This window comes from Limanda limanda, chromosome 13 (genome assembly GCF_963576545.1).
Source record: "Limanda limanda chromosome 13, fLimLim1.1, whole genome shotgun sequence".
In the NCBI taxonomy this organism is placed as follows: domain Eukaryota; kingdom Metazoa; phylum Chordata; class Actinopteri; order Pleuronectiformes; family Pleuronectidae; genus Limanda; species Limanda limanda.
The window spans coordinates 4,065,369-4,117,228 of NC_083648.1; the positions used below are offsets into that span (position 1 = coordinate 4,065,369).

Here is a 51,860-nt window from a genome sequence, read left to right on the forward strand (position 1 = left end):
TGTATAACTGACTTTTTCTTTCTCTAAACTCATTCATCTTGCGGTAAAAAGGTAAATCATCAGTTATCATCAAGAGTTAAATTCAGGAGGAGAAACCGAGGATCGACCGGAGGTGAAATTACTTCTTTGTCGGAGGTAATTGCTCCGTCTTCCATTCTGCAAATGACACATTCAACCACGTGCTTCCTGGTTTGCTCCTCGGCTCCTCTTGCAGTTTCTGTGAGAAAAGTTCAGAGTCTCAGAGGGAGCAACAGGTGGAGCATCTCCTCCACGCTCACTGGTTTCCTTCCCACTGGGACCATCTCCACCCAGAGTCCTTCTCCCTCAGCACTGGGAGCTGCTGCAGAGAAGAGAGTCCAGGGAGCAGCGTGGACACGTGAGGACACTGAGGTGTTGGTGTCCGTCTCTGTCCGCTGCTCCTGTCTTCTCTTCACACGCTGACACATCTGGTCGTCGCAGAGACAAAGAGGAAAAAACTAATGTGACCATTAAAACCAGTGTGAGCCAACACTTCCTGTCTGACGGGCTCCTGATAGAACCCAGCAGAGACCGGACTCTTCCAAAGGTTTATCAGCAGCAAGCAGCAGCTTCACCACCATCTGCACTGGGAACTATCACTGGAAACAGCTGCTGGACATTTACATAACTCCCAGTGACTGTCTGTCTGTGTCTCTATCAGCGTCTCTGCTTCTCTGTTCATGTTCCTCTCTCCATCCTGCAGCTTTATCCTCGACTCCAGAGTTAAACCTGTTAACTTACAATATTACACGGAGGGAAAGAGGGAGGAGACGCTCTTTCCTTCCAAAGCAACGAGCACAAACATCTCCAGCTTCTCTGCCGCTCGTCTCCTCGTCTCCTTGTCTCCTCCGTCGTCACAGCAACAGGTTTCAGGACGGATTCTTCATCTGTCACAGGAGGAAACAACGAAAGATTTGAGATCCTGGTAGAAATCATGTTGTTTAAGAATCTTAAACCTGAAGCCGTCTGTTATTCTCTCTGGTTCCTAATCGACCTCAAACATTTAGTGATGGTGGATTTTACAGATCATGTTTTCACTCCATTGTTTGGTTTGTTTGTTTCTCAGCAGAATTACTAAAGAACTACGGAACAGATTCGATCTGGAAAAAGGGGGAGAGTTACATTTTCACCACTTCCTTCAGGACTAATTCCAAGACCTTGATTAAATGAAATCTATGAGTCTGAGTCGAGCTTGATTGAATTTAAGTTACTGTTGGTCCTTTCTAGTTTTATCATGTGATCCTGTTTAAAAAGGATCCAGGCGATGACCTCAGATTCTTTGTTAACCTTCGAGGACACATCAATTACTCAAGCCAATTTATGTGCATTTAATTTGTAATTATTTCATTGATTTTTTTTAACGGCTTCCATGACAGTGTATTGATTTGTGTTTGCTCCATCCATCTGTTATGACCTCAGTAAATGGTGTAACTGGCTCTTGGATCCTTGTGTTGGAATGTGCACACCAGCTTAGTTCTGGGATCCAGAACCAGTTAAACAAACAGGAACAAATCATTCAAACTATTCAGAGTCGGAGTCTGACGGCGGCAGAGAGGCAGCGATTACACAAACGACTCCAGAAATCAAAGCGTGTGATGTTTTCCACCAGAACTCGTTGACTGGAGAGGTGTGAACTCGTTGGAGGAATCAGGCCCGACAGAGAAGCTCTGATCCGACACGGTGGATAAACCTAACTGAGCATGTGAAATCACCACGTGCCGTCGCTCCTCCTGCTTTGATTCCACCGGGGGGGGGGGGGGGGGGGGGGGGGTCGCTGGTCTAACCAAGCATGCTGTGTTGACAGATGCTGTGACGAGCTGCAGGATCCACGTCAGGATTTCATATGAGCTTCAACTGCGTCTTTAAAAAACAATGAAACAAAAGCAAAAGCCCCGGATCTGCCTCGAGGAAACACAGGTTCTTAACTTGTGTTATTTTACAAAGTGAAAACATTAACATGTGGTAGAAATGTGATTCCAGACACTTCATGTTAATCTGCTCTGTAAGGTTGTTCCCTTTTCCTCTGATGGAAGCAGCTGCAGCCTCGGGGATGTTGGAGGAACTGGTTTTAGATTAACACTTCCACCACAAGTTATACCAGTAGGAACAAAAATATTCCCCAAAACCCCAAGTTCATATAAAGTTCATCAGTTTAAATAGTCTGTTCTACTCAAAAAATAAGTCATGAGGTTGCAGTTTTCTACACTTCCTACATACAAAACGCAGCCTCATTACAAACTTTTAAAGAGCAGCAGCAGAAGTTGCTTTCTGCTGGAGGAGAGCAGGTCCAGGGAGGAAACATCAGTTCAGTCTGTGATGAGAAGCGACTCCTCGGTCCCGCCTGTGATAAAAGAGGAGGAATCCACAGCAGTGTTTCTGAGAAGCTTCTCAGCAGATTCTATCGTCCCTCTTCTCAATCCAACCGGTTCAGCTCCGGCTGCTCAGTCCCTGGATTCCAACAGGAGCAGTTTGTCGGTGGCTTCCTTCATTCGATGGTTTCTGGTGCGTTTCAGTCCAAGTTCCAAGTGAAACTCTTTGGTTGGAGTTAAGTAAAGACTGAGGTCAGAGGTCAGAGCTTTTAATAAGGACCACCTGCTGATGAATGAGCCAAATACTCATACATTTAATTATCTTATCTCCTCAAATAGTGACCAAGGCCTTTATTCCCCTTTTCACTGCAGAAGGTAACAGGTCTGGTGACAGTGGGTGTGTCAAACTATTATATTTTTACTTTTTAAATCCTTATTGTTATTATTATTTGGGGATTAAGCTGTTTTTAATTGATAGGAAAGAGTGGAAGCTTGTTCAGGAACCAGGTTTGTGTGTGTGTGTGTGTTTGGGGGAAATGAGGTTTCTCTGTAGCCTCGGGGTAAAGTGCACAACACACCGAGTCCACCTGGCTGCTCCGGCATTCAGCCGGTGTCAGGAGCAGAGAGGTCGTGCCGGCGCTGCCAACACCAACGTCTGGGGGGGGTGGGGGGGTGGACGTCATCATCATGCAGAGCCACGAGCAGGAGCCGGAGTCGGACCCTGGCAGCAGATCAGGTGAGTGAGTGTTTGGAGGAGAATGTAATTACCATGCAGGAGTGATGGTCACAGAGGAGAAGCTGCTTGGTCTGAGTGTGAAGATGGAAGAGGAGTTCCTCAGAGCAGATATAAGTGTGTGTGTGTGTGTGTGTGTGTGTGTGTGTGTGTGTGTGTGTGTGTCTGTGTGTCTCCATCAGTCCTCATCACCAGAGATCATATTTCATTCAGCAGTTTAATGAAAGATAAATGAACGTGGACATATTATGAATTGATTCATAAATGTAACACCGAGACAAACGTCTTATGAAGAAAACATTCTGACACTTTATTCATCATCTCTCTGCCTCCTGTCAGTTCAGACTCCGCCCCTCTTCTGTTCTTCTGCTTCCAATCTCCTCATCAGCTACTGATTTAAACACAGAACATGTGTAAATATACAGCGTGAGGTTAAAGGTCAGGAGGAGGCGGTGGCATGAAGACAGAGAGGATGGAAAGCTGGACTCATATCATGCTTTTTAGATTCCTGGTGTGTATCATTATTTTTTTTTTTAAGATCTCCAAGTTCAGCTCCTGTTAACTGGAACCTGTGTTGAATCTTTAATTTAATCGACAGAGAAAACATATATTTAAATAAATGTGAGGATTTGCTATTTGTCTCAGTTTCATATATTGTAAATTGTATTTTAGGGCTTTAGTTTGATGGTTAAAGGAACAAGACATTACTGTGAGCGCTGAGATGACTCCACAAAAATAACCTTTTACGTTTTGCTGTGTACATAGACCGTGAAAGCTTCAGCCTTGATTCTGTCACAGAAAGAAACAAATGGTTCTCAGTGAGAGAACCACTCTGCCTCCTGCAGACCTTCATACATTTAAAGACCTTTCACATGCACAGATGAGCAATGACACACTAAAGTAAAGAGGAAACCGGGAAAAGCACAATGCAGGCTTTTAAAGGTTGGATTCCGGTTTCTGCAGCTCAGCCTGTGTTTATCATCGGCTGCAGAGGAGTGGAAGTGGAGTGGACATGTCAGTGTTAGCCGAGGAATCTCCTAATTCTGCAAACAACAAGTTGGTCTTGAATTTTACATTTCAGCAGATTGTCATTCAGAGTCTGTGCGGTGAGGTCAAGGTTCACGACCTCAGACCGGCTGCAGGAGGTTCTCTGCTCCCTCATCAGCGGCTGGGTCGTCAACTTGTACAATTTTACATGAACAACAACGATCTCTGCATCTCAATGTAAAGATTGTTATCGATTCCTTATTTCATTCTTCACTTTGGTTTAAAACGGTGGAATTCAATCCGTCTCTTCAGTGAAAACTTCTCCAAACAGACAAATATTTACTGATTTTCTTTTCTAAAATGAGATTTGATCCTTTTCTCCCATTAAAGTGAATTTTAATAGCTTTGTTATTTCAGAGGCTGGTTATATTTAGTATTTTATGACATTTTAATTAATTAGAATAATCCATAATACACATAATTAGTTGTAAGCCAAACACCAACATGAGATTTCCACTCTACCGCTCCTTGTTTTGCTGAATGTGCATCATGTGATGAAGCTGAACAAACACCTCACGTGGATTAAACTTCTATCCAGAGATTGTATTCAGGTCAAAGCACCAGAGGAAGAGTTGACCTCGTTTCTAAGGTGCTGCTCTGTAAGTGGAGCAATTTAAAATAGGACAGTCCAGAAATAAACATAAAAAATAAATAAATAAAAGAACCTGCAAGAAAAGCAAAACTCGTTCTCTCCACGACGGATGGAGGTTCACGCTGACGTGCGCCCAAAGCAGCTTTTTAACAGTAACTGGTGTCATGTTTAAATTAATGATGATTAGAATCAAGATGTCAAAATTTCATAAACACTTAACTGTGCATCGTATTGCACCAAGGAAAACAAGGCTAAACTTTCTGAGAAGATCAAGTCCAAAGTTTGGATGAATAATTATAATTTAACAACATATTCTTCTTCTGATAAATCCACTCCAGGCCAGAAGGGGGCGTCGTCATCAGACTGCGTTGATTTAAGAAAATGTATGAACACGTATAGAAACACAACACCTCTCTTGTTCCAGGCCTTTATTCCAGTTTGATAAAGCCAACATCATTTTTCTTTGCAAAGTTACATTCACAATCTTCCATCGAGGTAAACCTCCACTTCCCCTTCATCACGTCCCTTAGTGATTTCTCCCTCTTCTCTTATTCTTAACACTCCCGGCAAATGTACTTATATTTACTATTTTGTACAATATATCATCAGTAAATCCATTCATACATCCACCCCTCCCCCCCCCCCTTCCACATGCACACACATATACACTGTACAGATGTATCCATGGAGACGTGTTCAACGGCCTCAACATTTCATGTCCGGTAGACGAGGAAAGCAACAGCTGAGTAGCGCTGTTTTGTTTTTCAAGTTTGATGACCGGGCGCTGCGAGATGATTTGTTCTAGAAGCCGAGTGTTGAAGGTGGCGTTGGGATATAATACAGAGAGCGGCGAGAACCTCCCGTGTGTTCTGAGGACGCCGGTCCAGGAACAGGGGAGAGAACCAGGAGGAGGGAGGAGAACGGAGTGTTTTGAAATTAAAAAAAAAAGAACGAGATCAATACAGAAAGAAGCAAAAGTGTTCTTTAAAGTAAAAAATAAAAAAAAAGCCCTCATGTCCTTTCTTCTCATCGGTCGAGCTCCAACTTCCTTCACCTCTTAGTGTTAAAACATGGAAAGCGAAGCAGAGGATGAACAGCAGGTTGGTTTATTCTGTCGTTTCCCTCGGGAGCGATGGGTCGATACACGGGTTTTACTCAGATGCTCAGTCGGCCTGTGCAGTAGTGGGGGGGGGGGTTAGGAATCCAGTGTCGGGACAGGAGGTCGTGACCTCTGCAGCTCCAGGAGAAAACGAGCTACTTGGGAAAAAAAAGTGCAAAAACTTTTTTTTTTTTGGGTCGCTAGTTAGTTCGATCTTTGTTTTGGTTCAGGAGACGTTGGCTTTGGTCCAGAGTTTGTCTTTGTGGAAGTTTGGAGAAGCCGGTGAGCGCAGGTTGGTTTGAGATGAAGGTTAAGCCGCTGACCTCCCGCCCCTCCGCCCCCCCCGGACCGGGTGAGGAAGAGCTCTGCGTTGGGCGAGGGACACAAATGTCCACGTAGGCTTTGTCCTCTGGCTTTCTTCTACCGTCTACCTTCCAAAGATGTTCTCGTACTCCAGCAGGATCAGCTCCACGATCTGGTTCTGGTAGACCATGTGGACCGCCATGTTCCAGGTCTCGGTCTCCGGCCGCAGCAGCGTGGGGCCGAACACGATGGCCACGCTCTGGGTGGTCATCCGGTTCTCCTCACCGTGGTCGATCACCCTGGAGGGAAGAGGGAATATTAAATAACCTTGAGGCTGATATAACTTAGAAAACAAGACTGTGACTGAGGGGACAGTCTCAAAGTAGATAACTATTATTGTCTGTCTCTTACGTCCTGAGGTGTTTGAAGAGGACCTGCATGGTGTCCTGGTTCGGCTTCGGCAGCTGTCGGACCAGATCTTTGATGCAGTGAACTCTCTGCTTGTAGTCGGAATTCTCTGCAGCACAAAAACAAAATATACATGAAATGTCTGAGTGAACGATCCGAGCCACGAAGTGCACCAACAATCTTTTACCCTTCAATGAAAGGAACCACAACGTTACAGGTTAGAGAACTTGCTGCAACATGACAAGAGAGAACTGAGAAAACCCAAAAGGTAAATATAACTTCAACACCCACAATGCACCAGGCTCCAAAAGGCACTCCCAGGCCTCTCCAGTTGAAAAGGCTGGACCAGAACTTAAGTGGAGAAAACTTTCTTCAGCTCACTTTGCTTCTTAAAAAGAAATATTTAGTGGCAGCAGCCGGGAGCGAAATTATACTTATACCAGGGATTTAGAAAATCAGCAAAATTCCCATTTAATATCTCCCAGTTTAAATTAATAAAATCAGTACAACATATACTTCATAGGAAGATCCTGGAGAACAAAATGCTTATTGAAGTGAATTTCAGTTTGATGCTGGTTTGTGGTTTTGCAGCAGTAAAGCTTTTTCTAAGAACAAACTTCCTAACACAGACAGTTCACACACAGCGAACCCATAAATAAATAAATAAATAGATAAATAAATAAATAGATAAATAACTAAATAAAGGTGGAGGCACCGGACGTACTGATGGAGCTGACAAAGTCATGGAAGAGCGAGTAGGTGAAGAGCGGCTCGGGCAGCTCCCTGAAGTACATCTTCAAAGCTCCAGTGGTCACATGGATATCCTCCCACTTCCCGTCGGACAGGCTCACCTTCTCATCTGGACACAAACACACTCTCCAGTCAAAGCAGTTCACAACCAGGACAAGAGAAAACTACAGAGAAACTAACTCCTCACTGTTAATCTCATAGTTATTCACTCTTAATGAGAGAAGAGAAGCAGGGACTCACCGTGATTGACAGCAAAGCGTAGCTTCTGTATGACAGCCAGGTTTCCACTGACTCTGTAGATCCCGTCCACACACAGACCTGCAGGGCATGATGGGAGGAAAACACCAGTTCAGCCATAGATATGTTTAATAAAGACTAGATGTCTCGTTCGACGGAGCCGGACGTCCGCACATGGCGGCCATCTTGCTAGGGGGCAGCTCGCTCACCCATAACATTGTGTTGGTCGTGGTAAATAACCATAACTTGCTCAATTTTCAACCGATTTTTAAACGGTTTGGTTTGTTATAAACGTCAGGGATGTAGTTATGACACTGCATAAATTATTCATTTTTTTTAGAAAATTACATAATTATTCATAAGTATGCAGTGTCATATCTAAATCTCTGACGTTTATAACAAACCAAACCGTTTAAAAACCGGTTGAAAATTGAGCAAGTTATGGTTATTTACCACTACCAACACAATGTTATTGGTGAGCGAGCTGCCTCTGGCAAGATGGCCGCCATGTGCGGAGGTTCGTCTCCGTTGGCCGGCAACGCAGACGAGACATCTGGTCTTTATATATTTATCTATGGCAACATGTCCGACATGTCCCAAATCTTTACAGAACCTCAACCAAGTTTTTAGCTGCTCTTCCCTAAACACACTTTATCAACCATCTTCCCGAACTTTAACAAAACCGAGGGTGCATCGCCATGAAGTAGGAAAAGAAAGACTGAACTGATTTCAGATTTAAAAATTTCAGGTTTAAAAACCAAACCGGTTTTTAAACAGTTTGGTTTGTTATAAACGTCAGAGATGTAGTTGTGACACTGCATAAATTATTCATTTTTTTAGAAAATAACATAATTATTCATAAGTATGCAGTGTCATATCTACATCTCTGACGTTTATAACAAACCAAACCGTTTAAAAACCGGTTGAAAATTGAGCAAGTTATGGTTATTTACCACTACCAACACAATGTTATTGGTGAGCGGGCTGCCTCTGGCAAGATGGCCGCCATGTGCGGAGGTTCGTCTCCGTTGGCCGGCAACGCAGACGAGACATCTAGTCTTTATATATATCTATGAGTTCAGCCACATCTCAGAATTACTCCCATGTTTTTGTTATTTGCTTGGATGATTCCACTAAAGGTTAGAAGAAACTATTTCCTCTAAATACAGATGAGGTAAAGTGATGAAGTTGCCCACACACCGCTGGTCTCCACGTGGTCGATGCACGTCGTCACGAAGCTCGGCACCGTGCCGTTCTCCCGGTGACACAAACTGGACAAACTGCAGCCGAACACCTGATCTGAAGACGCACAACAACAAACACAAAGTCATAAAACAGTTCAGAGTCCTCGGTCACTAGTTTCAGACTCAGTCAGAGCTGCACTCCCGTGATAATGCATTTTTAAGGCGGTCAAGTTTTATTTTTTTGTGCGTAGGACTTTGCCAAAGAAGCAGAATTTTCTCAATCATTCAGTGAAGTTTTTATCTCAAAGTTCAAAATCACCAAATAAAAAATGCATGAAATTCACTGGACAACAACATATTTTATTTTTTTCCACCAGCAAATCCAATAAATGTATGAAACTCAAATACGATATGATAATAAGTAAAGTCTTTGCACTCCACTGCCTGAACACAGTGAATGTGTGAGGGAGAGGTGTGTGTGTGTGTGTGTGTGTGTGTGTGTGTGTGTGTGTGTGTGTGTGTGTGTGTGTGTCACCTTTGATGTATCCCTTGTCCCGGACGGACTGCAGGGTCGGACGCCGCGTGAGGAACTTCTTCAGCTTGTGTCGGGTCTTCTTGTTGTCGTTGGCGTCCACGCTGGACGAGCTCTTCATGGCTGTGTAGTGGAAAGGAGAACGCACATAGTTTTCCAGCAGTCGTGTCAACGCGCTGCTGCTCATGATGGCCGCTCGATGTTATGAAGGAATGAAACTGATAAGCAGCTGTTTTATGGGGCAGGTTCAGTCATATGAGGAAGTTGAGACATTTAATCAAACAGGTGTAATTCACTGGCTGGTTGTTGTACTTTGATTTTCACTCTTCCATACACACAGCAGTTCATTTCTCTAGTCCCCTGTTTATTCAATACTTCAATCCTTCACTCTTTATGATTTACTACCTACTTCACTAAAACATATATGTCATGTTTTATTTTTCTCTGCATGTGCTTGTGTATCTGTATCTGTTAAACTTCAGTTCACATTCAAACAGACCTCTGCCTTTCTTCGAGTCTCTCTGTTCTTTGTCTCCCGTCTCAAAACCAGGAGATTCGGGCAAGTCCTCTTCAATGGCCTCATCAGACTCCCAGGCCTAAGAGAGAGAGAGACACACACACAGGGATATGAAATGTTGGTTGTTAAAATCTACACCTGCTGCACCTTTGGACGCCCGTTTGGACTCCCAGGCGCCGGAGGGCTGAAGCATTCACACACGGCTCGACCCAACGGAAACAGAAATAAAATTTAGGAATAGCCACTAGCTCACCAGGTTGAGAGAACACCGCTTAACAGTTGTCTTCTGTTTCTATTTGCTATTATTTCTAAAAATAGGTCGACAGGTTTTTGCTTTGTCACAAATGATTAGTTTTACTGACTAACATTCAGAAACTAGAAGGGCGCTCGGAGACATCCATAAAGGCCGACGCCCTATTTGTGTTGCCGTGTTAAAGAAAGGGAAAAATAATATCCTGGATCTGCTGGTTTATCTGGAATCTGCTTCAACATTTATAGAATTCTTCCTCTGAACATGAGGCACTGCTGCGCAAAATGTAAATAAATTGGTTCACTAGTTTTCTGGTAAACCTGCAGATAAAATGAGCAGCTGATATTCAGCTCATGGACATCTGTTTTAAAATGTGTTATTTCATTAAGAAAGCAAACATGCCAGCAGCAGTTAGTAAAAATGTGATAAAGCCTGTTCCCCTCCTCCTCTCAACAGGCTGCTCCTCTCTCTCACATTCTCCAACCCTGCAACTACCACTTTGACCGAATTGTTGTGTTTTCGAGCTGCACAACAGACGCTTGAGTTGCTGACCTTTCGTTTCCTGAACCAAAACCAACTGATGGAGGTTTCAGTCGAGCGTGAGAGAGAGAGCCTCAGTACTCACATGGGTGCTGATGGTCTCCTGCAGAACTCGGTACCAGTCGTTGATGATGGTGTCAGTGTCCCACTGGATCAGCAGGTCCGTGCCGTGCCGAGTCTTCAGCTGAAACCAGGAGAGACACACCAAAGATTCAGCTATATTAAATGTACTTCTTCATGTGTTCTCCATGTGTGTGAGTTTGTGAGATTTGGTTGTGTTGTTGAAAGCAGCTTCGGAAAGAGAAAGAGAACCAAGGCAGAAATAAAACCTTCTACAGATTTTTGAAACTGCACTTAAAAGATTGTTTGTCTTTCAGACCTTTCAACTTGTCATCTCAAAAAAAATCAAACAATCTGATTAAAATAAACAAGGAAAAGATCCAAGAGGACATAAACTGGCTGTGAGCTCACTCCCACCTCTACTACGTGCTTCTTGCTGGATTTGTCCTTGGACGCCCATTCCACCGAGCCGCCCCTCAGGTCCACAGTGAACTCAGGTTTGGTCTGACTGCCGCCAAACTGGAGAGAGAGAAACAGAGAGAGAGAGAGAGAGAGAGAGAGAGAGAGAGAGAGAGAAGAGTCAGAGGAGGTCAACACACTGTTCTCATGAGTCTGCATCCCGGAGAGAAACTGCACTAAAGCTGCACCTTCTCCCGTAAAAGCTCTTTCAGCTTCCATCCATATGCTACGACAGCTGTATAACTCTTTATTTTTGATTGATGGTGATGTTATTGTGGCGCACTATGTTGTTCCAGGTCTTTTCTTAACTTGAATTCATTGTTACTGTATTAGTCTAACACAGAGACTGTAAAGACCACTCTCCAGACATGAAGCCTAAATATCCCAGACACAGGATCTTGCTCTGATGATGTAATTTGAAGCTTTCACTTGTGAGGAGTCGTCATGTCATCTTAACAAAGTCAATGGACAGTGGATTGAACTCAACATTTCTGTTTCTCTTTTCAACGACCCTGATTAATCGAGAACACTTTTCTATTGTTTGAACTGAACCTTAGTCTAACAACTGACGTGATGAGACATTTTGTTTTCTTGAACAGAGAAAATGTTTGTTGCTCACCCAACTGCTTCCACCTCCTTTTTCTTTGGCGAACAGCAGCGTGTGTCCCTGCAGAACCGTCCAGGAAGACGTCCAACTCTTCCTAAAAATAGAAAGATCACAATATTTTTTGAGTGCAGGAAGTATTTCATTTTCACTTCTATATCTGTCAAAAATAGTTGATAGTACTTTCAAAATCAAAATGAGCTTCAAGCAAAACGAGTGTTGATTTCAATAAGATTAGAATCTATCTGAGGAGGCGGAGCTACTCACCGTACTTTCTTGCCAAACTCAGTGATCTTGGTCACATTCAGGACGCCACACTTTTCAGACGGCTGCAGAGAGAAACAAACACTGGATAAGCAGGTGTCACACCGGTGGAAAAACCACCACCACCACCGCAAAACACCCGAGCACCAGAGCGATCCCAGCTGACTGCGCCCGCAGGAAAAGCAAGTGACTGAACACGAGGGAGTGAACAGGGACAAGAGGAGGAGAAGAAGAAGAAAAGAAACATGTCTCGGCCAAGCTGCATTCAGCCAGCGATCTTATGCCTTTTAGGATCAAGCAGCAGATTTTAGAGAATCTGCTTCGGTTCGGCTGAGAAAGCCAATCAGCCGAACCATTATTTCAATGTCTCTTGAAATCATTAAGCTCCTGTTGTGATTTCAACAAACACAAGCAAAACGCAATTCAACCAGAAATCAGTGTTTCTACACCGGCTCAACTTCAGATTCCCTCTCTGTGTTTCTGCCGTCACACTCGACTTTGCTCTAATCATTTCCACATTATCCAGACCAGTGTCACAACCCTGCAGCAAGCCGCAAAAAAAAAAAAAATGTGTCGCTGCCTCCAATCAGGGACAACGTGAACCCCCCAGCCCCCCCCCGCAGGACCGAGGCTGGTGGGCGAGGCGAGGAAGCGAGGTTAGGGGTGAGTACTAACAGAGGTGGGGGACTTGGGAGACGAAGGGCAGGAGTCAGAATCAGGAGAGGGGGGCGCAGGGCCCAGAGGAGCGTCCTGGGGAGGAGAACACAAACTGTCACATGGGCTAACAACGGAGTGTTAATGAGAAAAGGACGGGAGGTTAAGAAGACACAGACGGCTCAAACAGTGTGATTGCAATTAACGGAGAGATTACCAAGCTGCCAAGTGTGTCAAGTACCTGTGTGATGTCCAGGAGGCGCACACGGATTATTAATGAGATGTGGATACAGCAACAGTGTGTGTCAGAAATCTATTTGTCTAGTTTGTCTATTTTAATTCAGGGTTTCTGCAGGTTTCAGTGAGTTATTTTAAAGGATTTAATATGTAACAGTTCTTTATTATAATGTGTAATAACGACTGGACCTATGCATCACATCTGCTTCACATGTGGCTTTGTCAGAATGTCTGTTTTTTCCATCCACTGTTTGTATTGGTCACTCGTAATTTGTAATTTTTCACGTTCAAGACTTTTCAAGACCTTTTAATAACATAATGACTGAAGATCTGTGTTAAGTACGACAGATATGAAGGATTTTGTATGTAGTTTTCTTACATGGTGCTTATATCTGTATCGTTGAGAAAGAACTTTAAAAACTATGCAAACAGAACATTTCTCTAAAACACATTTTTTGTTAAAGATAAACACAAGTTAAAGGTTTTGAAGCAAGTAGCCTTAAATGAACATTAAACTATTCAAAATCATCTAAATGTATTCAAGACCAAGCCCAAAAATGAGATTGGTTCATTTGAACTTTTTTAAGACCCTGCAGAAACTCTCTGTTTTTATTGCACAATATTTCATCACTTGCTGGAAGGCTGCTGTTATCGCTCAACAAGATTTAATTAACCAGGTTTGTGATTGAAGCTCCAATATCATAAGCAGAGTTATTTAAATGAACAGGCTCGATCAACTCAGGGAATCATGCAAGAAAAAAATGTTTAAAAAGGAAAATTGGCAGAGTAATTATTACTTTTACTGTTTTGTGATTATCCTGATTATCTGCATGCAAGCTGATTGGCTGCTGGGATTAAGGGACAGGGCTCTGATTGGTCGGTGAGACAGACTACTGACTTTGGGTTTGTACGGGTGAAGGTGGAGACGGGCGGAGACGGCCCGGAAACGTCTGGTTTTTAACAGCCGCTGCAATGCAACAAGTCTACAACTGAAACTGTTGACCTTTAAAAACAGCTTTGCGACGAAAACAACAGAAAACAGCTGAACTGTAAGAGTAAATGTTTTAAGTTTATACACTATAAGAATCGTGAGGCACCACTGGCAGATCTGTGTGTCCCACCTTGTCGTTGGGCTCCTGGACGTAGGCGCTGTGTCTCCACTTGGTCAGGACGATGGGCTCCATGTGTCTCCGGTCCAGGCTGCGGCTCTTAGGAGCATCTCCTGACGGCTGAGGAGGAGAGAGGTTGTACTGGAGGGAGGTAAATTAGAATCGCACAGCATCAGTGAACAGGACCTTTAACTACGGCAAAGGAAATTGTATTTAATAATACCAGTTTGTGCCTTATTGTGTCTGAAATCTCTATGACGTGATAACGGGAAATTCATCTAGTGAATCACTATCACAAAGTGGATATCAGCCACTAACAGAAAGGTTGATTTTTCTTTAGTGTTGATTCCCTTTTGTAATAAAACAAACAGGGATTCCTACAGATCGTTACCTTTGGCAGCTCCCACTCTGACCTGGAGCCGTCTGCACTGTAGTAATAAGGTCGACCCTGCTCATCAACGTGTTTTAACCACTGGTGACACACGGACAGACAAGAGAAAGCCCAGACTCATTCTGACATCTCCATTGATAACAAACCTACTGGCGAACATGAGGTGTTACAAGCAGTTGGTGGAGCTGTTTGGAATTTGGACACCATGTGGTTTCCATTTCCTATGTGATTATTGTGCTTAAAAATGATTTCCAGATAATGAGGAATATTTTCATCTTTTTCTCTGGTGCTGGTAATCACTGTCATGCTGTTACAACACTGTTATAAGCAAAGACTACATCCATCTCCCCCATGCATCGCCAGAAGCAACCACAGTACAGAGGATCAGCCCCGTGCAGCCGGTACCTTCTCGTTCGTATGGTCGCTGACGTACAGCGTGTGGCCGTGCTCGTCCGTCGCCTCCGACCAACCACGCGGCGGCGAGCCGTACTGACTGTCTGATTGGCTAGAGTAGGCACTGAAGCAGGTGTCCTCCGACGACAGAGGCTGAAGTCGACCGATGGAGAGCGAGAGGAACGGAAGGAAAGACGGCGAGAGCGACAGAGGAGTCGTCTGACATTGATGTAAAAAGAGAGAGAGAGAGAGAGAGAGAGAGAGAGAAACAAGAGAGAGGGCGTCTTTCACCATGAAGATACAGAGGCACCCAGAACCAATGAGATATGAGAAAATGACAGAAAACCCATCAAGCAGCAAAAATCCCCAATGCTCATGCTTCACTGTGGAGGCTGCAGTGGGAGAGTGACTGCCTTTCACCTGTAGGTGGCAGTGTGGTGCAGCCATTTAAAGAAACAGAGAGGAATCCCACATGATTCAGGCTGGGAAGTCTCAGTGTCTGTGATTGTGTCGGAATCGTTCTCACTGTTGATATTGACTCGTGCAATTTCCAAATGACACAAGTCTTTATGTGTTTTTTTCCCCACAACATATTTTCTGGAAATAAATCTGGATGTCAGAGAGAAAACTTAACATTTTTACTCTGAAATATATTTTGTCTGACAAATCAAATTTCCCATCACAATCTGTCACCGCCAGCGGAAAACCATTTTGCTGATGTCTACATGTGCGGCTCTTTATCATGAGAAAGACACAACACAAACTGAATCCGGGCTTTTATTGTGTGTTTGTTATCTATAAAATATCTGAGTCATTGTCACAGAGGAAATGTGAACACATGAGGGTGGGAGTTCTTGTAATTCTACACTTGTGAAAACCAGTTTAAGCTCAGGGTGACTATAGCTTTGCGAAGTCAGGTCATTCCAGCTGAGTCGGACCTTTCCACTGGTTTTTGTGCATTGTAATACTTTCACTTTTACAGAGTTGTCTCAGCCACACCTCGGAGTCTAACTTTTTCTCTTTTATTGATTCCTGACGTGTGAATTGTTCAGTTGTAGTATCTAGTATTCATAGGTTGAATTTGGTATCATGCCTGCAGCAGTGGTGTCTCTAACAAACTCTGAGGTGACAGGGATTCAACTGTATCTTCTGCTAATTTAAGGTACTAAAATATAATATCAAGATTCTGAATTAAGTTGAGACGAATCATTCTGGCCCTTTTGAGACATGATATGAATATCAGTCCCAACAGGTTTGATCAGAAGCTCTTCTGTTGACACTTGACAGGAACGTAAATCTTGACAGTGTCTCATGTGACTACGGGTGATACCACCTCCCCGCTGTTTATGAAAATGGTCACGTACGTCCACCAAAAATAAAGCTTGAGGTTTTTACACAGTCTCTTTATAGATGTGTCCCATGACCAAGTGTTTTTTTGTGAGTCGGTAAGTGTGTGTATAAGTGTGTGTGTGTTTGTGTGTGTCACATCTGGTTTCTGCAGCGACTGACCACATGTGTGGAATAACTCACGCTCTTACTTCCTCCACTGTTAGTGTTTACATACAGTGTGAGCTTAATGGATTACAGCTGGAGGTTTGTTTTTAGTGAGGAAACTTAAAACTAAATTTGAATAACTTTCTCAGTGAGATTTTGCCAAGTGGCATAAGGCACTTATATGGAGCGTTGTCACTGGAAGTTCTTCATAAAAACAGGTATAAAGGGATGTGTCTACGTGTGTGTGTTTGGCTGAACCCTCTCTGCAGTCAATGCTCCGTACCTCGGAGCTCTCTTCTGCGCTGTGGTTCTCTCCTCTGGAGTTCCCGCTGCTGGCGTCCCTGGCTCGTGGAGGTTTCCAGGTCCTCTCCTGGGTGCCGCGGTGGTAGTAGAAGTGTCGGCCGTTCTGGTCCCTGTGGGTCTCCCAGTCGCCCAGGGAGTGGATGGGGGAGCCCGAGGGCAGGGGGGGCAGGCTGGTCTGAGTGATCTTCAGCTCCTGGAGGTTGGTGTAGACGGGCGACTCGGAGCGGCCTCGGCCTGAAGACCCCGTCTGATGGAGGGAGAAAGAGAGAAAAAGAGAGAGAGAGAGAGGGAGGTGGAACTGTGAGTCATCTGAGAGTGGATTTAAGTCTGTTATAATATACATATATATATATATATATATATATATATGAAATCAGGGAAAAGTTCCAGGAAAGCGTGATATAAGAAATTTACAGATTTCAGAGTGTAAATCTACAGGTGCAAGTTGATGGACACCTCCATCCAAAATAACTTTGAGCCCCTCAGGGCTTCAATCAAACACCCCCCGTCCGTTTACTCCGTGTCTCCACTGAGGTGAAACTGTAGTAAACGACAGAGTGTGTGCAGAGTTTGTGCCGGGTTGGTTAGCGGCGGTGGAACATAGAGGAAGTGACTGAAATGTGAAATAAACTTTATGTCGATGAAGCTGACATAACCAGTGTTGACCGTGGAGGAGCAGGGAACCTGAAGGATCAGCGCAGGGGGAAGTCAGTGCTGCTGTTGTGTAACGCCGAGTGGCAGGGACCCGTGTCGGTTAAAAACAAGGAAGTAAAACTGACTGTCAAGATGCATCCTGAACATTGAGAGGAGGGTCTGTGTGCCGACTCATCTTTACACCACGAGGAGAGAGGAATTGTGAAAAATCTGTCCCCCATCGAAAACAACTGAGAAGCAGACGGATGGAGTAACTCTCCTCAGAACCTCGACCAACGTCTGATTCAGTCAATGGACGACCTCTCATGATTATTTCATGCCGGCGTTACAAAGACGCTGGCTGTCTGCGGAGCCGCAGCTCAGACAGAGTCATGAATAATGCCAGCACCCACAGGGCTTTAAAACATTGGCTCTGTGATGGTTTTATTGCACTGGGATCAATAGGGATGAAATATACAGGAGCTCAGCAAACAGCTGGAGGTGCAGAGGCAAACTGAATAATCAGAGGCGTGTTGTTCAATACACCGCCACAGCATGAGCGGATTACCAAACACACATTATAAATACACAATGATATAAATGTGTAGTATACTTGAGGATGATTGAGTTTCAGGGGGCAGATGCCGATATAAATCTTTCCTTCATTGTTTATTCTGTAAAATAAAACGGTTTTCATATCATGCTAATGCGCAAAACAAGACATAGCTTTAAACTTAGCGAGTGCTCAACAATAACAAACGTGTAATAGATTACCTCTTGCAGTGAGCAGCTCATAAACATATCGTCCTCTTCATCCATCGAGTTGGATCTGAAGAAACTTCTCCTCAAACGGATCCTTGCCATTGTCCCTGTTTTGTATATCGTGAGTTTGAGTTGAGCTCAGTCAACGCACGCAGCGCTCAGCCCCGGAGACTCTGCACCGAGCTCTTCCTGTACATGTGATTTAGTGCATGGATGCTTCAAAGAGGAAGTCCTAGTCAATCGACGGTTGAAAAGCCCTAATCCCTCAAAACTAGATGTTCCCCTCATGTCTGTCCTGCTGTGAATTCAAATACAGGCTGAGAAGCTTTTTATTCAATTTCCAGCACAAAAAAAAATAGTCTGATACCCTAAAATGTCAACTTAATTGCTATGTTATTGTTTGGTGGATGTATATTCGGCTTCAGCGTCATGTAGTGCAAACTTAGAAAAACAAATAAAAACACAGACAGAAGGAATATAAGTTCTGTCAAATACTCGCTCTCATTAAGTAAGTAAAAGCTGCACTGCCAGGCGGACTCATTAAAAACTCACAGGGAGTCTTGTAACTCCATTACAGCAGCGGGACGCTCCTGAGCAGCTGGTGTTGGACATCTGGTGTGAACAGACTGACCGCCTGATCAACACGGAGCTCGGAAACCAGTGACCCACAGTGGGACAGAGGTTGACCTCTTCTCCTGAGGAGGCTGCTCTCTTTGATAGTGCACTGTGCTTCAAGGAAAGGTTGGACCAGGTCGACAAGTGGCACAGGGTGTTGGATTTGTTTTGGAGTTTCAGAAAGTCTGTTCATTTGAAATATGGATAGTGACATCACTAAAAGAAAGCTTTGAGCCGACAATCGAGATTTCAGGTTGCAGCTCAGCATATGATTTGTTTCCCATTTCAGTCCAGAGGGTTTTATGGACAGAGAATATGAAGGGACGGAGAATGACGCTGCCAATTCCTGTCTGAGACCTGCATGCTTTTATCTGTGCTGCCTGCAGCTCTGCAGCTCTGCACTGGAATAGTAATCAACCGGCCCGGTGCTCTTCAGCTGCAGATAAACCACATTAGAAACTGAAAAAGAAACAGAGACGGAGAGAAAAGGGAAAAGGACTCAGGATGCACAGCAGAGCTAATATTAGAGGGAAATGTCTGCAGGTGCTTTGGCATCATAACAGTTATATTTAGACGAGGTTGGTGTGAGATTCAAAACACAAACCTCCAGGTTACGTTCGCTGGCTCCTTCACAGATCAGGTTTATGTTGTGGTTTCAAGTTTTAGTATTTTTCAGGGGGTTATGATGGCTCATAGGATTCAACTTGTCCAAGCAGCATTGAAAACACAACAACAGCCAATGTGCTTATTTCACAGTCAATCAATATGATTTAACCTTCCTCGTTTGAACCCAATCTATGTCATTAATAAATCATCCAAACTAATCAATGCACGATATGACTCTACGTGGAGGTAGAGCTCCATCCCTCACCCTCCATGGCTGAGGGATGGAGCAGCACAGTCCTTTAGATGGCAGCCTGACAACAAAGTTAGTGAAGTTTGAAGAGGAGCGATGAAGCCAGGGGAGGAGGAGGAGCTCCACACGTTCACCTCCTCTCTCCTCCTCCTTCCTCTCAGACACAGAGGAACCTGCTCTGCCGCATACCACAGAGAACTGGGCCGTGCAAACACACAACACTCACACACGGTAGAAACACACAGGAGCAAATCATTTAAGAACAGCTCGGACTGATGTGCTCACACACACACACCTGTGCAAAGTCGCACGTGCACACATATGCCCTCAAACACACACACAGATAAATCAGCAACTTCTCTACTTCCTTGTATACTAGGTCATGTAGTTTCACTGGGACAAAGTGCTGTTGAAACACACACACATGCACGCATACACACAAACACACACACACGGCTGGAAGCTGTATTGCATAACATGCTTAGGAAATGTGTCTCAATGTTTTCCTCTTTGGCCTCAGACCCAGTGTCGCTGACGGAGGCAGGAATTGATCTTGATTTGATGACTCAGAAAAGAACACAACACAGAATCACTTGTATTTTTTCACTTTGCATCTAGTAAACTGGTAAAACAAGGTATTTAATATTTTGCAGGCAAATAGATAATTGATTATACGTTCATATACATAGGTTGATCATATGTAAATGTATCAATGCTGAAAGTTATTAGTAGTTGAGGCACAGGATGTGGGTCGACTAGTGAAACCAGCCATGAGGCGTGACAGAGAGGAGGCTGTGATTACATCAGAGACTAGAACTCACTGCAGACGTGAGAGGAAACCAGGTGACTAAACAGGAAGGTTGGTAGATTCAAATGAATCTGCTGCTTCCTTCCTTCCATTAATCTGTTATTTCTTTTGTCATTCTCCCCTTTTAAAACATATCTAGACCTCAAGTATTCTGAGTGATGCCTCGGTACACAAGGGGGAGGGGGAAAGAAACCTGGAAATCTGCGTTCGCTGTATTTACTGAGAAATAACAAGGGACAGACCAAGACAAAACATAGACATGAGTGGAGTCTGACCCGGAAAAGCTTCAGGCTGATAGAACACGTCTGTTACAGCGTGGTGAGTCTTTCATTCCGGTCTAAGGTCATCTCAGTAAATCTGACTGAGATGAATAACAGGGGCAAAGGAAAAACAACCACTAGACAAACCGCCTGCAAGTCAACACAAAAGCTCTTTAAATAGCGGCACCACCCAAAGCAATTACGCAACTTCTGTGCAATTACATTCAACAGGAGAAAAGCGCGGACAATGCGGCGCAGGGGGAACACAATGAAAGGCCTGAGGTGAGTCTGTGCTCCGAGTGACCTCATGAAGTCAGGAAGCTTTCAGGCTGCACTGACCCAGGACGCCACAGGACACACACCCATATTTAAATAAGGAGACTAAGCATCAGCTAAGCTCCTGAAACATATATTACACTTCAATTTATAATAATTTATTAATTAATTCGGGTTAAAAACAGGTTTAATGCTTTGCCAGAGCCCTTTTGCATTAGAGATCATTCAAATGAATGAGGCTCACTTGGGGCTGAATGTCACATTTCCTACAGTGTACGACTCTCTGTGGGGATTGTGTACAGTCGCCTGGATTGCGTGACTAAGTGTGCAAAAATAAACACACAAGAGAAATAGAGAGTAAAAAAAAAAGAAGAGGATTATTGGCGGCACCCAAATGTGGGAGCAAATTAACTTTCCCAGATGTTTGTGTGTGTGGTTTTTAGATTGCAGAGTGTAGGAGCATATGCTTGTGAGTCTGGAACAGCAGCTGTGTGGATGCTGCTCTGCCTTCACCACAGGGGGCGAGCGTTATTCCCCACAGGCTGGAACGCGATGCGGGGGAACCACCGTCGACCTTCCTGAACGCTGGAACGTCTCATTTAGCCAAACAGGACTGTTGACTTCCAGAAACCAGACTGACATTTCTTAACCAGAGACGGTTAAAACAAGTGAGGAGAAAATGAGTTTTGTCGTTCATATTATGTCGACATATTTTCACTCTCTGGGTTTTTGAGGCTTTGTTCATAGTGACACACGCCTTTTTGTTTTTAGAAATGCAAAAAAATGCGCTGTATAATAAATTCAGAGCCTTAAATATAAAATCAGTGCTGTGGGAAACACACTATCTGAGCAGCGAGGCAGCCACAGCCTTGACCGAATGATTTATCCTCTAATCCCATCTACCTGCCTGGTCACAGCTAGTGACGCTAATTCTTCCAGCACAGTGTGTGGCTGGGGGCTGGAGAGGTCTGGTAAGGATAGCTGTCATGTGTGTGCGTGTCTGTGTGTGTGTGTGTGTGTGTGTGTAGTTGATTATGTAATTGCGTCGCAAGGGGACAGGTGTAATCACAGCTCAGGACACATAAGGCAAATTGGATGCGACTCATATGACGATGCTGTGTAACTTTTCCCTCCGACTTGGTGGATTAAAAGTTGTTGTTTACCGCACAAACACTGTGCTATGAACCCTGTTGCTTATGTAGAAAACAAATCTTTAAAATCAAAGTAAAAACAACAGAAGACACACTTTCCACTCTCACCACAGCAGAGCCCGGTGGAGAGGAGCTTTCATGCTGCCCTGTAGTTGTGGAAATAACCCGCTGACCACATCACAACAATCTAAACCACCAGTGATGGATGTTTACATCTTAACGCCTGTTATCTTAATCCAGCTGCGTTGATCCAACACAGCTGAGCAGGATGTAGATATGAAGCCCAGATATGGAGACTCTGTTAATGTCAGACTCTAAATCCTCCTGCAGGTAGATACATCTGTTTATACTGAGCTGCACCACACTTTTTGAAGAGTGTGGTGCTACGAAAGGAGAAACTTAAAGTAAACAATTTACTTTAGGATTTACGAGCCCTGATCTATATCTATGGAGGTCCTGCTGATACACCGGCCTGACCAATCACAAGCCGGTCCCAGCTGTCAATCATGATGTTTCAATCCATTGAGGTGATTAAAACTAAACTTATCAGGAACATGAACGCTTGAATATACATCAGTGCTGTTAAGTTTGGCTTATGTCCGATATGCTAACATGGAGGAGGCGGGGTTTATGACCAATACTGCAGCCAGTCACCAGGGGGCGATCTCTTTAGGGGAGCTGTCAAGTTGTTTATTTCTAAACAGTCAATGGTTCCTTTAATGGCTTTCAAGATTACGGGGCTGAAATGTCATACAAGTTTAACAGTTACGAACAACTTTGCCAATTTTCAGAACTCTAAACATACGTGACAATTCTGTCATTCAAGCTTTACAGGTCCCCATCCATCAATATAAATTAGGGCTGGGCAAGTTAACTCGTTTTAATCGAGTTAACTCAAGTGATGAGTTAACTCGATTGTTTATCCGCAAATTATTTTCTTTTTTCCTGTTCTGCAGCAGTCAGCAACAGACTTTCACAAAATAAAAGCCTGACTTTCACAATAAAACAATAAATAATCAGACCTGAGTTAATGCGAGATAAAATAATTAATCGAGTTAACTCATCACTTGAGTTAACTCGATTGAAACGAGTTAACTTGCCCAGCCCTAATATAAATGTATTTAAATTCAACCTACACACTGATAACTTACAAAGATACATTTAATCAAATCTACTTTTATTTTTACAAATAAACTTAATTCGCTACTGAGAAAAAAGAAATGTCCTCTGAGGAGTTCGGCCCTTTACAGTGTCTCATTCAATCGGATCACATTACAACAGACACAGCTTCTCTGTTGAGCAGCCTGACCCAGCTGGGTCCTCTGAATGAGTTAAGACCAAATCCACTGGGGGAGGAACAGCACTGAGTATTATTCCTTCACACACAGACAGAGTTCCTTTAAGGGCATCAGTCGGCATGTGTTTGATGTTCATTCATGGACATAGATGAGGCTGTATGCTCATTAACCAAGAGAAACGAGGACACACACACAGCCGCGGTGCTAAGCTCGGCCCAGTGTCACCGACGGAGATAGAGGGAGACTCAGCTGGGTGCAGTAATTATCTAAGTAGACTATATTCGTCCGAAAATACCACAGGGCCGTGAGTGAGGCCACCGGCTGGAACAAAGTGTCAGGAAACATCTTCAGCCCTCTTTGCAGATCCTCGTCTCAGTGCGGCTTTTCAACCATAACCTCTTCAAAATAACAACGTCAACAGGGATCAAATAACAACATGTTAGCGTAAGGCCTCATTCTATGGGTCCGTAATATGGTCGTTGGAATAACCATAATAATTCTGTAAATATTCCAGATCCAATACTGGTCTCAACTTGTTCTGATTGCAGATTATTTTTAATTTGTAAGATTCGATTGCCTATAGAAGAACACGTCCTTTTTTAAACCCTTTTCATGACAACATTTTTGTCTAAGTCGATTTATATTTTACTCTGGAGAAGATTTAATCCAATATGCCATCAGGGCGGTGCTCTTGAAATGTAATTCTCTCCGTTTTATATCATATATTCTTCTTACTTGGAGCAAACCCTTGATTTCTGTGTTATTCCATGATCTGTGGCTCACCCAGACGATAAATTGCTCTATCGTCTGGGTGAGCTCACTCAAACACAGACAAGAAAATATAGAGAGTATAAAACACAAATAAAACCCAAGTCCTTCAAAAGAATAGTATAATAAATAATGAAACCATTGTTAAAATGATTAAAACATAAAAAGTACAGAAGCAAGTGTAGGACAACAATCAGCAGTGACTATCAGCAGGAAAAAGCTTCAGTGACGTTTTATTTTGGAATATATTCCAGGTCCAATCTGTAAAGTATAACTCTCCAAGATGTCACTAACCTTTATTTTTGTTTCCAAAGGCATGTCTCATTACCTATGAATGCAGCGCCCGACCTCCTGGTACCTTTTAGCTTGTTTGTGAATCTACAGATGAGAATCTGTAACTTCCTCCTGGACTGATATCAAGAACATGTGCGTCAGGACAACCCGTAGCAACACAAACACAAACACCACGACCAGCATCAGCCTCTCAGCTTTAGGTCATTGCCCACAATGGTTTCTTTCCACTTCTGGACTCATGAAAAGACACATTATTTTCCTCACTGCATTATTAATGGCTGTGAGGTCAAACGTGTAGGGGAGAAGTCAAACGCCTGCCGGGCGACTTGCAGAGGCCGAGTTGAGGGACAGTAGGTTCTGCATATACACAATATGAGGACTTGTTTGTTGTTAATACTAAAGTTCTTTCTTAAATGTACATTATCAGAGGAGTGGAAGGGGCCAACATGGAATGGAGGAAACGCCTAAAGTAATATAAAAAGTGGAAGTTGAGGAAATGTGTTCAATGCCCAGAAAAAAGCTTGTAACTAGAAACACCAGCCATCCTCGAGCAAAGACGTAAGAGTGGACCTCATAAATGAGTAGGCGCTGGAAAACAGTGAGTCACGACTGAGACATGTTACAAGTGGCCTCTTCACTCACACCACAGATCATGGAATAACACAGAAATCAAGGGTTTGCTCCAAGTATGAAGAATATGTGACATAAGAGGGAGATAATTACGTTTCAAGAGCATCCGCCCTGATGGCATATTGGATTAAATCTTCTCCAGGAGAAAAGGACGTGTTCTTCTAAAGGCAAATCGAATCTAACAAATTAAAAATAATCTGCCATCAGGACAAGTTGAGACCAGTTTACCAGAGAACAGCTGAAATACCTTTAAAAGCAGATAAAAAGGAACTTAGTCTTCATTTGGGTGTAATTGACTTTCCCCATTAAGTTAACTTGATCAAACTTTCTCAGTGGACAATGAGAAGCACACAGTATTCTGGAGGTCAGTGCAGTCCTGGCCTGATTGGGGTAACTGGGTTACTGACCTGACTTTAATATGGGACATTCTCACTCATGGACCAAGTTGTATTTCAGGCCAACTGAGGTTTTTTAATAGAGGCAACAAGCACATGTGTTCAATAAAGCTGCTCATGTCTTCCACTGCACATGATGACGTCTTTCACCAGCTTGAGACAGCGTCAAAGGATCATGAGAGTATAACATAATATTATGAGTTCAGCTTGTACATGGCATCAACATGGCATCCCTAATCTGGTGGTGGTGACAAAATATAATGTTGATAATCTGTTTTATTTACAGTGCAACATTGAATTAAATCTGATGGTTCCAGCTTTTTCAATAAGGAGTTTTACTGCTTTTCTAAATTCATATAATGAAAAATCAATATACATTTGAAAATCTAAAATTTTCTGATATTTTTCAAATGGGTGAATAATCAGTAAATTAACAAATGAAGAAAACAATTCCTATTTGATGTTTGACGTATGTGCATGACATCAAAAGTCAACCCTGGGTCATATCTAATCGTCTAGAACCAAATGGAAAACACCCGCAGAGCTTTGTTTGCCTTCAGGAGCAAAGAGGCAGCTCAACACACAGCGAAGCCGCCAGTGAACAGACCGATAACTGCGACACGGGGAAGCCGAGCGGCATCATGCAGCCACGAAATGACAGAGCAATTAGAAAAGCGCAGTTTAATTCAGCTCGACAATGAGCCCCAACTCCTCCATCGACAGTCTGTTCACAGGGTCGACCACAGTTCAAGGTAACGGGCTGAGTGAGGAGGAAAGAATGTGCCAGGAGAGCCAATCGGTGCAGAGATACAACACCTCTTTCCAATTTGATGCTGAGTCAGAAATAGCCTCCTGCACGATCCCCTCAACCCGATTTAACCTGTGAATAATGAAAACTCCCACGACATTGCATGCATTTGTTTTATTTGTTTATCGGAGTCTCTCTCTCTTTCAGTCCAGGGAGGGTAGTTTGTCTCCTCTGCTGCCGGAGCCTCACTGATCATTTCCAGTTGAAGCACAGGACGGTGCAGAGAGATGAGTTTGTCTGGGATATGAAATCACATCAGCCAGCTCACTTGTCGCAGTGTCCTGTGTTTTCCTCTGTGTTTGACAGTGGACATGACGTACCATGCTAGCTATTCATACAGGGCTTCAAGAAGTACATGGAAAGATAATATCCACAATTAGAATGAACACGCACCAGGTTCACCAGCGGCCTCTGCCTCCTCTTTCTCGTTAACAGGATTTTGATTGGCTAGTGTCTGCACTTGCTTGTTTGACTTAGAACAGTTTGATTGGCTGGTGCATGAGAAGCTGAGCTGTTCTTAACTTCTGCAGTTCTCACGGCAAGAAATGCATTGAACTGGAAATACAGGAACTGAAACTAGTCAAATTAATACACCAAAATAACGATGATGATGATAATGAGTTTCTATATCTGTTACACTAATAATAGGCATGATGTAATGTTTTCAAACTCACAGTAGAGGAGCTCATGTGTGAAGTTTATTATAAACCTCAGCTTATAGAGGACATGTTGCTCAAAGATAACAATCAAGAGAACCTTGTCAGCCACCTTCAGTGCAGTTATACTTCATTCTGTTGTGATATCTTATAGTTGATACCACTGGTTTCTAAAGTAAATGTGAAAGCTAGCAAACACACTCAATATTCCTGGGTATTTTGCTCCCAGCGAAATCCTGTCTCGACTCGTCTCTGCAAACCTTTAAGAATGTGGCGTCGTGGGAGAGGAATAAAAAGGAGGAATCCTCTCATATTTGGTGGCTCCTGCAGCTGCAGAGAACAGGACACGTGTCCTCGTCTCCTCAGAGATGCAAGTCTCGACAGCTCACCTCTTCATGGAGGAGGAGGAGAGTAAAGAGCAGGTATGAGGAAGACAGAGGCCGGATGAAGGATCCCTCTGGTTAAAGATGATCCTTCGCTCTGTCTGTAGCATGTCAGGACTTCTCCTTGTAAAATACTTCTCAAATACTGAGAAATTATGTGCAAAAGAAACTAGTGACAGGGAAAGCACTAGTGCAATCCAGAGACTTACATTTCTTTTAAATGGTAGAATAAGTATTATTTAAATCCAGCTCTTATCTCCTTATCTGAGTATTAATAGAAGATGTTTGGAAAAGTCAGGTTGATAATATAGCTTAGGGTTATTTAAAAACAAAAAGTTAATTAAATGGTCTCTACAAGGCTTCAAGCTTTAATATCAAATATAAGCAGTATGTGATAGAGGCATTTTGTATAAGTAAACTAATATATTCATAACTTTGAGGTGATGTTCTTCCATAGTTACTCTCTTGTGCTCTGACCTTGGTGATGACCTCGTTGATGCTGGTGGATTGTTGCTCTTTTTAACAACACTTGTCTAATTCCATTACTCTCAGGGAAAAACACAGAAATAAAGAGCTGCTCTGTCTGTTCTGACTGTGTCCTTCAGCTGCAGGGCTGAGTCAGGAAGGGCGATGTTCTTTCACAGCTTCTCTCTGCCTGAACACATTTTATCTCCTCGACCAGAGTTGATAAAAAAGACAAACGGCTCCGGAGCTGCAGACGTTTGCATATTGCTCAGATTTAGTCTCGACACTTCCACTGATACCTTTGCTCCGTGAAGCAGAGCAGCAAGGACGAGGCTCAGATCCAGCTCGCATTTTAATATAACAAATTACCAAAACACAGAGCAGAGGTCCCGCCACAGAGAAGGCTTTGTGGAACTGAAAGATAACAACAAGCATTGTGGGACTTCACTTTGTATTTTGCACGAAAATCAAGCCGTCCTTGAGGGGGTAAAATGCTAGTTTTTGCCTGTTCAGAATACCAGTCATTCACTGGGCCTGAACCTGTATTTCTGGTCGAGAATGCAAATGAAGTGAAGCGTGCATCATGTCTCAGACGTCACAACAAATCTCAACACGGCACAGAAACCTGCTCAGGTCGAACCAGTTCAACAAGACAAAGGGGGGCTTGCTGAGTTTTCTTTGCGGGATTTGAGTGGATTTTAACGGATGAAGACAATAGCAAAACACTATGCAGACGATGTGAAGTGTTATATCTGCTATTAGTTGTAAATTATCAGAGGACAGGAGCAGGAGAAGGAGGAAGAGGAAGAGGAAGAGGAAGAGGCAGGCAAGTCTCCTGAAATAATCTAATAATCTAATCTGAAGTGGAATTATCCTGGGGGCACAGTCCACACAGGAAGTTAAGGAGCTTTTATCCTGCAAGAGAGGAGCTGACATTAAACCAAGGAGAGCTGATAGTGCAGCCAGTTCCCCAGCAGGACTCTGTCTGCAGGTCCATCCCTTCATTCTGTTTCCTCTGTTCTACTAAAAATGTTTAAATGTTGCAGACACAGTGCGTTTTAACACTTATTTCTTCACAGTCTGACAAATAAGCACCAAACCCGTAGAGCTGGGTTTGAACTTGCAGGTATGTGGTAAAAGGTAGAAATGTGCATCTGTTGCGCCACACTGAAAGCAAACACCACCACTGTGAGGAGTGGACGTTTCAGCACATACTTGGCCTTAACATGTCTTAAATAATGATTAAGTAAATAGATAGGCCTTTAGCTGTGAAGAAACCGTAGAGCTTGTTTCATCAAGTACACAAAAACCTAGAAAAGACATTTAGCTTGTCGGTTCAATCATTCAGCAGACTCTGTTTGAACTTGTCAAGCACAATTAGTCAAATCGGTTCTAAACCCGTTCCTCTTGTGGTCGATACGATACAAAACTCATTATTACATAATTACATGCTCATATCGACGCCACAGATCTAAATAATCAACTGCTGAATGAGAACATTTGATCCTACTGTCTAAAAAACTGTGGCAATGATCAAGAAGGACACACACAACTACAATTCATGCAGTTGCTAAGTAGCTTAATATGCACAAAAAGATGAAACGGTAGCCACACAATGCTGGCTCACTCCCAACTCCACATTTATTAAATACAAGCAGGATGTGTGTTGATATCTAACTTCAACCTTAACAGTAGTAAAGGGTTGTACTGAGCCCTTGGAGCTGGATCTGATGCTTCCGTCTGCATTGCACAGGCCTAGAGCTCAACTTAAGCATGGATCATCCTGTCATAGATCCTCCACCAGTTAATATTACTACCATTCCTACACTGTGTTATCTATCCCATGACCCCTGCCCTGTGTGATTGCAAACTTCACTGTGCCAACCAGGCTGGAAGCATACGGTAGATGCAGAGACCCACTGATATCAAACCTTGAACCTGTGAAGTGACTAAGAAACCCACTGTAAGCTCTGTGGAGAAAGTAGGTCTTTGTAATGGAAGACTAAACCAGCCGAACGCACATCGTCCTCTGTTAAGCTTCAGCTGCAGAAACCAACACAACGTAGGAAGAACAACTCCACATGTTCCCAACGGTACGTTTCATACATGTTACACAAACAGGAACCAGACAATATGAAAAACAAGGAGACAAAAACCGAGGCAGTGCTTCTTAATCAGACAACACTTTCCCATTTAGAAAAAAATCCAACCAATCAGAGACGCAAAGACAAAATTAAGTTTGGGTGTGACACGTGTCGGAGCCAGAAAAGTGGCGGCACACAGTAAAAACTAAGAGATCAAATTCCCATCAAAACAAGATTCGCCAAGACTGAAAGAGCTGACAGTGATCTGTGTATTTTCCTATTCGCAGATTAAACACATTTCCTGAACTGAGGAAAGTCCCGATAATCAGATCACAACTGGTCTAAACGTAAAGTAAGAAGATAAAAGTCTTCCCTTGTTGCCCAGTTAATCATCTCTGACTCTCAGCTTCACTGAGAGCAAAGTGCAAACAAAGACGGTCCTTTCTTCTGAAAAGTGAGAAATGACAGCGTACGCTGTCATCAGGCAGACAGGCATGAGAACACATAGGCTGGGCCACAAGCAAACCTTTATTTATACTGGACCGAGAGATTATATGGTGGAAACGGTTCTCTGTCATTTAGTGGCTGCTCAGATATCCATGTTGGTTTGGAAGGAGCGGATCTCACTTTACAAAGAGGAGCATCTGAGCAGCTGTGAGAACAAAAAGTCATTTTCTAAGGTTTTAAGAACTGAGGGTGATGTTGTCTCTTTAGATGCTCATGTGGAAATGGGATGTACCAAGGTATAAAAAGGGGGACAATAAGGAAAAGGATTTGATCAACTTAGCTGTTAATAATGTCAAGTGAAATACTTGAGCACTAGATATAAATACACCGCTGAAAATGTGTTTTTCTGACCATATTTTTGTTGATCTTGACCCGATTAGTTTCAAAAGATCATAAGATAAACATCTAATATGAGTTATCTTGTACAAAAAGGACCTATAAATTAATGGATTAGAATTAAAACTGTACTTCAAAACCCTGGGAGGGACTAAAAACAAAAGCCATGTTCAACGCAGCCATTCTACCTGTACATGAACATTTCAAAAAAATACAAACAGATAGAATATATGTATATATAGACACATATCTATACATTATTACAAAGTATTCTGTCCTGTCTACCACTCCACTCTCTCTCCGTCCTGTCTCCCATCATTCTCTGCTGCCCTGAGCTCCTCTCACCAGCCAGCTGTCCAAACAAATGTTATGTAGCCGGCGCTTATGTAATGAAGCGCGGCCGGTGCTTAGCATCCTCTTAGCCGCCCTGTCGCATGGCATCATCACTTCAAACCTCTCAGGACACACGGCTGAACCTCCCGTCTCTTCCTCCTGGCCGCTGATGTCATGGATTCAGTGAAAAAGTGCGTGGGGATTGAGCGATCGATGTTATGGATCACTTTGAGCGCTCGGGCTGAACGAATGGATGAGAAACACACGTCTGCCCTGAGCTTGTGGACAAAAGCTGCAAGATCAGCTACTGTGTGTGTGTGTGTGTGTGAGATAGAGGGAGGGAGGGAGGGCGAGGGACATAGACAGAAATACAGAGATGAGAAAGAATAGACACATAAGCTCCGAGAGCCTGTTTGAGCGAAAGCTTCTGTAGATAACTTCAGAGCTCATAACTCTCTGCTTGCATGACCGGGATCAAAGTATCCACACGCTTCGGCGCCTCATTTAAACATAATTCTCTTAGAGTGAAACAAACACTAAATGCAGCAAAGCCCACTGCCCTGTGTGCATCCGTGTGGAGAAGAGGTTCCTGCAACCTGCAAAGGCTTTGTTATGAAATGGGATTTTGCTCGAAATACTCGCAGGCATCAGTCGCTGCAGTGCAATTACTTTAATACACCAGAATACATCAAACTGAGGGTTTTTGCTGACTCGGCAAAAAAATGCACATGAAGTTTGCACGAACACATCGACTCCTGAGGCATCGGAAGTTGATGGTTTTTGTGTGATGAAGAAGCTGCCTTACCGTCTGGTTCTCGTCTGGGTACATGCTGTCCCGGCGCTGAGTCGCCGCTGCAGAGGAGGAAGTCAGACGGGCAGCAGCCGGCGGTACCGATGGTGCAGGCGAGACTCTGCCTATTCACAAACTCTCTCCCTGACTGACATGTCACTGTGGCAAACCAGATAATGTGACTCAGAAGCCCTGGACGCACACAAACACACACACACAGTGGCTGATATACTCACACACACACACACGTTCTTACATAAACAGAGGGCGAGAGAGAGAGAGAGAACACAGAGCTCTGTGATGCTCGCTCTCCCCGAGCTGCAACAAAACATACAGCTTGACCGGCTCTCCTATAATGCCACTATTTACATCACATAGCACAGGACGCCCTTGCTGACATAATGACCAACATGTGTGTACGCGGACACACACAACCACACACAACCACACACACACACACACATATCCAATTGAAGCTCCCAGAGGGATTAAGAAAAGCTCCATGAAGTGAGGACCAGCGTGCCCCCTGCCCCTCCACACACACACACACACTACTCTTCTTTGTCTCTAATCAAAGAAGTCATACAGCCACACAGTAATGATTTACACTGGATTATCCCCCATAAGCACCATCAAGGATATTTATTATATGCTGGCAGTGCTGTTTGTTTGTTTTTTTCAAACCTTCTATCTTCTATCACTCCTGCAACCCCAGGAAGATCAATATACATTATGATGTTGAAAAAATTATTCTTCCATTAACTTACAAAGTTGATTTCTGCAATTGACAACTGAAAGCTGTAAATCTTCACATCTTAGTTGTGATTTTTGACACCACTCCCACCATCTTGTTCGAGCTCTGGATCATCACATGACTGGTAAACAACACCTCTGGGTTTTTATAAATTTGACAGCTGTAGTTCAGAGATATGTGATGATACTAGAGATGCATTTATCTCTTACACTAGATAAAAATCAGACCCATACTGACCTTATGCAGTGGATCATGCACTGGTCATCATGGGACAAAGCCACGTTCAAATTCTTTGTTGGAGTATAATATAATTTGATTTACATTTTCCCAGTGATTGCAATAAGCTGCAAAGCTTTAGGCAATAATGGATTTACTGTATTTTTGCAGCAGTGCAATGAAGTAAGAACAGCGATTACAGAGGTTGTTGATTCCCTAAGTTCAGAGTTGCACTGATGTTGCAGTATAAAAGTACATATTGTGACATTTGCAGGTTATGCCGAGTTCACACTACACTTTTAAACAGATTTTTCCACTCAGCGATTCAAGTGGTGTCGTCTTGTTTAGTTACTGTCTCACCTCGCTGTACATGAGGTGATTGAACACAGCCATGCATATCGATGTGCATCCGTAGCACGTCAAATAAGTAACTTATTAATCCAGTCATCTACGGGTCACTGCAGACACGCTCAGCAATTTCTCTTTAGACGTTCAAATGTGTTACACACACATTCACACACACACACACACACACACAGATCTGTTAGGGAGCTCGGAGATCTGCAGCCAAGCTGGATCAGTTCATCGGCTGGCAGATAAAATCCACTGAGGCTTCCAATCAGAGCTCAGAGTCACTTCACGTTGGATAAGACTCCCTATCACAGGACAACAAGTCGTGTAGTGGCAAGTGCACAGTGATCGGATGACTTTGAAAGTTGTGCAATCTGAACATAGGGAAGCTTGTCTTTATTAAACCAAGAGTGCAGAGCTACAACGGGAACCAGAGCTGCGTCACAGCTGGAGGAGGAGCAGGTGGATTCGAGATGAAGAGACGGATAAAGAAAGACAGAGACAGAAGGTGAGGGTGTCAAACTCGGCTCTACCCCTGGTCTCTGTTACACAACAGCTAGACACATACTGCAAAGGAGTGGGTCATCTGCCAGAGCGCCTGAAGCCCTGTGTGTGTGTCCCAGGTTGATAACAGTACAGAACAGCACTACAGGCCCTTGGGAGTGCTTCATAGCATCGGTGATGAGCACGCAGGCCGACACCACCACACACTGCAGTGCTCCGCTGAGGCTTGAACTGAATGAACTGCTGTTTGCTGATTGTGATTTTCCTGAAAAGGAGACATGTGGGAAGTCATTCTGAGGCTTAAATCCAAAAATACATCTGAATCCACGACACAATATGTGCAGCAAAGATGTCGTCCCCATTAATCGGAGCTAATGCATTTCAAGAAGTGTGATTTCAACAAAAAAGTATTAAATAAGTATTTAACCACAAAATGTGAATATACCAGGTTCCTAGGTACCAAGGTAGTATTTCAAACCCCCTTGTGCTTTGAGAATCCGCAACTAGCATTGTTTAGACAAAATAATAAAATTATTAATAAATAAAATACTCCAGACTCATATAAAAGGGAAATTATTTTTAGCTGCAATGCTATAAAAAACCTAAGGGTTTCATTGTGTTGACAATCGCAGTCATCTGGTCGGCTGAGTAGTGACCCAGATGTCAGAACTGGGTTTGTGGCAGAAGGTCATGGTTTGTAATCCACTAACAATCTGTCAGGAAACATGACGCAGTGAGATAAGATGAGAAACAAAACACATAAACACAGAACTGTGGTTATAGCAAATGTTGGACTGCTGGAAAAGTGTGTTAATTGCTTATTTAATTTCACTGTGACAAACACTCCCCTTCTGTCAACATTAGAGTAGCCCTGAGCACAGCCTCTATGCCTCCCAGTAGAAGCAGGAAGTTTATGGGTGAATAGTATCAATGGAAAACTACAGCAAAACTAGAAATACTGCACTGTGGTTGTACACCTCTACAAACAGTGCAGTTTCTGTCTGCATACATTTTCCCAGACTCATATGAGCTCCCAGAACCTAACTCCAGTTAACAGATCCTTCAGACTCTGTGTGTATGAACACATTTACGTGACTGTGTCTGCAGTGGTGTGTGAACGACGGGATTAGTGAGTTCCTTACTTCATGTGGTACGGATGTACATTAGCATGCATGGCTCTGTTCAATCACTTCATGTACGGTAAACTGAGATGTTGTAAAAAACCCACACAGGTTCACATTTCCTGTCACACTAAGACATCAGAGCGATGAGGAATCCTGGTGAGATTCCTCAAAGGGTTTTAGCTGATTACAGTCGTCATAAAGAACGATGGGAGGCGGTGGGGGGGGTCGGGCTGGTGTGACTGACTGTGACGATGGAACGTGTTGAGGGTACAGAGAGGGAGGTGACTCCTGTGACTCGCCCTGTTCAGACCTATAGTGTTAACACGGGACATCCAATCATAAGAGGGACTTAATATAAATGACTAAGTCCTTTCTCAAGACATTTATCAGAGAGCTTTTACTGTTGCTCTATATATTTCTTATTGTTTTTAGTTTCACGAGGGCACAGCTCTGACTTTGTCGGGATGGGCTGAGTGAATCCTATATGAGGTTGAAAGGGAATACAAAAATTCCAAAAAACTAATACTCAGTTCTTGAAAATGGAGCGTACAGCATGTAGCAAGCACACCCTGTGATGATCCTGAAGGAAGAGAGAAGATGAAGAGCCGAGTGGAGGAGGCCGTGCAGTGAAGCAACAAATTAAAAGACACTGAGACCTTGACAACCATTATATACAGTGGCTGGAGGGAAACATCTGCTTCAGTGGATTCAGTGTCCAACCCACCGTGGCCCGGGGCTTTGAGACGTTCTGAAAGTAGCAGGCGACATCTCACAGGGGGCGACTTCTACATTTTCTCACGAGGGATCGATGGCCGAGGGTCTCGACAAGACCCTCGGAACAAATGTTGAGACGGCTTGTTTCAAACGTGCCCTCACTTTCATTTCTTTATGATGATGTTGCAGCAGATCTCATCTGAACAGGAGCCTGATCGATACAGATTTGTTTTAGGGCCAATGCTGACATAGGGATTATAGGAAGTATAACATCATACCAATTTATCAGCCTATATATATATATACTAAAAGAATTATCAACAAGAAGTTGTTTTTCAGGTTTGGAACTGAAACTCGATTCCAAATTAGACCACAATCGTAAAGTGTTGTTTACCTTGATGTGTGATTGTTTAACAAACTGACTTCTGCATTTAGCTCAAACTCAGCTTCTTTTAAAACCTTGACCTGAACTGAACCAGCAGCAAAGACTCCAGCTCCACACTCGGAGCCACTTCACAGCAAAAGCTCTTGTAAAAAACACTTCACTTTGAAAAGAAGTAGCTGGAATTAAAGGCAGACCTTTGATCACAGAACTTTCTTCTTCCTTTGGATTCTTGTTCTCAGGTTTTAACTTAATTTCTTTAAAAAGAATCACAGAGGAGGGGAAACTCTCTGAACCAGCTCATTAGCTCCGTCACCAACAGGACTAAGTTCATTCAGTTTAATCCAAAGATATATTTGTACAATCGACTTCTGCCTTTAACGCCTCGTTGGGAGTAAGTTACGCTCCAACAGAGGAGGGTCAGATACAACTGGACTGTGTGTGAAGCACCGTTTAATGAGCTATGATATCATTCTCCATATTGACCTCTCCAGCTCTCCATTTCCTCAAAGGCCAGAACCGCTTTAACAAGCTGTTACTCAATGGGGTAATAAGTCATGTGTCCAAAGTTCACTGTAGAGCATTCATGCTCATTGAAAGATTCCATTGAAATGAACTGATTTTCTCTTGGATTCTTGCAGTTTTAAAATCTAATGTGACTGGGAGGTTGTATCAGAATTCAGTCAAATGAGGTAGAGACAAATGTCTGATAAGGAATAGGTGAAGTAACCACAACCACACAATCTAAAAAGTTTCAATGAGTGAAGCCCAGAGGAGAATGAACTATTGTTGGGCTAATGGACAATGTCTGCAATCATCACAACGTCTACACAAGCATCAAGAAGACAACTTTCCAAACTGGAAAAGAGGAGGGCTGGATATCCTTTACGTAATGTAGCTGAGAAACGTGTTTCATTAGTCAGCGAAACATTCCCTGCGTTGCATTCCATTCCATTGCCGACACAACACAGAGGAATTTCCCAGGCGTTTGTTTTTTAATTTGATCCATTAGTTTACTATATAAACTCTCTGTTTATGCCATTGTTTGACTGTTGTCAAACGCCAATTGGTTAGATATTGTTATCGCTGCCGGTTTGGTTTTGTGTTCATTAAATCTCCTGCTTTAATGGTCACTCTGTTTACTTGAGGAAAGAGGTTGATGTGACACACAAGAAGAGAAAAAGTGAAAGCAGAGGATGGAGGAGAAGCAGAGACTCGTCATGTTTCAGGAAGTCCAGACTCCGCTGTGGTGTTATCAGCGGCCGCATGTTGCCCAGGACCGAGGAAAAACAAACAACCAGCCGACTGAAACTAGGACAGTTTCACATCACCAACTGCCCACCGTCCAGATCACGTGACCTCGGCAGGACGACGGATCCAGCTGACCAAACAACCAGGAATCAATTGAGGGAAAAAGCTGAGTGTTTACACGTTCTTCCTGAACTACTCTGGATGAGGTGGAGGCGAGGAACAGCTCATCACATCAGGACACCGCAGAGCATTAACACACTCAGGCGTCTTCAGGGGTGCAACATGACTCATTGAAACAGAACTCTGGTGTCAAAAGACATGAAGTCAGGAGACGGCATTTCCCCCCCGGCTCCCACAAAATCTGAAGGAGCAGAGAATCTGGTGCTATCAGAGTCGTAATATTTCTCTATATATTCGTCTCTTTAGAGCTCTCTCCACTAACGAAATGAGTATGGGCACAGTGATCACTATACGCATAGCAATGTATGCCGGAGGGATAATGATACAAACTAACAAATTAATTAAGTTGGTATCAACTTGTCAAAATGTGTCTTTTAAGACCCACTCAAAAGATTCAGAAATGACATGTGGTGCAGAAGCTTTGTTTGATATTTGGATTGCAGATGGTGCTTTTAGACTATTAATGATTAAATAAACTTAGCATAAATCAGCAGTACTGTACCTGTAGTCCTATAGAGGTGACACTTAAATGACACTGTGATAAAACAGTGACTAAGCTGTAAACCAGGTGTCCTGATATCGACACCAGTGACACATTTCCTGTTTGCCTCTGTCATTAACTGGGAAATCCGACGGAGGCAGAACGAGATTGGTGACCAGAGATTTGGTATTTGTTGGGATAATTAAACTTGTGGCTCAAATGACTCACGGTAGGAAAAAAACAACACAAAGAGTGTACTTGCAGACAAAGCTGGATTCTTTGAACACACAACCAAAAACAAGCTCGACCACTCTGACCTTTCTCCTGCCATTGACACGGCATAAAGAACGGCCAAAGGAAGCAGTGGACTGAATGGCTTTTCAGTGCCGAATGTAAAAGTGGATATGTTCCCTTTCAGATGACCTTCAACAAACACATCCCACTGAATCACAGCTACGTCATTGTGTGATTTAGTGTGAGCGAGAGGAAAGACAAATAACAGAGCAGCTGCCCTGCGAACTTTGCCTAACGTGCAATGAAAAAGCCAAAAAAAAGGAAAATGTAAGCATCACTAGACATAGATAAGTACTTTATAGATTAATATAAAAATACTTCACTGATCCTGAAGGACATTTCGGCCACTTTAGTCAAATAAATGACCATATATGAAATAGTAGTCTGCTGTTTTAAATGAAGTGACAAAGTGGAAAGGATCCAGGAAGGAGCCAGTCAGTGAAACGTGTGTGAAAAGAAGACCTGAAAAGCCTTTTGAGTTTGCCTGTTCTTACCTGTAGATGTTCAGTGGAGGAGCTGCTCAGTTCGTCTCCGGACTCGGAGTCGTTTGTGCGTCTCTCGTCCTCTGCGGAGTCGAAGGGTCGGGTGCCGTCGACGTCCAGCGGCGCCCGGTCCATCTCTGGGGATCGAGCACGCGAACGTGGGAGAGTGCTGGAGCTCCCTCTGGGCTTGGGACCTGCACCGTGGACCAGAATGTCGTGCAGAGCTCGGTCGTGGTCTGTGGGGGTGGTGGGGGAGACGGGGGGGTGGCGGTGGGAGCTGTGCCGCCGCTGGCTGGGGGGGCTGAAGTTCCCCGAGGAGGCGGTTTGGGCCGAGGGCGAGCGGCGAGCGCGAGAGGCGGACTCGTGTCTGTGAAGGTTCTCCGCTGGATGGTCCTGGAGTCCCAGCTCCAGGTTGGTTGGCCTGACCCAGAGGACCCCCCCAACTTGGGTAGGGGTGTTGCCGGCGGCGACGGGAGTATGGGGGGCGGGTTTGAGAGGCGGCATGAGAGCTTTGCGGACCTCCCGGACGTACTGAGCAGGCACATAAAAAGCTTTAGTCCCCTCCTCTTTTCTCACTTGCCACCAGTCCTCGTTGGTTTTCTTGACCAGCATGTAGCAGTCGCCCTGCCGGATGTTGATGAGGCGGTCCTTGGACTTGTACTCGTAGTCATACTCCACCTCGATGTAGACCTCTCCTGGGGCGATCGGCAGCTCGGCCATGACGCCTCCGTCTGTCCACCAGGCAGCTCACCGCGAGAGGAGGACGGTTATTACCATGGCTTCATGAGCCGACCTGAGGAGAAACAAAGAAACAGAGCTTAAAATGCATAGATCCTCGTAAGTGAACTACAGTTCTAAATGTTGAAATCAGCGACGACTTTTCTCAAATTAAAGGAAACAGCTTAAAAAACTAACACATCGGAAATATGTATTTTCACTGATTTTGACTGAGTTTTGCCCGTTTAAAGTAGGGACGGGAATCGGCAGGAACCTCCCGATACGATACTATCACGATACTTAGGTGGCGATACGATATGTATTGCGATTTCTGTAAGTATTGCGATTCGATATTACGATTTCCTGGGATTTCTTTTGGTTATTTTTTTTTTTTAAATACTGGACCATGGAAAAATGTTGAATCATTCCTTCAAATACAACACAGTCAAATTCACTTCGAGCTTTACCAGTTTTATTTCAAATATTAACATTAACTTAATGACTGCCGGGCAGCCAATAGAGAAAATAAAATCAAATGTTCCCTATTATTGTATAGCCCCTGTAAACTGCACACAAACTGACAGATTAAGAAATGTATGCCACTTAGGCTACTTTTAAACAATAAATAAAAGGTAAATTAAATAGAATGAATAAAATTTTACTTAAAATATAAACTTTGAAATAAACAAAAAGTAGGCTATTGTTGTTTGCATGTAGCCGATGCAAAGCTAGTGCTTGGGTATGTTTAGATTCTTGTGCAAAAACAAGAGCTGGTCAACATGCTCTGGGGTGATGTTGCTCCCCCAATATATCCCCCCCGGTATAAACCAATAAATATGTTTTAAAAAAAAAAATTAATTTAAAAAAAAAAAATCGATTTGGGAGGCAGCATATCGATTTAAAATCGTCATTCACAAGAATCGCGATTTGTAACTGAATCGATTTTTTCCCCCATCCCTAGTTTAAAGTGGGATTTATTCCAGGCAGCAAAGTTTCTCGTTTTATGATCCATGCTTTACTCACAGGTGTGTGTAAATAAATAATATACTGCCCTCCCCTCTCCTCTCAATACAGAAATATTTAATCAGTGGTGTAACACTGCTAGGTGGACATAGGGCAAACACTGAGGCTACATTTCAGTTTTAAACCTCATGACTACACATACACCTGCTGTTCACACTAGTTTCTGAATCATTGAAAAGTTTTGGAAACGCTGCTGACCTCTGTTCAGTTTAAAAACCCTCGGGCTGCGTTGTAGTCTGAAAATAAATCTCTGAGTAAACAATATGCTTCTTTGTTTTCAGAACCCACAAACCCAGTGCACGGGAATGGTACGCGATATGCTTTTTTAGCTGTGTTGGTACATGAACGAGAAGTATTACTTACACAGAGATAGTTTTCATAGTAATCCTCTAAATGCTGAATGTGAAGTCCAGTCAGAGCAGAGAGATTAGAGAGGAGAGGAAACATGAATGTGACTCAGATGGTTTCCTCACACGACTGTTTCTGTGTGGATCTGACTAACTGTGGCCTCCCTCTCTGTTCCGGCCTGACAGCCACTCAGGCATGTCTCTGCTGAGCGGAGAGATCAGTGAAACCTCACACATACTTCCCTGCTGGAGTCACATCTGCACACACACACACACACACACACACACACACACAGACACACACACTCACGTGCACTCTGACAACATGAGGCGAGGCTGCAACACACCTTGAGCAACCTGAACTTTGAAGCTTTTCTCCCTTTTTCCCCCGAGCAATCGTAAAAGAATGCTCAACCGACAGTGGAAGCCAGAAGCACGTTATATTAAAAGCTGTTTCCTCTCTGTAGTGAACTCGGAGAACAGACGTGGATTAAACGCTAAGAATCCATCGACCAAACACAGACAAGGGTTAGGGTTAGGGTTAGGGTTAGAAAGTAACGTAGCTAAAGTAAAGAAAATGGTACAGTGCGAGTTTTGCCGTTGGGCAGGAATGTGACACGTTGAGGTGCCGTCTCACTCGGCCTCGGGCTAAACCTCTGTGCACGAGCTGCTGGGATGGAAAGAGATAGAAAGAGACGGGGGTGCATTGCTACCAGTGTTAGCTGGAGCCTCAGTTAGAATCGGCAGCAGTAGTAGAAGGAAGATAAATGCTTCATGTTCTGACAAGTTTAAAAGTTCACATCTTAGTTTCGAATCTGGTCTCTGTAGTGCGGAGAATCGAGGTTTAAGGGAATGTTGAGCAAAATGTTCCTTTTTGTCCACTTTGGATTTGTATTCATATTTATTATTATTGTGTATTCGAAGTCCTACATGTTATTGGAGATAAAGTAACTCGTGCTAAAAATGAAATGGTCCATAAATCAGCAAACTCATGACTACAAACTACATTTATCCCACAAATTTCCCCCCAATCGAATGGAGAATGAACAGGAGGTTTAGTAGTTAACTGAAGATCTTTAGAGTCCAATTTACAGATTTATCAGTCAACAGAGATCTGATTAGCCAAATAACTAAAATAACAAATGCTGAGTCCTCCTCAAACAGCCAAATTATTACCGGGAACAACAACAATGTCTAATAAAACAAGACACAACAAAGCCTTCGCCTCGTAATAAACCTAAAGATTATCTCATCTTATTTCCCCAGACATCCCAAACAAAAGAAAATGAGCTTCTACGGACTTTAAACCCCAGCAGGGCAGGAGAGGCCAGACAGTGGTTTTAAAGACATTGTTTCAGTCTGAGCCGCTGCTCTATATGAAGGATATGACAATGTGTGTAGCAGTGAGAGCAGGATATTACACAGTCGCTCATAAAGACAGTCATAACCGCCACGCCTCAGAGTCATCACAGAGTCACGTTCAGTGAAACTGTACAAATCAACCCCCATGAGTTTTTTTCTCATAAAATAATTCATAGATCTTGATAATAAAAAAGATATAGGCACTTTTAGGGGACGTGTTTGAAATTTGATTCAAATTAATATAATTACTTGGTGAATTCAGATGGGCCTTCCTTTACATCTTCACCGATGCCCCCTGGGAATAAGTCTTGGACCTTTAGGGGACTGATATCTGCGAGAGCTTCCAATTTGGTGCGGATAACAAGACAAATCTGGACTTAGCGGATTTAAACGTGGGTTCACGAGGGGACTGTTGGGTATCGGCCGACGTACGAGCTCCACTGAGAAAGACACGTAGCCCAAGATGACGTTTTCCATCAGAAATACATCTCTGTTTCAGAGGCTCCAGCCAACCACAAAACTCCCTCAGATAGATTCAGGGTGGCTGATCAATCCCGATGGATCCACGTACTGCTGAACAGCTAAACTAAATCTTATAAACAAATCACTGAAGCTAGAATATTTTCTGGTTTTGTATTTTGCAAGAATCCACATTTACAGTAATATGCAAAGTATTATCATTACACACACACACACTCCCACACACACACATTAAGCAACATGATTAATCGTTAAGTAATTTTACGGAGCTGTAACCGTAGAGTGATTGCTGAGCTGTAAACCTGGGACAGGCAGCTGTTATCTAACACTTCTGTGGCTCTGCAGCGATTCCCATTGATTACCTCGACTGTGGCTGCTCGCCAGAGTCCAATTTGTCCCACCACAGGTTCATTATGAGCCCAAAATAGTTTTTACACTAACTGTTCCACCTCTTTCACTTTCAGTTGAGCATTAGCATAGTAAATATCTATTATTAGTAGGGACGGGAATCAGCAGGGACCTCCCGATACGATACTATCACGATACTTAGGTGGCGATACGATATGTATTGCGAATCGATATTACGATTTCCTGGGATTTCTTTTGGTTATTTTTTTTTTCAAATACTGGACCATGGCAAATGTTGAATTATACCTTCAAATACAACAGTCAAATTCACGTAGAGCTTTACAAGTTTTATTTCAAATATTAACATTAACTTAATGACTGCCGGGCAGCCAATGGAGAAAATAAATAAAAATGTGCCCTATTATTGTATAGACCCTGTCAACTGCACACAAACTGACAGATTAAGAAATGTATGCCACCTAGGCTTCTTTTAAACAATAAATAAAAGGTAAATTAAATAGTAGAATAAAAGTTTACTTAAAATATAAACTTTGAAATAAACTAAAAGTAGGCTATTGCTGTTTGCATGTAGGCGATGCAAAGCTAGTGCTTGGGTATGTTTAGATTCTTGTGCAAAAACAAGAGCTGGTCAACATGCTCACCCCCAATAAATATGTTTTAAAAATTCACAAGAATCGAGATTTGTAACTGAATCGATTTTTCCCCCCCATCCCTATTTATTAGGTGAGAATGGGCCACAGCAGCACCTGGATTACTCCTGATACAGTGACCAGAGGGTTAATACCAGCACCGTGGATTACCTCTCTCACCAGGTCTCTACTGGCTGCTCCTGCCATCCATTAACCAAATGAAACACCACAGAGGCTCAGATACTAATTCACAGCTCACAGTGGAAACACCCGGAGTCCAGCGGGCTAATGGAGCATTACAGCGGGTGATGGGTGTATCATGACAGGAGCTGGCAGCCGTCTTCATTAACCTGTGACCTCCTAATTCAGACGTCTGCCCCCCCGACAGGAGGAGGACTGCTCTGTTTTTTTCTATTTGGATCTAATCCTCGTGCTGAAGACTTGTGGACTCGAGGGAACAACAGACAACAAACCTGCCGAGCTGCGACTAATGAACGTTTTTTATTATCAATTAAGCTGCCAGCTCTTTCCTCGACTAAAAGAGGATTTACTTAGCACATAAAAGATCGGAAAGCAGTAAAAAAGTTTATGTTTTACGTTGAAAATGTTTTTATTTTCTTAAAAGTTCTATATATTTTGTTTTATTTGTGTTTTTATTGTTTTTTATAACAAAGTCTATGGTTAGACTGAAGCCTCAATTACATTTCTTTGTAAAAAGGTTTTGATAATGACATTATGAGTTATTAATCATGAGTTATCAAAATATGACGATGTTTTTCTATTAATTAACTGCAGCTCTGTTAAAATTTTGCCTTGTTGATAATTAGAATCATTTTTGGGCATTTTATTCTTATTCATTAGTCCTTTTAATCATTTGAAACCAGTGGAGGTTCACTTATTTTGTAATAATCCAATTAATTCATCCTTCTCAACAACAAAAACAACAAATGCCTCAATCCAAATCATTTCCTGGCACTAATATGATTTAAATGAAAAACTCTACAGGTCCACAAATAGCCCACATACAGAACCAGGACCTGTGGAGACTCTTCTTCTTCCTACTGAGAGGGATTTAGAAGGTTAAGTACCTGGGGGGGGCCGTTGTCTCTTTCACTTATCCCTGTCTAGATTAAGTGCCAGCATCAGCACCGCTATTTAGCAGACGGCACAAATCTTCTCTGAGTCCAATCAGCAAAACAAGAGGAAGCACCTTAATGTAATGTGATGGTAATAAGATTTACTGGAGGGCTTGTGGGGGTTGATGAGCGGGCTGGAGGAGTAAAACCATCCAGGGCAACAGGACATGAAGACCGGGGCCTTGGTTGGTGTTTTGGAGAAGTTAAAAAAGAAACGTCTCCATGACTGTTTGAATTCACATGGGTTGAACAATCGGTCGTTGTCAGCACATGCAGGAAACACACCCTCCGATGTTTGCATGCCTCAGCAAAACGGAAAAACAGCAGCTTGGATTTTTTTCTCATTGCGAATGCATGACATGTTGACAAGGACAACATGAAGAAGAGGAGGCAGCAGGTCTCACATGACTCCTGTTAGGACGACTGTCTCTGTCTGATTACTTTCAATGAGTTGTATTTATCACAGAGACAGAAAACCTCTCTCCCATTGTGGAGTCGTTCGAAGACAAGAAGGGAAATGAGGTGAATACACAAACTATACTGTCAACTGTTTGTCTCAGGAAAGATGTGTTGACCTTTAAAAAGTGACCATCGTGAAATCTAAACACAAACAAACGACAACGTGACGATGTGATCACTCGTAGTTAAGATCCTGAAGGTTGAGAGCGAGTTTCTGTCATTTGTGTAGCTGCAAAGACAAAACTTTACTTTTTGATTCACTCCAAAGATTCCAAAATCTCCCCAAAAGTAAAGCCAAAACATCCCCTGGTGGCGGGCTGCGGTATATAAACCCGCCTCCTCCATGTTAGTGGATAGGGAGTGGGCCAAATCAAAAGTACACACTGAACAAATTGTTCTCAAATGTAGTTAAATACCATTTTAGGTGGTTCTTACTCCACTGATTTATGTGTAAGTGTTTTCTGGAGATTAGGGATGGGCATAATTAATCGACGATCGATTAATTGATCATTAAGAATTTCGTCGATGACATTATTTTGTAGTCGACGAAATTCTGTTGCGTTTACTGCCAACACTGCGAAGCTATACGTCCCCATGAGCGCATGAGGAGTCCACTGCTCTTCTTCAAGTAGGAGGTCGGAATATCCGAGTTGCCTGAACGCAGCACAGTGAGGATGTTAGCAGCTGTAGGAAGCATCCCGGAGCTATACTCTACAAGCCCCGCTGAAAGACCAGCAGCTAGCCGCTGAGAGCAAGCTGGATTTGACGGTTCTACGGCTAGCTCCAAAGCTAGTCCCTTCGGACCCGGACAAAGCCGGGTCTGGGTGAGGGTTCCGGGAGTGAGGACGCGACAACAACCGGAGTAAGAGTTCGAGAACCGTCAAATCCAGCTAGCTCACAGCGGCTAGCTGCTCTCATCGGGGCTCAAGAGTACAGCAGTGCATATTTTCAAGTGTAACCATTGAACGATCCCGTTTAACTGCCACAAGAGTTGTTCATCTTGTAATAAAGACCTCAATGAGGACCCAAGCTGTTTTTTTTCTATTTTCACTGCATTTTAACAGCTTATAAATAGTGAATTTTAATATAAAAATATTAACGATTAATCGAAAATTCGTCATTAACTCTCCCGACGATTGATTAAGACAATTTAATCGAATGCCCATCCCTAATGGTGAAATCTAAACACAAACAAACGACAACGTGAAGATGTCCGAGAATCCATTTCATCTCTCATATGAAGATATGAGATGCAGTTGCCTCTACTCGCCAGTAGGGTTTAGAGCGAGTTTCTGACAATTTGTGCAGCTGCAAAGACACAACTTTACTTTTTGATTCACTCCAAAGATTGTGTGACAACTCCCCAAAAGTAAAGTCAAACCATCCCCTGGTGGCGGGCTGTGGTATATAACCCCGCCTCCTCCATGTTAGTGGATAGGGCGTGGGCCAAATCAAAAGTAAACATTGAACAAATTGTTCTCAAATGTGGTTAAATACCATTTTAGGCGGTTCTTCCTACAATGATATATGTTCTAGTGTTTTCTGGAGATATTAGCTTCATTCTTCCGAACCAGGCAGCTTTTTCTAAATGAAAAGAAGAGAAATGACCAAACCCACTGGACACTTGAGAATCATTAACTAGCTGGTGAAGCGGGTGGAAACCAGCAGCTGAACAGGGACATGCTGTACATTTTAAATCAGAGTGAATCTGGGACTCAAGCAGAATCAGTGGAGTTGTTCTCCGTGACCTTCACTTGCAGTCAAACCAAATATAGGCCCACGATGCCCTGATGGATTGAGCACGGCCTGTCCCAGTTAGACGCCTCTCACCACAACTTCCCCTCGAAACTCAACTCCCCCGGCGGTTCCCCCCCCCCCCGCCCGCCGCCGTCACGACCGCAGTGTGTCACACTCCGACAAACCGCAGCTCATTGAAAGTGGGTTTTCATGAGAGAGGGAGGAGAGAAGCACACGTTCGGCAGCAGGCGGGTCAGCGGCTGTATGACTGAGAGGAGGACATGGAATCTTATATTCAATATATCAACACATATCAATAACTCAAGTTGTACCACACATGTAGGGGGAAGGTTATGAGATATGATTCAAATAATCATATTTGGAGATGGAAATAACAATTAACATACAATTGTTTCTTTTAATCAGGGTTCATACACATTTTGACCAATGGATTTCCATGACTTTTCAACAACTTTAAACCAAATTTCCATGTTCAAACATTTTGTGAAATCTCGGTTTAAACATGAAAAAGTGACAAAATGTCGTATTTAAACTAACAATGAGAATTCCAAGGCATACAGTATACCTTACACATACGCTCTCATACTCACTAAGTTAGTATGAGAGCGTATGCCTGCTTATATTTTGAGCGTATTTCTTTAAAAGCATATGAATTATTTAATACTCAGCGTAAATAAACGACATGAAAATATGAATATAGCTCATTTCCATGACTTTTCCAAAATTTGGGGATTTTATTTTTTTCCAGGACTTTTCCAGGCCTGGAAATACACATTTTACAACTCCATGACTTTTCCAGGTTTTCCATGATCGTAGGAACCCTGTTTAATGACATAACTAATTTTAGAAAATGTCTCAAATCGTAAAAATAAAACAACTACAGTTGTCAGAAGAACAGACTGATGTCTTCATGTTTCCAAACAGGTCAAAAACACAATCATATAATAATCGACCCTGAACAATGCAAAGTTTTAGTTGTGATAGTTAAAGAGATTTATTATATAAAGATTTGACCTGGTTGTTGTTAGAAGGTTAGTGAGAGTTCAACCTAATCCACAGCATCTGTATCATAACTGGTTTCAACTGTTGTTGAAATGCAAACTGAAATTTCAGGATTTGCAGCTTGACAGCTCGATGCTGACACATATCATATAGATATATAGATATATGGATTTATCGCTAATACACTGTGCAAGTAGATCTGCTTCAGATTTATAAAGTATTTGTCTGTTTATCAACTATTTGTCTCTTACACTAAAGAGTTTAACAACACATTATTGACAAACTAAAGAAAAGTAACTTTCATAAACCATCCCCTCCTTGTGTCTTCCAGGTGGAACCGGGATATCAACACACCTCCGTCAGGTGAGAGCCCAGAAACCAGCTCTCATTCCGGGGAGGATTCAGCTGGAATCCCCCTGGTGCTGGTTCCTCTTCCACTTCCTCAGCAGTTACATGAACTTTCACAGAAGCTGAATAAACTCTTGTTTCCACCTGTAACTCTGAGTTTAGTCCCGGTACCGAGCACCTCTCCCCGGGGGGGCTAATGCTAGCTAGCTGGTTAGCACCTTCACCCACCTTCTCTCCGGGAGGGAGGGAGCCGCCGGAAGAGAAGAGCCGCTCCGCCGGGAGAGGAGAGTTCAACTCCCCGGTAACTTCCCTGTGGAGCGTCCACCGAGTCCCCTCTCTTCCTGGGGGTAAGTTCCTCCGGTTCTCCGGTCCTCCGGTTCTCTGGTTCTCCGGTCCTCCGGTTCTCCGGTGCTCGGTTCTCCGGTGCTCGGTGCTCCGGTGATCCGCTCCAGCCGCTGCTCGCTCCCGTCACCTCGCGTCCTCGCTCCCGCTCCCACAACTTCAGCAACTACCTTCGCACAAAGATCGTCGACTGACAAGATGTATCACGTGAAGTTGTTTTTTAGCACTAGGAGGAAACTCTGGAGCAGGGAAATGTTTCAGTTTTTTTTAGATGAGCGGTAGAACCTATCAGAGTGAGTCCTCCTGTCTAACTTTTCGACTCTATGGGATGAGCCCGCAGGTGTTTAGACGCAAACTGGGAAACAGCGCCCCCTGGTTGTAACGAAGCGAAGACGCAACTACGCTAAAAATAGCCCAAAATAAATAACTAAAATAAATCTAAACAGAACAGACACAATCATCGCTGCTACACACAATATTATTTGAACCACTGATTAATATTTATCAACATTATTTCAGGATATGTATTAATCATCGTGCATTTGAAATTGATATTTTATTATTGCATCTATTTCTTTTGTAGATTCATATTTTATCCGAATACTGATGCATGTTGATTTGTTTAACTCATTATGCTCTTGACACATTCAGCATGGTTCTCTTTATTTAATATTTATTAAATATATTTTTTAAAGCATTTACACAGGCAGGTAACCCAGAAGTTGTTTTAATCACTTTTAGTGGATTATAATTCTAAATCTGTTAGTAACAAAACCTTTAATCAGTCTATGATCTGTTCATAAATGCTGCCTACTATAAGTGTTCCCAGATTTTAAATGGCTCAGATCAAATTATGATTAACTGTTACCCGTACTACATATTGTTCATAATAAACAAACTTGTCTACCAAAATACAGCATTGGACAAAAGGACATGGAAACAAACATAATTAAATTACTATTTGTTTCATTCCCACAAAACAATTTTTTAAGAATCCAGATTGAGCACAAAAAGGACACGAGTAGGAAGAGTTTTGTCATAATTATTTAATCACACATACATTTACATCATGCAGTCAATCCAAAACTGTGATCTCATTAACTTCCCATCTCCGTCCGTATCAGAGCCCTTCTACTTGTGCCCCAGTTCTCCAGGAATGATCCAGTACCTTGTCCACTGATGGAGCCTCAAAACTGTCCTTTAAAAATTCACCAACTATTACACAGTAATAAAAAAAAAAAAGAGAGAAAAGAATCGGATACACTTTTGTTTTTGTTGGGTTTTTTTAAAATTTAGAATCAATGCAAAATTCAATTTGATTTAGCAACACACCACAATAGTCTCTGCTGCTTTTATTTACGAAGCCCCGCCCCCCCCCCCAGACATTTGATAGCAAGTTTTGGTGAGAGGTCAAAGGTTAAACGTTTTGAGGTCCATGCTGCTGCTGCTGCTTTACTAAATCTAATAGATTTACACAGAGGGAATAAAAGCATCTGGATAGACACCAAACACTGTCCTGTCCCGTGGGAGCTCCGCCTCCCGGCAGCTTGTACAGAGTCATTATCACTAAGTTATTGAATCATCTGCTGTCAACAAAGTTTTTCCCTTTTAGGACCTTGGAAACCAGTTAAATATTCAATGTGGAGTGTTTCAGATATCGTGAAGAAGAAGTGCTATTAAACCCAACTCTCCTGTTTCCGGAGATACGAAAGACCAACCCCCCGTCCCCCCCTTTTCCAGCTGGATCAGCCAAAAATGTCCTTTTTCCATTAAAAGGTTTATTTAATTTGTTTGTTTACAAAGTCATGATCTCAATTTAAATACACAATAAAATACTGGGTAGTAAATGTTTATGACATCGCCATCTTACATAGAGTTTGTTGCCCAGAACGTGAATTTATCATTGACTGTTAAATCCTGTTTCAGCTTGAGAAAGAGAAATGAAATGAGCCCTCGCACTTGGGAGTCAGTGGGGGGCGGAGCCAGCGGAGAAGAGGGGCGGGACTTTGACTTCCATGGCAGGATCACCGCCGCTGACACACCCTGATCACAACCTGCCGCTCTGACTGATATACAGTGTATTTTACAGTATATTGCACTTGCACAAGATGTTAGTGTTCTCATGCTGGGGGGGGTGGGGTGGGGGGGGCGGGGGTTACAATCACGACAAGATGTTTTTCGCCAACGCACTGGAGCTTCACAAGGTTCCAAAGGAAAAGAAAAAAAAAAAAGCTGTGTTGGAAAATCAAAATGAAAGCAAAAATAAACGAAGAAATATCAAGAACACTAAAAAAAAAATAAAACACGACAAAAACGACTGAACACAAAATAAATCCTACACCCCCCCCGACGAACTACACTCAGTTAAATAAACCCTTCCTCCAGATTATGACAGAAAGTTGTTGTGCAATTATAGACCCGGCTCTCCTGACTGGCTGATCAGCGGCACGGGTCCGTCCCATCGACTGACCGACTAACTGACTGACTGACACGCCCCCCTCTCCCCTTGCCACTCCCCCTTTCCAATATGCATCTACACGATCTATGAACAATGAAAAGATACAGTACATTAAACCCAGCAACACACGGTAATTTCTGCAAATTTACAACCCAAAAGGTCTATAAAGAGACAACACGTTTGAATCGCACGCGCCTCTTGTGGAGAGGGAAGACATGAAAATGAAATGTGAGGCACCCTTGAGAAGACATCATGATACGGCAGGTGACCTGATAGGTCATGTTTTAAAAACTGGTGAAACAAACATTGGAGGGTGAAGGGAGATGAGTGAGTGACAGCGACCCAGCGAGGACAGGACGAGCGTTGCGTGCCATCTCAGTCTACACACGCCTGCAGTCTATGTGCTCCCATGTGCAGAGATATAAATATGCAGCAGTAATAAAAACAGTACATTTAGCTACGTAGCATAGGCCGTCCTACGAGGTGGAAGTGTCAGTTAACAGGATCATTCCCCTCTTTCCTTTTTCTACATTCTTTACATCCTTCTCATGAAGTCACCGAGAGCGAGTATAGGTTTTTCCATTTTAACTTAATGATAAAAACAGTTGGCCTCCACAGGTGTTTAGTTAAATACATCTACAGTACACTGTCGCACGTCTTGGCTTATTTGTTTGGTTTTTTTGTGTGTATTTTTTTAATTATCATTAGTCGTATTTTTTTTTTTTAAATCCTTCTTTTCAGCCGTTTCCCAGATGCTCGTCCAGTTCTCTCTCCAGGGAGGCTTGTGCAGCAGTGCCAATTTTACATCTGTACAACACGAGCGGACACGACAGAAGTGCTCGACGCCATCTAGTCAATTCAAAAACCGCACGGTTATGTTTTTTGGTCGTTTTTTTTTCCTTTTTTTTTATACCTTAAAAGAAGCATGTCAAATCTAGCCAGAGAAAAAAGTGTGGTTAACAACCAATAACAGTTATGATGAAATGTACAGAGGTTAGCCTATAGGGTCAAGCCAGTTCTCTTGGTAGGTTTCTCCTTTTTTGTTTATATTCGAGGTGTTTGCTACCGTTACATTCAGCTTGGCACAGTGCAGAACCACTCG

At 43.0% G+C, this 51,860-nt stretch overlaps 1 protein-coding gene across 8 annotated transcripts; it reads right to left on the bottom strand.

Annotated features, from left to right (window-relative positions):
- Positions 1-6,126: 6,126 nt before the first annotated feature.
- LOC133017787 (rho GTPase-activating protein 12-like) lies at positions 6,127-48,465 on the bottom strand. 8 transcript variants are annotated; one of them, XM_061083976.1, is made up of 19 exons: positions 48,187-48,465; positions 38,341-39,121; positions 16,468-16,734; positions 14,703-14,909; positions 14,298-14,378; positions 13,919-14,047; positions 13,696-13,764; positions 12,582-12,656; positions 11,910-11,971; positions 11,658-11,739; positions 10,997-11,098; positions 10,605-10,703; positions 9,712-9,808; positions 9,216-9,335; positions 8,697-8,795; positions 7,500-7,577; positions 7,234-7,368; positions 6,513-6,618; positions 6,127-6,400 (listed from the first exon to the last, which is right to left on the bottom strand). In XM_061083976.1, the coding sequence occupies exons 2-19, from the start codon at positions 39,046-39,048 to the stop codon at positions 6,226-6,228; spliced, it is 2,691 nt and encodes an 896-aa protein (XP_060939959.1). In that variant the 5' UTR covers positions 39,049-39,121; positions 48,187-48,465; the 3' UTR covers positions 6,127-6,225. The 8 variants fall into 8 exon arrangements, with proteins under 8 accessions (XP_060939959.1, XP_060939960.1, XP_060939965.1 ...); XM_061083977.1 differs by lacking the exon at positions 48,187-48,465 and adding an exon at positions 40,432-40,605; XM_061083982.1 differs by lacking the exon at positions 14,703-14,909.
- Between the last annotated feature and the right edge of the window lie 3,395 nt (positions 48,466-51,860).

Bases quoted from the DNA above. Each gene is read 5' to 3' on its own strand.
- LOC133017787 (XM_061083976.1), bottom strand. From the start codon at position 39,048: ATGGCCGAGCTGCCGATCGCCCCAGGAGAGGTCTACATCGAGGTGGAG. The intron at 10,704-10,996 runs GTGGGAGTGAGC...TCCTGGTTTCAG, and splicing joins GCAAGAAGCACGTAGTAGAG to CTGAAGACTCGGCACGGCAC. The intron at 7,369-7,499 runs GTGAGTCCCTGC...GTTTGTGTCCAG, and splicing joins ACGCTTTGCTGTCAATCACG to ATGAGAAGGTGAGCCTGTCC.